The 63,239-nt window shown below is 40.5% G+C and overlaps 2 protein-coding genes across 3 annotated transcripts; both read right to left on the bottom strand.

The window, feature by feature from the left end:
- Positions 1–7,638: 7,638 nt before the first annotated feature.
- Positions 7,639–18,875, bottom strand: IL22RA2 (interleukin 22 receptor subunit alpha 2). 2 transcript variants are annotated; one of them, XM_056486999.1, is made up of 7 exons: positions 16,849–18,875; positions 12,814–13,013; positions 11,671–11,821; positions 11,048–11,226; positions 9,613–9,782; positions 8,999–9,176; positions 7,639–7,910 (listed from the first exon to the last, which is right to left on the bottom strand). In XM_056486999.1, exons 2-6 carry the CDS (start codon positions 12,923–12,925, stop codon positions 9,021–9,023), a joined length of 768 nt encoding a protein of 255 aa, XP_056342974.1. In that variant the 5' UTR covers positions 12,926–13,013; positions 16,849–18,875; the 3' UTR covers positions 7,639–7,910; positions 8,999–9,020. The 2 variants fall into 2 exon arrangements, with proteins under 2 accessions (XP_056342974.1, XP_056342973.1); XM_056486998.1 differs by lacking the exon at positions 16,849–18,875 and adding an exon at positions 13,317–16,835.
- A 340-nt stretch (positions 18,876–19,215) lies between these two features.
- IFNGR1 (interferon gamma receptor 1) lies at positions 19,216–44,442 on the bottom strand. The gene is made up of 7 exons (XM_056486997.1): positions 44,269–44,442; positions 34,413–34,527; positions 33,862–34,034; positions 32,291–32,439; positions 31,443–31,614; positions 30,312–30,427; positions 19,216–24,200 (listed from the first exon to the last, which is right to left on the bottom strand). Exons 1-7 carry the CDS (start codon positions 44,366–44,368, stop codon positions 23,709–23,711), a joined length of 1,317 nt encoding a protein of 438 aa, XP_056342972.1. The 5' UTR covers positions 44,369–44,442; the 3' UTR covers positions 19,216–23,708.
- Positions 44,443–63,239: the final 18,797 nt, after the last annotated feature.

The following is a 63,239-nucleotide window of genomic DNA, read 5'->3' as shown; positions in this document are numbered from 1 at the left end:
GAAATTCATTAAAAATATTAGCACTGGTGTTTGGATCATAAACATTAAACAGATGTTTTCAATCCTGACTGTTTGTGGAGGTACACCCTGTTCTGCACTGTTCACCAGTGAAATGAAGTGCAGAGTTAATACTCAGTTTGCTGCACGTAAATCTCAGTGAGCTGTTTGGACCCTCATGATTATACAGCAGGAGTTTCTTGGATGCTGTTCTTCCTTTTCTAGCCAGTGCAGCAAGGAAACAAGGTGTTGTGAAGTGTAACCTGTGAAACTTGCACATTGTGAGCAGGAGCAGAGCCCCTGGGGCAGAGAAGATCCAAGGCAGGGGAGACTCTTTGCTCTCTTCTCAGTGGGATGCTGGTCTGTCAGTCTCTGTTGGTGAAATCACAGGGCTGTCATTAACAAGAAGCTGGGGGTGGCTGGAACAACCTCAGCTCCTGAAGTAAGACTGACAAGAGTGCAGAGCCTCACATGTCCTCTTTTTACCTCCTGCCTCAGATTAGATGTCTATGCTTCATTCCAGGCAGGATCATTGAATATTATATATTGAATTATACTGCTTCAGAGAAATAGCACCTCACTAAAAGCATTCCCAAAGGTCACTGATTGCAGTATGAGCTCTGACTGGATGTGCTAGATAAAGATTGATCAGAGCTGTCAAGGACAATTTCCATTCCTGTCCTACTCCAGGAAATTTAGACATGTCATTGGAAATTTCATGGCCTGGAAAATTAAGGACACATGGGTTTTTTCCCCACAGAGAAGAGAATCTTATTTTATTTTTTCATTTAAAAAACAAAGTGCTATGGATGATATTTTAATAAGTGGTATTTTTTCCTCTCAGCAAAATTCCAGTTTTTCATTAGAAATTATTTTCTGGAAGTGTTTTCATTGATAGTCTCCACATTCAGTCAGAGGCTTATGGAAATTCAGCTGAAGCTTCTATGCTATTCAGCTTGCCCTCCCCTGTTTGGCTTATTTCCCACCTTACCCCATAACATAACTGGCTATCCTTGGACCTGGACAGGCCATGCTCCTTGCTGCAGGTTTTGGTCACACCAATGCATGGCTCTTCTGTTGGTCAGGCTGATGGCCCCACTCTGAAATGTTACTCTTCCTACTTCATCTGGAAGTAGCAGAATATTTTCAGTTGTGACAGTCAGTCATGGTAAAAACAAGAACAACATAATGTTCCTTTAGATGACTGATGGTAACTGGAGTTGGTGCTTTCAGCTGTCTTTAATATTCAGCAAGTATAAAATTGAGGGAAAGTACCTTTTCCCAGGCCAAGCTGGCTTTCCTCCAGTGCATCACAAATCCTGTGTTTACACACACTGAAAGGATCACACAGCTGCAGTAGCTCTTGCTTGTTTGGGGCCCTGGTGGTTATCTGAGGTCATAGCACAGCTTGTAGAACAAGGAGGTGGATGACTGGAACATTCAGAAGAACTGATCTCACAATGTCTCCCAGATGGATTTCCTAGCTCTGGGCATGTTCTGCTCAGCTCTTCCCATTGCTTGATCCCAGCCTCTTATGCTTTAAAATCTTAGGCAAAGTACATTACACTTGATATCACTGTGTCTCCTGTTATTTCAGGGAATCTGTCTTTTTGTGGCAGATACCAGTGAGGAACAAATGGGCAGAAAATAATGGCCTTGTGTGCTCAGGGATGGCATAATGATACATCTTGTGCAGCTGAGAGGATTTTACTATTTATTTTGTAAATTTCTGTACTTTTAGCATAAATTTTCATGGTACTTATAAGAGTGAAGCAATATTTCATTGAGTGAGAGAATCAGCTTCAAAAATTATTCAGAGCGAATGTGATAAAAAGAACTACCAAACTCAGATCTCAGTCAATTTCTGAAGTCTTTTCACATTAATTTTCCAGAGTTTCACTCATCCTATTTCATTTTCCACAAGATTGTTGGAATTTAAAAATCAGCATTTAAATATAACTGTACTTATTCAAAGGCAAAGAGAAGGTCTTTGCCACTAGAAAAGCTGCTGTGCCCAAGGTACCCTGCAACTCCAGTGTACATATCTACATAACCTCATGTGTATTTCATCCCCATAACCAGGTTTTCTCTTCAGATTTGTTCATGTAACCCTACAAATCAAATACACATGGCTTCAGGGCCCAGCTTGTACCTGGTAAACATCCTATTAGTCATTACAGTAGTATTTCAGTGACTGGAGCTCCAAGCACAGATGTGTGCAAGACTTCATCTGCCACCCCCAGGATGTGAGGAGCTCATGCAGATCCCTCACTGTATCTGCCAACCACATATGAATTGCTCTCTCTGGTTTTAGAAATCTTCTCTGTAATGGCTCTTCTCCCTCCATGGCTGCTGCTGAAATAGCTGAAATGGTCTCTCTGGTTAGAACATATCTATGTTATGTCCTTATAGGCATATCTTCTCCTTGACTATAGACACATATGACATAGTTTTGCTCCATAGAAATGTGTGTCTCCTTTTCCAAGGCAGAAATTGCTTAATGTCTGTGTTGTTTGTCAAATTATTTTGCTCCTATTTTGTATGCTTGTTGAAATACACATTTCTGCTCTAATGCTGCTTCCCTGCCCCTGTCTATGTGCATTTTGTCTTCTTTCCTTTTCTGTCTTTTCCAGCAGTTTCTCCTCCAGGTTTGTATCTCTGAGTCTCATTCCACTCAGGGCATGATTTCACATGTTTAAGTTTGATTTAATAAAAAGAAAGCTATTGTTTATCTTTTTGCTGATATCTTTTAGGAGCTTTATTCTTCCAAATTTAAGATTTCATATTAAGATGTTAGCCTAGAAATAAGACCTTAGCCCTATAACAGTCATGTTCTTGTCAGCTATTCAACAAACCCAGTGTCACCTAACAAGCAATGTTAAAAAAATACTCCTCAGTTGTAAAAAAAAAAAGAAAAACAAGAGCTTTCTTCGAAATTGGTATGATTTGTGATTTCTTACACCCAAAAAAGAAAAAAAAAACTTATTTGAAAGACATTGACTGAAATAAATAAATTAACAATTTTCCTGATGGTCTTTTGTGAGTATAGCAGTTAGCACAATGGCTCTTCATTGTCATTCTGTTCCTGTGTATAAAAGTAAGGACATTTCTGAAGAGTCTGGTCCTCAGTGTGATACTCCTGGACTGCATTTTGTCATTATTAAGGGTATAATGTATAGGTATATATATAGGGTATAATGTAAGGGTATAAGGGTAGGCAACTCAGCACCAGGGTGCCAGTATCTTAGAAAAAAGCAAAATGTTTAAAAATTTAAAACTGTCTTCAGTATTTACCTCAGATCATGAATTTTTTTCAGGTATTCCTTTTCTTGTAAGCATTGGGGCTCAAGATTCCTATTTCCCCCCCATTTCAATCCAAAATTCTGGTGGCAATGACTCCTTTTACTGGGTTTTCGGTGGAGTAAAAACATAACACAATAAAACACACAGTGACTTCATAATTTGGGGAATTACATTTAAAAGGTTTTTTTTTTTTTTTTTCCTTTGGAAACCTTTTACAAAAGATTCTGAAAACTAGTTGGAAAGGAGACTGTAACTTTCCTGATCATAAACACCAGTGTCATTTCTTTCCCTTCCTTTCTCTGCAGAAAGTACCCTTGTTTTGTGTCCTGTGTACTTTGTGACACAATAATACTCAGGAGTTTGAGATTTCTCCTTTTCTTTTTTTAAAACAGGTTTTACAGATTAGTATCTTTGATCTTTGCAGCAAACATTGAAATGCAGAGAAAACCCCGCCTATTTATGATTAATTCCCTGCAGTCTGGAATATTTGATAATGTCTAACAGATCTGTGGCAAAAGCCAATGTCATTTCACAACAGAGCCCCACCCTGGGCCATAAAGTGGTTCTCAGCTGAGATCAAGCCATGCAAGTGTGTAAAACCCAGGTCCACACCTGATTAAAGCAGTTTCAGGGGAGGTTTGAATGGGACTGGCCAGATGCTGCACCATATGATAAACACCAAGGATCATGGCATCCTATAAAACTGGGCATTTATATGGGGCAGCTGGCTATGCATAATCTTCTCCTAATTTATAAGGCTGGAGCATCTGGTTCATTGCTGTTGCTCTATCAGCTTTTCTGGAGGCCTGTACTTGAATTTCTGGGAGCTGAATATTGTTCTGAGTGCCAGCAGAATGGGAAGTTAAATCCATTTATAGTAGGAGATAAACTCTTATTCTGTCTGGCAGATCAAATATGTTCAAGCAAAGCCATGAAAGACAGAAGGGTAGGCCCTTGTGGGATGAGTTCCCCTTCACAACAAAATCCACAACTGCAGACTCCGAAAGAAATAATTTCTATTTCTGACTGGCAGGACCCTCAGCTGTGACAGAGAGGCTCAGCCAGATGAGGCCACTGTGACAGGCTGTGGCTGTGACTGCAGACATCCCTCAGCAGAACAGTGACATGTCCCAAGTCCTGCTTTTGTTACACTGCCTGATCTTTCCCTCCCAGTGCCATGGCCCTAGAAGTCAGCATTTCTCTTTCCTGAAACAGAAGCTGGAGCTTGGCACTAGGTTAGAAAGTGCCTGCTGTGTAAGTGACTGAAAAAACAAGAGACAAGTATTTTCAGCTGTGTCTTGCAAACTTTTTGTGAGAAGGAGGCAAGCCAGCAATGAGAAAGCATCCTGAACTGAATGGTGAGCTGTGTGCCAGCCTGGGCACGTCTAGAGATGTGGACCCACAGCTTGTGCCCAAGAGGACAAAGAGAAAGGAGGGCTAGGACTCTCTCTTACAGGTATTTCCAAACTGATTTGTCAGCAGTTATAATTGAGAATGCTTCCTCCATTCCACTGCTGTTGTAAGCAGCAGTGCAGCATGCAGCCCAAGGCACAATAAGTGGTTTTTTAGTTACAGCATTACCAAGTCTATCTGGAAGCTGTGAGTGCAGATCACTCAGCCTTAGGGGAGAAAAAAATACAGCACCAGTCATCCCACCAAACCCTCCTGAATAAAATTACATGTCAGAACAGCACTGAAAGAAAATTTGCATTTCAAATGGAAAGGGAAAATTTGCTTTTGCAGAACATCATGAGGTTGGCAGTAATAAATCATGGTACTGTCAGAATGGAAGTGGGTTCCTGCAACTCTTGCACTGCTTTCTGTAAGCCTGTGTTGTTGCTGAGGAAGTGAAATCTGGTTAGCCCACAACTTAGCACACAACTGTGCAAGACTTCTTCAGATCTTCTATTGTTTTTCCCAGCATACATAATTTTACCAAATTGAAAAACTTTCAGATTTCAAATGTCTTCACAGACCCATAGCATGGCAGCTGCTGCCTAGCTATTTCTAGATAGGTCTAAATGCTTCAGGTACTCCAATGGCCCTATGTCTTCTTTATTCTCTCTTTTTTCTTTTTTTTTTTTCTAATGTTTTCTATGAAACAGTTTTATCTTCTGCATCTGACATAGGTACAGTATCTGGAATTGTCAGAATCGGTTCTCTGATAAAGCTTTATCTTGTGTAATGATGGCAACACGAGCTGCTGTAAAGAAATAAGTGAATTTGAGAAAGAACTTCAGTTACTACAGATACTGCTTTCAGGCTATGATAATCCAAAAGTGAATGAAGGTTTTGGTAACCCACTGCTGAAATATGACAGGCTATTTCTTAATTGTTTGCCTGGACAGTTTTTCTGACCAGTGCAAGAGGAGATGCAGGATCTCACACTTGTCTTGGCACCAGATATTACACAGAGATTCAAAGGCTTGCTTCTCAAAAAAATCTTACCTAAATAAAGAAACTGTGGGATATGAGTGGGCAAAGCAACTGGAAGAACTGAGAAAGGAGCAAAAAGGGAAATGTGGTGAAAGAAACTTGGTTTTATGGTCTAGATGTGTGGATATGGGTGGATGTCTGCACACTTAGTTGTTCAAATATATCATGTTAAAAAATCAGGTGATGGAAATATTTCTGATGTAATGACCTCTCTCATTTTGTTAAAGACAAGAGTGACCAGCCTTAACTTCCTTAATCATAGCCTCTTCTCAAATGCCTACTGCCAGCATCCTGATGCAGCTCTCAGCTCAGATACCTCCAGGGCAGGTGCTAGTGACAGACCATGAAGAGTAATTTGGATGTGGCTTGAGAGAACTCAAGGTCTGTTCCTGAAACTGAATTGATCTGCCTTTGTGCAAGTGAATTAAGGGAAAAGTGGACAGTGATTATGTAGCTGGGACCTCCATTTTTCCCAGGGATTGCTCTTTTGTGTCTGGGCCACTCTCACCTCCTCTCATTTAATCTGCAATAACAGAACATGGTTAAGTACCAATATTCTCATTGCATACAGACCCTGCAGGTCTGCAAAAGCTGTTTCACCTCTCCCTCCTGGTGTGGCTTAGTGAGCCACTACCCAAACCTTGCCCAAGCAATTTTTTCCTTTGTATGACTAAGGGCTAAAATCATTAGAAATAACAGGTAATGATCAGCATTCAGTCACCATTTACTGTGAAATGGTTAAAACAGAGACCACAGAATCACAGAATTTTTAGCTCTGAAAGGGACCTCTGGAAATCATTCAATTCATCACTCCCTGCCCAGACAGGGCTACCTAGAGGTGACACAGGAACTTGTCCTGGTGGGTTAGAATGTCTCTAGAGAGGAAAGCTCCATGTCCTCCCTGGGCAGCCTCTTTCAGTGCTTTGCCACCCTCAATGTAGGGAAGCTTTCCCTCAGATTGAGGTGAAAGTTCTTGTGTTTTAGCCTATGGCCATTGCTCCTCTTCTTGTCTCTGGGCACCACTGAAAACAGTCTGGCACCATCCTCTTGGCACCCACCTTTGAGATATTTACATGCATTAATGAGATCCCTTCTGTCTTGTCTTCTCCAGACTAACAGACCCAACTCCCTTGGATGCTTCTCACAAAAGAGATGCTCCAGGACCCTCACCATCCTTGTGGTTCCCCACTGGCCCCCCTCCAGTCCTGATGTCAGCCATGTCTTTCTTATACTGAGGAGCCCAGAAGTGGGCACAGCACTCCAGGTGTGGCCTCAGCAGGGCTGAGTCGAGGGTCAGGTCAGGTTATCTCCCTTGACCTGCTGGCCACACTCTCCCCAGTGCACCCCAGGATACCACTGGCCCTCCTGGCCACAAGGGCACTGCCAGCTCATGGGCATCCACCAAGAGTCCCAGGTTCTTCTCTGCCAAGCTGCTCTCTAGTCCCCAGCCTCAGCTGGTACTTGGGTTATTCCTCCCCAGCTGCAGGACCCTACACTTGGCCTTATTGAACCTCATTAAGTTTCTCTCCACACAATTTTCCAGCCTATCAAGGTCCCACTGGAGGACAGCACAGCCTCCTGGTCTATCAGCTGCTTCCCCACAGCTCTGTTTCATCTGTTTCATTCATTGTCTTTCACTAATGGGAGAGAGGACCTTTCATGTTTTAGTTTACATGTATTCCTGGCTAATCACATGCTACTTTCACTGTCAGAAATACTATGTTGGGGGTACTATGAAGACACTGTGAGCATGGAATTACTCCTGTATTCCACATTTCTTATTTTAAAGAAAGGATGCTTTTTTCATTTTCTGTTGTAGAAAACATAAAATATCTGAAACTTCTATTTTATAGATTGTATCTTAATTTCAAGACTTAAAATACAAAACTCCCAGAGGCAATCTTAAGAATATTTCCACAAAGACTTTTTCCATGCTTTTATTTTTGTATTACAAGTCTGTTTCCTTTGAAAATGCAAATATATACCATCATAAATTGTAATACGAGACATACAAAGAATTCTTGACCTTCAGGTATAAAATGATTGTAATGAACCAAATAATTTAATGCAGCAAAGGTTAGTTTAAAAAGTATCCAAGTATGCATTCCAGACATAGACAGCAGATGTTGATTTACAGCTGGACCTGTGATGGAAGGCATCTTCTGCCATTATCCCTGGAATGGGGAAGAGAAAGAGGATTGCTGCTGGCATGGGCATTTAAACTGGGTGGCATTAAGCTGAACTGATTTTCAACATATGCCATTCACCTGCATCTGTCCTGTTCCTCTGCAAGTTGTTTGGAACTCTAGCTCTTTACAGTACAGGAAAAGAAAAAAAGAAAAACAAAAGCAAAAAAAAAGGCGGGAAAGTCCACTAGAATGTGACTCCCTCCTTACCCTAAAGCCACTGACTAAAACCATGAGACACAAATAATATGTGTCTTATGAAGCAGAACAAAGGAAAAGTTCTATGGTTTCAGGGTACAGATCTGAGAACAGAAGCCCAGCTAAAGATGATGCTTTCCCAGTTTTCCTCTGTTACCCCAAATCTGAGCTTGCTAAGGCCAGTTCCAGTGAAGTCAAGTTTGGGTTAGGTCTTTGTACTCTCCGTGCCTTCACACCTGCAAGGCAGGATTGATAGCAAATCTTTTGGCTAGGCATATGACACGTGACAATAGTCTAGTGATTTATGTAAATAAAAAACCAGATTTTTCAGATCAGTTAGTGGAGATAATTCTTACATTTTTGACCCAACTCACGACATTTGATAACTCATTTATTTTTAAAACATTACACTGAAGAGTGATCATGAAAAAAGGGGACAGGCTAATTTCAATTAATCCATCAGATCAATTTCTGAGCAGAAAAGGCTGGCAGAACTTGCAGGAGAATTGCATGTTAATAAAGTTGGAAGTCACTTATTTTTCTAATTAATTATTACTTGAGAGAAAAAAAAGATGAAAGCCATGCAATGTATAACTGTTTAACTATACTATGTACAACTGTTTAAAGAAAGGGAAGAGGCAGATATTTCTGAGGGCAGTGCCAGCATGCAAATAATTATCCATCCCATTCTTTTAATTCCCTTGGCTTTATCATTCTTACCTGGTGTGCATCTGAGATTATGTAAGTATTCCAACTAATGTCACATGGGATGGCAGTTTTTATGACACACATTTTCTCTACTTTTGGAGAGCATCTGCCTTTGGTGAGGGGATAGATCTTGACTTCCAGAGTCACCTCCAGTTTCAGCCAGTACTCACCTGCCTCAGGGGTGCCAGCCTGTCAGTGCAGCACTGTGCATTGCCTGCTGCTGTAGGCACTGCTGTGGTCCAGCATTGGCATGTACATTTTGGCCACGATGCAGTAGCTGACTCCAGGCCTCAAATCTTGTATTTTAATAACCTTCTCTTTCCCTTCATACACCAGGACCCTGTGTTGCTTCACACAGAGTGGAGAAAAAAGAGTCAGTCAAGCACATTTCCCTAGCAAGTGTGTCTGTGAGTAAAGTTTGGTGAGAACAGAGGATGCACGTGGACTTACACAAACTCAACAGCATTATTGTTTATGATGTTTAATATTTATGCTTTTTAAAGAAAATTCCCTCCCCCCTAATTCCTCTCCTGTCCCAATTTTTTAATCCAGGTTATAGATTATGAAGTATTAAGTTGATGGAAAATAATAAAGGGAGGGATTACAACTCAATTCAATAGAATGCAATTTCTGAAAAATAAGCCCACGTTGATTTCAAACACTTGCACAGCCATTGCTGCTCTCACAATCCCAGAAGATTGTTTCAACAGTAAAACAAGTATGGTGTGCCCACACTTTTCTGGCTTTTCAGTGGAAAAGGGTTCATATCTGAATGTACTCTTACCTCATCTAGAAAGTTGTTAATTATGAAGACTTGGTACAGCAGATCATAGTAATTTGTCATTGGTATTTTGCTGCCTCTCTTCCTTTTATAAGGAGAACGTGGAGCCTGGAGCTTTACTGTTATGGATTTGTTGCTATGAACCACAGTTACCATTGGAGGTCCTATCATAGCTATGGAAAAAAACCAAAGCTGTAAACACAGTTATAGGTTATGAATAATATTTCCTAGAATGCAATTTGAGTCCATTCAACAAATGCTGATGTTACCAACAATATATTAAGCTGTATTTCCTCCTCAAGTGACACTTCATAAATTCTTACTTCGTCATGTTTATTTGGTGTAATTATTTTTATTTTGGAGCTGACATTTCCTGTGTTTGTAAACCTATTTTTGAGCCAAACTTTTTGAAATGCCTTAGAGCTGATGTTGTTAAGTGATGACTGGTTGAGCAAAATTCCAAAATTGCCCTGATTTTCTTTTTCCCTTGCATTTGTCTTTGTGCTTGGACTGCACAAAACATCCATTCAAACCATTTCATCAAGTAAACTGCCAAGGATGCAGTTTACCTCATCACTTTCAAATACTTTGCAATCTTTGGTTAAACACAGCTAAGGCTTCAAGCTAGTGCCTGCATGCATGTGTGTGCAGCATCAGGAATGGGGGGACACAGGGCAGCAGCTGCCACACTAATCTCTCCAGGAAGAGGAGGTGGCACAGGGCAAGATGTTCTGGTTTTGATGCCAGGCACTGCTTTGTGTCAAAGCTTGTGTTTCATCTGTGCAGGAGGCTCAAGGCAGTTTGCACTTCAGGTCTGTGAAGTGACCCACTGTGATAATTTGATTTTGCATTGACCAGTGGGGGAAAACAGGTTGGTTCATGGTGAACTTACTGGTAGGTAGACTGCTACTGTCCAGTGTTTGGGCAGTCCTCTATTTCTAGCATACTGTGGCACTGTAATGACAGTGCTAACCCAAAGCCTTGCACATGTCCTTTCTATGTCCTTTCTTGCAGTCAGGATAACACATAAATGTGAGAAGAATAGTGGCCACACACCACACAGCTCTCTTCTCTCTTCTCCCCCCAAAGAAAAACTGCCTCCTTTTTTATTGTCTTGAGTCCTGTCCTTCCAACAGCTCCAAAAATGCCTGAAAATAGTTTGTGTATTTCCATGCCCAGAGGAAGATGTTGTATTAAAGGGATCTTTTGATTTCCTAATTACTGGTCAATGGCTATTTAGCCATAATTACTTGGCTTTCAGTTGTGTGGAGAATTACTTTGGCATAACTTCACCTGAGAGCCATTGACTCACTTCTTTACATACAACTTCGTGGCTAGAAAAGGATTACTCATGTTTGCAAGTTGTGAGCAGAAATGATGCATTCTGTGCCTCTGGAGAACAAATTCCTTCCTGGGGGAGGTGTATGTTTGCACTTACTTTCTCGCCAAGGAGTGAATCTGCAGCTGAGGCTCCAGTTGGAATAGACACCAGCCAAGGCTGCTCTCACCCTGCTGTAGTAAGGCTCCTGGATGTCAGAGGTCTCATGTGTTAGGTCACAGACATGGCTTGAAATCCCCCAGCACTCGTCTTTGTTTTGCCATGTGCTCTGCCCATACCTATGGAGAAAGAGGAGGAAGGATGTGAGCTTCACATCACCTGTGTGCCAGGGATGGGAGCAGACCCTGAAGACCAGCCCTTAATCTTTTCTCAATCATGCAATGCACCCTGAGGCAGTGCTGTGGGCAAGGTAGGCACTGAAATGCCTTAAATGTTCTATTACAGAAGAGCTTGACCCACCTAGACCTGCTGGAGGCAGGTGGCTGGACCCAGTGACTTTCAGAGTCCCCTGCAAACTACATTTTGCTTCAAATCCTTGGTGCAATGGCAGTGCAGGGCTGGAGGTGCTTATTCCTTGCCAGCCTCATGCTGCTTGACTGCACCTTATGGGGTTGATAAGGGCAAAAACAACTGAGAGCAGGACATAGCTGTTCCCAAGGAATGAGAGCACCCTGTCAAACCATTTGGATGTGCCCAGCAGAGCGGGAGGCCCCAGTACTTACATTTTGTACTGCACAAAGTAGAGCGTGTCTCTGGCCTCTCTGGCCCACCCAGGCTGCCAGTGCAAAGTGGTGTTGAAATTCAATGAATGGAACTCTACCTTCTGTGGCTTAATGGATTCTTGCAGGTCTTGGTTGTCCAAAACTAGAAGTGCTGCAGATAGGAAGGGAGGATAACATAACATGTTTGTCACAGACACACTCCTCCATACTGGAATCAGAGGGTATTGCTACAGACTCTTTAGTTTCACAACTAGCAGACCACAGGGAAATTAAATCTCCAGGATCTCACATTCAAAACTTTCCAAGTCACGAATCAAGCAGTTACAAAAGAAATACATTTTGAACTATGAAAGGAATACTTTTATGTGGCCTGAGTGTTTGGAGGTGGTTTTTTTTTTGCTGTTTGTTTTGGGTTTGTTTGTTCTTATTTTGTTTTTATTTTTATTTTTTATTTTTCTAGTTGGTTTGTTGGTATATTTTTCCTTAATAAGTTTGCTGCTGTGAAAGGTGCCTCATGCACATCTTAGGAAACAAACTCTTTGGATCTATCCACAGAGTCTGCAGTAAGAAGCCCCATCAATACCTAAAAGTCAAGTGCTCTTTCTGTCTTTACTTCACAACTCAGCTTTAACCTGAAGAGATTATAGCTCTTTTAGCTGTTCCACAGTCATGATTACCAGCTGCTGCCTAATAAACAACTACCTGAAATTCACTGCTTTACCTGTCTGTAGCATTGGAGAAGCTGCCTGACAATTTTCAAGATCATCTTTTTTCAAACTGCACTACTACTTATAACAGATTCTGTTAGCAACCCCTATGAATCATTCAAACCCTAATAATTTTGTGGGTTTTGCAACCCAGATGACAGCAGCTTTTACCCTGGCATAGCACAGAGTCAGATAAGATTGTACTGGCTGAACTGAAACTGGTAATAAAGCCATGAAAAAAATCTAACGGACAACATGTTCATTTTATCTGCATTTCAGAACCTGGAAAGACAAAATAACAAACTAATTTGAAAGTGACTGGCTTTTGAAACCCACCAAAGGATCCAGAGATTTCTTGACTCATCCAAAAATGCAGTAATAACCCCTTCCTCCCATCCCCTCCCATACAGGAGAAGAGCAAAAAGCCCTTACTTACAAGCTGTCTCATCCTGAAGCAGGTGCATTAAGCAGAGGAAGGAAAGCATGATCCTCCTCATGCTTAGGAGAGAGCTCCATGACTGAAAAGTACCTCTCTTCCTTTTGGGCATGTCTTATGAGGAAGTAATTGTTAAGCACTCCAGAGTTCCCCTTATTTTCAGTGTCCAAATTCCCCGGTTTGGCTTTGTTTTAATTTAGCTGGAAAACATATGAGTAGCTCTAAATTAAACATGAGCAATTGTTCTTTCTTGGCAGCTGTGGTCATGCAGAGTTTGGAATTAATTATGAACCAAGCCATTATGAAAAAGGTCCTTTTTTTAAGGGTACTAATTCCCAGATGATGTCTGCCAATATTGCTTTATCCCATAAATTTGTCATAGAAGCTTTCTTGCTTGCCATGCTAAGATTTTTTTTTTTTTTTTTTTTTTTTTTTTTCAGCTCACTAGCTGCTCAGAGCTGAAGAACACAAGAAATTTTGTTCCAAAGATATAAAATACCTACCCATGAGATGTGCTCTGGTTTGATGGACTGCCTCTGGGCCAAAAGCAAGAGATGGAGTTTGCAGGTGTGCTGGTGGCAGGGCATCCTCTAGGGGGCTGTCACTGGAGGAATGAGGGGCTGGGCAGTCACTTCTGGCTGTGGGGCAGCACATTCACCCCATGCTGGCTGCGGAGGAGATGCTGGGAGCTGGGGAAGTTGCAGGACTGACAGTCTCCAGACAGGGATTAGGAAGGTAAGCCCAGCCCATGGGGCCAAAGTGCCACTCTGGGTTGGACTTTCAGACTGCCTGGAATCCTATGCCTCAACTGGTGCAGGTGTGCTGCAACACTACCTGCACAAATATTGGCATTTGTCAGTGCTGTCCTCTGGATCCTGCCCGCCCAAAATGTCCATCCCTACAAGCTTGACTCCAGGGCTGGGGACGCTGGCACTCCCCGATGGAGAAATTTCACTTTGTGCTTGTAAATGTTTTAATGCCACATGCACGTCTGCCTGGAGGGAGAGGAGTTTTGTGTTCCTGGGATGTATAGAAAGCTCAGACAATTCGGCTGCTGCTGGTGAACGTGGTGTTCTAGCCTTGCCCCTCACTCCTCTCTCCCCAAAAACTCCCCGATGCTGACACCCACTGGTACTCCACTGCTTGTGCACTAGTGCTAAGCTAAAGTCAGGATGCAATCTCTTTCTGCAAACTCATGACGATAAGCAAGAGGAGAACAATGGTAATTTTATAAGATCAGCGCAGCCCTGTGTAACAACTTCCATAAAATGAGTAATGGCTCATGAATGAATGAGTGAAGGCTATCTGTCTGCAAGCAAAAAAATTGTCATTAAATCTTCTTTACTTTGGGGAAACGTGGAAACAGAAGACTTTTCAGGTCAAAAAAAAAGTGCAAGTTCTGGTTCAAATGAACTTATTTAAAGGCCACCAGTTATATTGAACAAACTCAACAACATCTAGCCAAGAAGCTGACCTTGGTCAGATAGATGGGCACAGGGTCTCAGTTCAGCTGATCACCTATACCTCATTATTCTAGCACCAAACCTCCAGTATATATAGTAAAATGCTAACTGTATAGCTTTAAATAATGAATTAGTCAAACCAATTAAGGGAATTAAAGAACTGAAAAAAAAATGAAGAAAAAAAACCCACCAAATGAAGACAGAAGTCAGAAAGTCTATCTCCGGCTGTAGTTTTTTTATCTATCCATTTCCCAAACACACCTTCAAAATCCAGCGACCTTTAAATAGTTCCCCACACCAAATTCAATTAATATTTCATCATGTTATATGGGCTCAAGTACGGGAATAGGGAACTTTTACAAACCAATCACCAGACTGACAATTCATCTGTGTTTCGTCACAGGTCATGTATTTGTTTACTTGAATTGTACACACCTTCCCATATCCCAGGAAGCAGCCCATTGCTAGGAGCTGAAGTGTGGACCTTTGTCAAGGTTCCTTTTGATGTAGGCTCCTCCTAAGAAAGCAGAGCTGAGGGCCAGCCTGCTGGCACCAGTGGGTTTTGCTCGGAAAAGGCTGTGGTGAAATGGGGCAAGAAATGCCTGTCACATGAGGAAACCCAGGGCTTCCTGTGCACTGCACTCCCAGAGTGTTTTATCTGCAGCTAGGCTCGCCAATCTGCAGTAACCGGTAACTCTTCACATAATTTCTGCTGTCCTTGAAACAGCTGCTATTCCAACAGCAGGTTATTAGCAGCTGCAACACTGTGCTACTCATCAGCCCCAGTGCTTTGTGTGACAAAAATCACTACAGTCCAAGAATGACCAGCTGCACACACACACACATGCAGGCATTACATACATATATGTCTGGAGTCTCATAGAGTATGTGTATAGTGTATTTAGTGCATTTTAGATTGTAAACTATTGAGGAGCACAGGATGGTGCACACTGCAATGCTATTTAAAATAGAGAACTTTATAAACAATACTAAGGGTACTCTGAACAGTACTTTATGAAGAAATGGAAAGATAAAATTTATTACTGAGCCCAGCAGAATTCACATAAGTAGTTATGCTACTGGCTCATCCTAGCTTACATTGCAGCATCTTTCTGATCCAACCATTGTGAACTGATATTTTTGTGACCCAACATAAAAAAAACCATCAGTATGAGAATTTTTTTCCATTGCTGGAACAGAAACCCATCTGAGTGCTGGGTAAACAGCTTTCTTCCTCTTAAGGATGGATTACTGCTATTTACAGAGGTAAAAGTTAAGTACATTTTTGCCGAAAGCTGCTTGACTCACCTCATTTGAAAGGACCACCTCCTTGTTACTCTCTTTTTTTTTTTTCTTTTGCCCTTGAATGGGTTGTTTCCCATACATAAGAGGAGAAAATGTAACCCCGAAACTGCTACTGTAGCACAACCTGTGGCTTTTCAGATTTTCTGGTATTTGCAGTGGATGTGAGAGTGGGTTTTGCTTACATCCTGGATGAGGATGTGGGAGGATGAAGAAAGCATACCCAAAGCAAACAGAGAATACTTCTAGTAACTGGCAGAGGCAAGGCAATTCTCTCTCAATGTGTGGCATTCCACATAAAAATAGAAAAAGTGAGTGGTTCATGTTACTCTAGACCTAAAGTCTGTTCGTAATTGGAGCCACAGTTTTCAGTCTTTTCCAAACAGCCAGTGTGGACTCAGAGGAAAACCTCTCTTGGGAGGGGCCTCTGGAGGTCATCCAGTCCAGCCTCAGCACAGGGCTACTAACAATTTAATCCCACAGTTAACCACTTTTCATGTGGGTTTCCTGCTGCAGTGGAATTCCTCTGCTGCATTTATGAGAGATGTTTTTTGTGATTTTACTGGGAGCTTCAGACAAAAGTCTGCCATTTCTGCAAACGCTACAGCTGGCTATAGCTGGCAATTAGATCTCTCCCGAGTGCCACCTCTCCTGGCTGAAGGGATCCAGCTCCCTCTGGGGGAGGGAGCTTCTGGTGTGTCATGGGCAGCAGGACAGCCCTTCACCAGCTCAGCGGGGACTGGGAAAGTGAATCACTACACTACACACAAAAACTAAAATGAAAGTAAGGAAAACCCCTACATTCAGGCACGAGGGACTTTTTGGATTTTTCTTCCCTGCTCTGTAGAGAAGAGACTCGTACATCCCACAAGTTCTTACAGAGAAGTTTCTGAGGAAGCAGACTTTCACTGCACAGTGTGTGCCTTCCCTGCTCCCTGCCCACAGGTACAAACTTCTTTTCTCACTGTTAAAGAGCTTGGGTCAACATTTTAAAGACTGCAGTTAGAAATTCCAGTGCTACTGTAGCTGCATTTACATAGTGAGACTTCTGACCATATCAAAAATGAAGATCTGCAGTAGGCTCAAAAGCAGCAAGTCATCATTTGCACAGGCAGTATTTATGTAACAATGTGCAACACACTGAATTGACCGGGAAGTTAGTAACCAACATTAACATTCATTAGGAACTGAAATTAATACTAAACCCCAAAACAGCTCCAAGTCTTTTATTTAAATAACAAGTTCCCTTTAAAATGTCCATTTTTCTTACCTGTAAAGCCATGAAGACCACTAAGGAGTGCTGTAGCTTGTTTAAGCATATTAAGACACAATTTTATGTTGCGGATCCCTCACCAAATTATCTGCAGACAAAAAAATACCAGCTTGGAGATTCTAGAATCCATCCGTTTTTCCTAGGTGATTTCCATAGCACAGTAAAGGTGCCAAGTGCTCCCTCAGCCAACAGAACCCACAGATGAAACTGGAGAGGTACATCACAAACATTGCTCATGCTTCCTTGATCCACCTACAAAAGTAAAGAAAGGCTCAATTCTGATAGTGCCAGTGCTCTCTGACACCCTGCCACCAGAGGCAGCTGAGGCAACTCCTGAAGTATTGGCAGTGTGGGTAGGATATGACCCACACACTGATTTTTTCTTGTAGGGAGTGATTCAAAGCCTCTGCATCTGACCACAAAGTCCTGTCCAGTCAGCACTGGGCTGACTCAGCACATCACACAAGAAGGGCAAGGGGTTGGCAGGCCTGCACATGGGAAAAGACACGGAGAACTGGGATGCCTGCCTCCACATTTGTCATCAAAAATTGGGCTGCAGAAGGAGCAAACACTTCTGGTAGCTCCTTTGGGCAATAAAACCTGGAAAGATGCAAGCTCAAGGGGTTTCCCTGGCCAAGGGAAAACATAAATACAAGGAAGAAAAAAGAGAATCTGCCTTACACTTATCTCTTCTGCAAGGAGAAATTTGCAAGCATCACACTTTCTAGCCTGTGGTTCAGTTCTGTGATTGTCTTTTGAATTCTCAGTATCATTCTCCATCATCCAAGGAGTGCGAACTCTAGACCAAAAAGTCCATTTTTAAAATAATCTTTTACCACCACCATCTTCAAATACCTGCTGTATTTGTGTATTGACTGTTGTTTTACAAGCCTTTTTTGTTTTCCTTAATAAACAGTGTTGAAGATCTTGCGTGGATAGTCTCTGAGCATTCAGTAATCAGTGCTGAGCTTTTCAGGACAGGACCCTTCACACTTAACTGGTTTTCACACTTCTCAGAGGTGTTAGTTTCGAACCTAATGCAACTTGACTGTTTTAACCATTAAGATCACCCTGTGATTCTTAAAGACAAAAAGGCTTTGTTTTGTATTCTTTGTCTTAAATTAAGTTTGGTGTATCTCAAATTGCTAGCTTTGCTCCACACCCTGAAGCAATTTACAATTCTTCAGTATTCACCAGCAATTCTTCATAATTCACCATCCAAATTCACAGTACTTTATTGCAATTTCTATTCAGATTTGGGGGGGTGAGTATGAATCTGTACTGTATTAAAAGCTGATATAAGCCCAGAGTGATACCTGAGATGGAAGATAGCACATGGAAGAAGGGACTGAGAAATGGCAAAGATACTCTCAACCTCCTTGCTACCACTGCCCCCTAGCCATTCAGGCAAGATTTTGCAACCTTTTCTTCCTTGTTATAATTTATCTCACACTTATCACATGTATCACAGGCCTCAACTGTACCAAACCTTGCAGCAGAAAGCACACTACAGCACACACAGCTCCTGGCTTCTGGAATGGAACTGCACATGCCCTCCATCCTTCCTAAAATTAACTGAGCTGCTACAAACTTGCAAAATATGCCACAAAACATAACACAAAACAGTTTTGCCCAGAAAGAAAACAAAGTGTTTTAATTTTTGTTCTTTTTGCTATTTTCAGTCTGAAAGGATTGTATTTACTCTCTTTGAAAGGGTATTTTTGAAGGGATATAAGTTTTTGAGTTTGCTATGCAAATCATGTTGGCACAGAAAAAAATCTGTATCAGTCAATAATCTTAGTGCTGCACTGTGCACATTGAAAGGATTTGACAACTGCAGGATTAATTTTTCAGGACAGAGCAGGCTGGCAGGCAGAGCCTTTTGGTTTGCCTTCTCATGGTTTGCTCTGCTTGTAATGCTTTTCCTCTTTCAAGCTGTGGCTGGACAGCAGAAATTAAAACATCACACATAGATTTCTGTGAGCATTTAAACTGCTAATGATCAGTAACAAGTTGCAAGGAAGGCCAGCTTTTCTCACTCTGTAGCAATTATTCCATTCAAATGGTTTGACCAATTGATCCTTGTCTATAATTTTTCAATAGAACATAAGGAAGCAATAGGACTGGACTTAAGTTACTGCAGGCTGCATCAACAGCAAAGGACAGAAGTTGCAATGCTGAGGATGAAGATAGTCAGCAGGATCCAGGAACTGGCTGCACACAGCCACACACACAGATGGTCCACACATCTCCCCCAAACAGTGTTTGGATTCTTAATAATGACCAGGTATACACCACGCAAATAACATGAACTGAGAGAGCTTCAAAAACACATTTAGTCTTTAGAACAAAAGCTAACAGTCATAAAAGAAATTTTTTTTTATTTACATATTAAACATTTAATATATACAGTATTTACAGGACTTTACAGTTAAAGGACTGAATTATAAAATAATCACACTAAACTAATCTACACAGGTCACCTTTTTCTCAGATAAAAGGTGCTTTGTATTTGGTTTGTCATTTTGGTTGGGTCTTTTTTGCTTTTTGTGTTTTGGTTTTTGTAAGATGTGCTGAAACTATTAATTTGAGCCAAGTACAACATCTCTTACTTATTAATACTCAACTGCTTGCATGGAACCACTTCAGAGCAACTGGTTATTCCTAACCCTGAGAAAAACAGATTCTCATGCAAGTTTCTTTTTCTGCAATCTTCTAGTGAAGGATTACATAAAAACACGACAGTCTGCTCCAGACAACTAGGACTCTACATGCTGCCTTGTTTCCACAGGTGTCAGTAGGTTTGACTTTATTTTTAACTACATTACTGACTTCTGTGGAAAACCACACAAAAGCAGATTTGATGTTTCTGTGTCAGCACACAGTACTGCCACAATACTTCTTTGGTAATTGCAGATCTAATAAAAATTCTAATGCCCACTCAAGAACAAGAACTAAAGAAGTTCTTAGAAATGTTGGCAGGCATGAGGTCAAAGTTTTGTGAAGTTCTCTTTCACAGGATGTAATGTTTTGGAGTCTTACATCATCACCCAAATCACTTTCCGATGAGAGGAAGGGAGCAGTGCTAAGCAGCCAGGACAAGAGTAATAATCGGCTGAAAAGGTCGGAAGTGGCAAAACCTTTTAAGTGTATCATACTGCATAGCTGATAGGCCTGTAAAAGGCATGAATATTAAATTATTTTCAGTGTATAAATGTTAGGCACTTTTATATTCTGGATCAAGGTGCTATATGAGAATATTCAGAAGCTCAAGCAAACTATCACAAGAATATTAATCAATTACACTAAATCAACTAGGTGAACATGTATAGATAAATATTACCAGACAGGTTCCCAACTACATTGCTCAGATATTTGCTGTTACAGAGCTGCAAAAGCAAGACTAACTAGCTGTAGCTGGAAAGGCATTTCCATTCCCAACCCAAGAAATCATCACACTGCAAGCTGTTGGACTGTATCTAAACAGAGATTACCACCATGAGCTGCCCTACTCTTAGGCTCTCAGTACCACTACGGGCAACAGCTAAAAACAGAACTGGTGGTAACAGAGCTTACTGACCCAGAAACACATCCTTCTCTTACTGTGATCTCACATTTTCAGCTAGTCACAGCTAGTAAAAGAATCCTGTGCTTTGTGTACACTTAAGCTTCTTTATTTCACAATTACAAAAGCTGTAAGCTGGCTTGAGCAATTTAAACATCTAAACTATCACTGTGCCACTAGGTAAGTACGCAGTACACAGAACACAAACTGCAGGGATGGTGCTAGTTCAGTAGCTTTTGTATTTACAGTTCAGAAATTCTGATTAAGAAGTACATTTAACCTTTGTTTTATTTTGAGAGCAGGTCTGTTGTATTTATATGTGAATACAGTACAAAGGACTCATACTGCTGTTATTGATTTTCAGCTTCTAAAATAACAGTGCCTTTCCAGTACATGTGATCATCTGCCATGCCAAATTTTCCCATATGTTATGATACATTTTTGTGTCATTTCTTATTGATCTTAAAATCACCGTTCTTAATGATATCCTTGATCCTGGCTGGGTGCCTTTACCCACATTTGACTCCATGTAATTTGAAAGATTCAGAAGAATGTACAATGTAGTTGTATTGAAGGGGTAAGAGAAAAGAACCTGAGATAGTCACCTAGTTTTAAAATGTATCTATCTGCATTCCCCTTCCAGTGTGTCAGCAAAGGAAAATCTTCCAGAACAATGAAACACTTAGCTCACACAAATCTAAAATGCTGAGTCTTAGTTCCAACAGCAGCAGGGTTTCCTGATGCACTGTTAAGAATGCAAATCTAATGAAAAAAAAAATAAAAATTCTTCTAACAGAATCTTGGATTTGAGGCAGATACATCAAATACAGCAAGTGCCAGAGATAATTCCTGATGTTCTTGGACAACATCAACATTTTATCTCTTTTTTTCCGACAAAAAAACTGATGGAAGGAAACAAACTACCAAGTGTAAGGTTAAATACTCTGAGCAGTTGCAAAGAAAATACTCAGCAAATTGCCTGGTCAGAAACTTCTTCCCAAAAAAAAGACTAACTTCATAGTTTCTAAGGCTCTCTTTATCCCTTCAGAGCCAAGTTGAACTTAAACACTTCTCTGACATTTATAAATTCCTGAGGTATTTACTGCAATTCATATTAATCAAAAAACCTACAAACTCAGAAAGAAATCACATCTACTCCAATCCCTGAACAAGACACAGCTGCTCATCTACTTAGTAGACAGCCTGCTAGTGCTTCAGTGCACAGAGCTTCAGTGACGAACCACATCACTACCTGGAAAGTCAGTTTAGTTGAAGTTTCAAGTGCAATTAATGCTGATTTTCAAAAAGCCTTCTCATAACACCGAGAGTGTTATTTTCTGCACCTCTGCCATGGGGAGACCTACACATTAGTGCATCCTAAGCAGTAAAGTCACTAAGCACTGCCTTCTAGGAATTCAATCCAGAACAAAACATTGAAAAAGTTGCTAGGGGGTCTCATCACATTTGATTATAATGCAGAAATAAGACACAGCCAGTTAACAATTACTAACTGGGCTTTCCATGACATCATAACTACAAAATTCACCTGATTTGGTGTTTCCTAAAATTATCAAAACCCTGCTAACCAATCTGCTACCTTCCTGTGAGCAGAGATAGGAAAAATAGCTGTTGTCTTTACATCTTTTGTACCATTGTGGTCAATATCTGAGAGATGCAAACAGAAGCACTCCCAAAACTGCTGTATAAACTAACTTCACCTTAAGTGACTCATGTCACTGAGAAATGTAAGGACAGAAGTACTATGACACTGATTAAAACCACCTGCTGTAACATGCTAGCAATTCTGATAATATATACTATAAAAATTTATTTTAAAACAAACCCACTATTTTGTGTAAACAGACCAACTTGTATCCATAACGGGTTCTTTTTTCCTGAACTAAACTTCATTAATAATTGCTGTAGACATTTCCAACAAATTGAAAATACCTATCATATCTTGATTTAAAGGAAATAAATGGATTGCATAGATTTCAATATGAAAAAAAATTAAATATAAAAATATAAAATTCTTATTCCTCAGTTTTCAAAACTACAATCCCTATAACACAAAATTCAGAAGGTTGTCAGATGACAATAAAAGTTATGAAGTACAACTTAATCACCCTATTTTTCTATTGTCTTGAGACAGTTTTAGAGGGTGATTTTGTGTAGTTCCTGAGTTATGTTATTAAAAGGGGGAAAAAAACAGTGATTTTCATCCTTCTAGAAGACATGCTTGGAAGAAGTTCTAATTATTTCTATTTAAAGAACATATTGTTCTAAAAATTAGGATTAAAATGTCCAAGAAGAAACCAGGCTTTTGAATTTTGCGGACATTTTCTAAGGAATTCCTGAAACCACCCACTGGACTTTTTTTTTCCAGTGATAAGTCAGCTTGCTCATATATTCTGCCAGAATGTGACAAGGTTACTCACACCACTAGGTGATCCAAATGGGTACTCAAGTTAACAGCAAAGACTATAAATAACTGGTACTTTCACAGAATTGTTAGGGTTGGAAGGAACCTCTGGAAATCATCCAGTCCAACTCCCTGGCCAGGCAGGGTCACCTAGAGAAGGTGACACAGGAACAAGCTCAGGTGGGTTTTAAATGTCTTCAGAGAGGCAGACTCCATGATCTCCTTGGGCAGCCTCTTCCAGTGCTCTGCCATCCGCTCTCAATTCAAACAGATGTTGAAGTGAACTTCTTGTGTTCTTAGTTTATGGCCATTACTTCTTACTTCTTAGATATGGAACAAAATTCCTCAGATATACAGGAAGAGCTTATAGGCATAGTCTTATTTAAAAGAAATGGGAGCATTTAATTTAATATAAAAACACTATTGAAGAGAAAGAGGTAAGCAAGAGGATACCTCCAATAATGGTAAAAACTCTCAAACATTTCTTGCACATGTCTGTAATTATCAACTGAAGGATTTCTTAAGCATTATGTACATTGAACTAATTTTGAACAGGATTTGAAGCAGAAGTGAATAATGGTACAGCTGCTGTTTTACAGATGATGGTATGTTTTCTATAGAGAATTGGTAAAAAGCATGGCACTATTTCAAATAGGAAATAATGAGTTATATCATATATAAAAACATTTCAAAAAGTGATTGTTACGAAATTCCCCCACATTTTCTATGCCATTTTCAGGTACTATTTTCAATTGTGTACTGATCAGAACAAGTACAACTTAGAGATGTTCACAATTTAACCTGGACTTTCCATAACCTTCACTAATGCTGTTCCTTCTGAGTTGTGGTTAAGCACTTCAGTTATCCTGGCTACTCAGTTGGCCTGTAAGCATTCACAGGCTGTTCTTCACCAACATCTATCAGCAACTCTTCTAATGGAACATGAGGTTTGTCATAGCCAGAAAACTTGAAGCTCCTGCTTGGAACGACTGTTTGCTGGGTTTCTGTGCTAGAAATCTCTGACCCTGAAGATGTACTGCATATATCCATTTGGTTACTGTTAGAAATGAAGTAACTCCCTTTTACTTTGCAATTTTGTTCATCAGCATCACCAGAGACCTCCTCTGTGCCTTCCTGCACAGGCACCTCTTCTGCTTTGGCTGGTACCTCTGGGGAAGGGACAGAAGATTCTCCATCACAAGAATACACAGGACTAACAGTTTGTTCTTCTGGCTCTATCTCCAGCAAAGTTACTTCACCAGTCACTGGCAACTCCGAGTGGCCTGATACTACAGATAAATACTTCCCCTCTGATCTTGGTCCCAGTAAGGCACTTGTGTTCAGGTTTCTCATCACATTGACCTTAAATGGGGAAAAAAAAAAAAAAGACAACAATTTTGAGTTAAAAAGCTGAAAAAATAAGCAAGCTGATAATAACAAGTTTAACATCATTATAATCAATAACTGCTAAATTAAAATCAGGAATGGTCATTGGCCTATGTCCATGAGTTTAACTGTTCCAGTAACACTTGTATGCAAGATCTCAAAAATGCTTTCTTTGAGCAAGTATATTTGCAAGAATCAATAAATTTTGAAGTTTCCAACATAGAGAAAAATGGCAAAAGAAGGAAGAGATATAATACTCTTCAGCTGTGGAAAATTTTACTCTATAGCTAATGAGTACAACTTACAGTGGCTGTGATAATGTCTGGCACCTGTCTCAACCAGCAGGGAAACGAACAACATACCCAGTAACCACATCTATGCTGAAGTCTCCCAGCTTATTTCACAGAGCCACTGAGCAGTCCATCAATGCTGCAACTTTAATGTTTCACTTTGAAATCCCTTCACAGGCTGATCATATGAATTCTTTCAATAGCCAAGCCCCCAGCTCGTTTTATACAATTATCATATGCCTTCAGACTGCTTAGATTCTTCAAGTGTTTTGGTCTTTCTAATATCTTTCAAGAGTACATTCACATGAAAAACTAAGTAGAGTAGATTCTCAGCTTTTTGGTGATGTTCCCCAAAGATAACAGAACACCTAGGGAGAAAGAGTTAATAGTGTCCTTTCACAAATTTCATAATTCACTGTGTATGTGTATCACACAATATCAAGTAATATAGATGCACTAATTTCTTAATAAAATACACAATCACTGTTTTTTCAGGTACTTTGCAAAAATAGTCTGCCTGAAAATTCACATGGAGGGAAATTTGGAAGAAAGATGTATACAGGAGGAGGAAACACGAAGTAAAATAACATTAAAAAAAAATTACAAATAGGGATATAGTCTTACACTAGTCTGTACTAGTGTAAGAACTGAGTGGGTCATCAAAACCAGATGATCCAATCTGACTGTGCTTTTCAAGAGTCTTCCCTGATTAAAAGGTTGTAAGACTGTAGCTTTACATTCACACCTTCACTGACTTCACTAGAATTGCCTTCATCTTTCACTTCAGTCCCTTTATCTTATCCCTCAGTAGCCCTGACACCTGTTGATGCTACTCTATGGTTAAGGCTGGATCAATAAAAGCATTACAATTTAGGAAAACCAACCAGCCAAACAACAATCACCACCACAAGTCAAGCAAACACTCCCTGAAAAGCAGTTACTGGTCATCTAAGTTAGTTTTACAAACAGCTGTGTGAAAATCACTTAAGTGAGGCAATGCCCTGGGGAATCAAGGGTTGCCACTGAAAAGAGCATTCAGATGGCTCCTGACAACCTGAATGACACTCAACCATCAGCTGGATCTTTACTTTCTGTTATGGAAACAGAATACTACATAAAGAATATTCAGAGTAATTTCCAGAAATATTCAGAGAATTCACAGAAACCACTCATTCATAAGAAGATGCTTAAAAGTTACTTGCAAGTAACAGATTACAATCAATAATAGGTAGATAGTAAAAATGTTAAGAACACCTTAAGGGATTAATGTATTTTTTGAGACTCTCTTTATACAGGTATATTGGATATATATCCAAAATATTGGGTACTGATACTATATAACACTGATCTTGAAGGGACCAGAATCTATAGGTTTTTGGGGTGGATAAAAATCTGACTTCAATAATCACACAGCAAGCGTCAAGAGAAGGTAATTCTCTGTGTAAGGTGGAATACTTGAGCAATGTGAATGACAACAAGATATTACAGAAATCATGGTCAAAAGCTGCACTTTTAGCTTTCCATCTCTCCCCGTACCAGTACACACTAAACTGAAGTTAAAAACAAAACCCAGTGAGTTCTTGTTTCTGTCCTTTCAGGATTTTCACACAGATCTAAAAAATCACAATCCTAAAATGTGTTAAGGGATCACCTTGCATTCTACACAGGTCCAGCATTTCACAATGAGCACTGACAATACTAAGAAACAAAATATATATTCTCTGTACACCTACATTCAAGACTTCTCAAAAAAGGAAACCCATTTTTCTCTTGACAAGTTTCTGACCAAGACACTCCTATTCCCATTCATGAAAGAAGGAAGCAATCAGAAGAAAAAACTCCCATGTGTTTCCCGGTACCAAAGGTTCTTTTAAAGTCACTGAGTCATGACTACAAGACAACTTAGCAAGTCATGCAATTGTTTCTATCTTCAAAGATAAGAATCACATCTTATTACAGTAACTGAATGCTTATTACAGTAACTTTCAAAAGATCTTAAGTTACAAGTGTAACTAAGATACAGTTGCTATTTGAAGAAAAGTATTTACTATAGGAAGGTTAATATTTTTCTTTTATTCACATTACCTAATGCTAGCAAAGTGACAGTCAGTGACCTTAAGATAGGTATCAGCTGTATGTTGTGGCATGTGCAGGTATTCACATAATAATTCGTCTCCAAGAACAGCACCTGAGCTTCCAGGTCTTTCACTGTCTCAACAGACTTGGGAGACACACTGCTGAAAGGCTCAAGGACACAGATAAATAACATAACCCAAGGAATCCGTAACAGTTGAGGTAATTAACAAATTATTTCTTAACTTCCTTTTCTAATGAGGTGTCCACCTATGAATTCCAAGTTATTTTCAGGTACACATTTCATGAAGGAGTGTTTGAGAATTCCATTTCAAACCTTATTAGGATGATGGCAAAAATCTTTGTGGTCTTTGCATGGTTCCACAAAATATTAATGCTATGTAAATTTATAAAGAGAAGACTATGTTACTGCCCCTTACAGGGGGAAAAAAAAGTTTTTACAAAAGTAATGAAGCAGCTTCTTTCTTGTAAGATGACAATTATTTGTGGTGTCAATTAATATTTATAGGAACAATTAGTTTCTCCACATGAAAAATACATGTTGTGTAACAAAAAATCAAACCAAAACAAAACCAGAACTGCAAAGAATTCCCAAATGTTTTGTGAATATCCTTAAGTGGTCTACAAAGAAAGAATACAGCCCTGTCATTCCTGTCAGAATCAGAAAAAGCATCAGCAAATACAAGAAAACTAGGCTTAAGTAAGACTCAACTTTTACTTTTCTCTTATAGAGTAGATATTTTCTACTCACAAAAATACTTGCCACCATTCAAAGATAAAAGACACTGAAGAAAAAGGGAAGTTAAAGCAGAGAGAGATATGCCCACAGCGCATCAGAAAATCATGGTCAGGTTCCTTTAAAAGTGGGTAAGCCCTTATCACAAATCTTAGAACAAAAATCTAGTACAGGAATAACCACAGGACAAATTTCAATGACTGAAGATGGGTGGAAAGAGACAATCTCCTGTAATAATTTTTGTGAGATAAATGAAGTTTTAACTACAGCTGAACTGCCGAAACATCAGATTCCCTTGATTCCTTGATGACTAACATGAAGTCTGTTAAAGGAATCTATCCCGTTTGCATATTCCTGTAGGATCCTCCTGTTTATAATGATATTTAAACATTTAAACAAACATGTTTTCTGATGAAGACAATCATTCATTGCCTATACCGAATGACAGCTGCACTGTGGAAGTAGGACCAAGACATGACTGATATCTAATTCCTGGGAGTCACAAACAGCACAGAATAGTAAAAAAGCTCTGGAGCTTTACTTGGCAATGGATTTTTTCTTTTCTTTGAATATATAAGACTTGCAAAGGTAGCTTGCTTATTTTTCCTTCTGTTGGGAAATTCCAAGTTCTGGAAGTCACTCAAATGTTGTTTTAGCACGTATTTAAAGCTGCCAGGAAGGAGATCGCTGAAAACCAGCAGTAATAAGGTAGGAAATCTTGCCCAGCTTTTTAACAGATGGAAAAATACCCTAGATGTTTTATTTTCAGATAAGCCCAGGTAAGGCACAATGATCATATCCTGTAGAGAAAGAAATGCCTAGTACATATTGAAAGGTCAGTGATTGGCTCTAAGTGCCATTAAGTCTATAGAGATAATGTCATAATTAAACTTATCATTCATATTCAGTATTTAAATTGTTTGTTCATTACTTTGAATGATCAACCATAAAATAATTATGCTTAAATTATTGACTATTTATTTTACATTCCCACAGTATTCCTATTACCTGCATTGAAACTACCTCTATGAGCTTTACAACTTAGATTTGTCATTAGAGACTTCACTGGAAACGGACAGAAATATAGAATATCCTGATTTGGAAGGGACCCACAAGAATCAGTCTACCTCCCGACACCACTCAGGGCAACCTAAGAGTTAAACCACATATCTCAGAGCATGTGCCAAATGCTTCTTGAACAGGATTTGGGCAGTGACCACTTCCCAGGGAAGCTTGTCTCAGTGCCTTACCACCTAGCTAGCAATATTTATAAATAGTTACAGGCTTCGTTCAGCTCCTTAGCAATAAAATATGATGTAGTATGTGAACCATATCGGAACCCAGGAGCCACACAGTAACATTTAGCCCAGTAAAATGAGACTATGGGCACACATGTGAACTTCTACTAGGTAAGCTCAAATGTGAAGCTGGAACATGCATCAGGAAGCTCACAGATATAAAAGGAGCACACATTCTATTTGTGATATTCTGCTTCTTCATCCTTTAGATGGGATATCACAGTAGTACCAGAAAGCCAAAATAATTACGGATCTATTGAGCACAGCACTCTAATCCTGTATGAGCCATCTTTTGCTCACAGAAATTACTGCTGTGTGTACAAAGGACATGAAGTTACATAATCAGACAAGAACACTCCAGTGTGAAGGTCTGCAGACGTCAGAGAGGTTTCTCTCATCTCATTATTTAAAGCCTGCAATGTAAATGGCTGCTACCTCCAAACTAGTCCCCTGGCTCCATCACAGTCCATGGAAAAAACCAGGAATTTTAGAAAGCATTTTGTCTGACCAGAAGAGCATATAATTTCAGAACAAGATGAATCCTCTTGTGCTGCACAAGCTGGTGAACTAGATCAGTGCTTTACTACAAAGGGACCACCTCTGGCTCGGATATCTCTGTTTAGTCACAGCAATCTCATCACCTGATATTCTATTTTAAAGAATGCAAATTCCAGAGGGATCTTGGGCATTGACTTTGGAGAGGTCATTTTAAAAGGTTTTAAAACTGAAGAACATGGAATCGAAGATCGTTGTCTACTCTCTATGAATGAGACTTCCCCAATTCACTGAGAAGATACTCTTGCTGTGATTTCTGTTTACTACTGCCTCAGCTGGCAACTCTTTTAAGTTGTGGTAGTTCATTCGTTGCAACTAACATGATCCCAGGAGAACATTACAACAGTAGTTTTAGATACTCCACTCTTGCCTGACATGAAACCAAGAAGTGCTGCTGCTCTATAATGAACATTCACTCTGTTTCCCAGGGATGGCTACAGGAAGTTTTTAAGATAGAACAGCTGTTGACCTCTCTTCCCCATGACTGCACAGGGTGAGAACAGACTTCCGCCTCCTATTCCTACAGAACTGTTACTCTGTCCCCTAACTCTGCACATAACTAAGAAAACTGTAGCAATCAGCAGAGTTCCAAAACTGCCGTTTAATGAAGGAATCTCATGGCTCCTGTGAGAATGTGAGAAAAACTGTGAGGGTGGTTTAACATTGGAACGATTGCCCACAGTAGCTGTGGAGTCTCCTCCCTTGCAAGTATTCAAAAGCCATAGGGATTTGCTAATGACTAACCTGCTCTTGTGCCTGAACAAAAGGCTTTGGGTAGGTGACCTCAAAAAATGTCTTCTCATGCCAATGACTCTGTGGTTTTGCATCTCTGCTACTACAGTGAACACAAGCCTGCCTAGGTAAGCACACATTGAGTTAAGAACCAAGTTCTCAAACTAGACCAACTACTGCTGCTTCATTTAGAGACACTGAAGTCTAGCCCTAAAAAACTAAGAGGCAACTGGTTGCAAAGGTTATCAGAATACGAGCATCATATCAGAATAATATCATCAATTCTAAATATCTAAGAGACCATGGTAAAAAAGCCAAAAAAAAAACTCAACCAAACAAACCCAAGAGACTGGCATAAAGACACAGTAGTTACAGAACTTACCAAAGACTTAGGCAGCTGTATGTTGTTTTTCCTTAGTTTCTTGCAGCCACAATATACTGTTGGTATTACAGTCAACATCCCAATAACAACACACAGAATGATGATATGGTATATACCTAAGAAGATAAAGCAAAATCTACTAGGAATTTTAGAAAAACAAACCACTGCTGAATAATTTAGAATAATTTCAGAAATTGTAATAGCTCAGAATGCTTAGCTGTAATGTGTGAATTTGTCAGTCTACTACCTTTTTTCACTCAGGAAAAGTTAATCCGTAACACTTATATGGAGCAAATAAAAATGAGAATAACAGAAGCTTTTCAATTTATATAAACATAATCTCATTTTTATAGAAACAAAGGAATTTTGCAACCAATTTTTTTTTCCTTAGAGATGACAGATGGGGATGATGAGATAAGTACACTTTCTATGTGATAGTATATTAACTGACATAACTACACAGTTTATGTACAATAAAAGTAAAACATGAAACCTTCCAAAACACAGAATAGTTAACAATTACTAGTAGGACTCCACTAGTCTGACTCTCCTTAATGCCCCCCTCATCCAGCTGCTCCTGTGCGTTCAAGAAAACTGCTTCCATCAATTTTATCTCTTTGCTGAAATTACAGGCCATGATGAAGTACAACCACAATGTTTGTAAGAGGTTCAGGGATATAAATCTGGGTCACAACCTTCCTTTTATTCTCTCTAATTAATACCTTATTTTAATGACCATAAGTTTATACTTGCTTCCAGTTAAAACTCTATACACATCATCCTCAGTGATGGACCCAAGCAAAAAGCCAGTTGCTAGAAGAGACAATGCCTACGAAAACCACATAGCTCAGAATGATCCATTTGTGATTTTTTAATTACACCAGTGCTCACGTGCAATAAAAGTAAGTTTTGTGATACCAGCAACACAGGGAAAACACCCCAAAAAACTCAGGGTCACTTGAAAATAATACATGATTTATAAAGTCAGAACGGTCAAAGTGCATTTGGAAAAGAATGACTAAGCTTTCCCTACTTTCTCTATTCTTGCAAAGGCAGCCCAAGCATCAATACTTGCTAAATATCTGTCTTCAGATTCAGTATGTTCTTAATATAGCATTAGAATCCTCTTACTCATTGTCTGGTTGAGAGGAACAGAAGTGCAACTTTCCTCTGATGGAGTGCCAAACATCAGCTCCTCAAAAATTCCTTCTGCTGAAACACAGTAAGTGGAACTCTCAGTATGAACTGGGATTTTGAGGCTACACTTATGCATTGTACAGTTGTCCTCATAGAGTCCTTCAGTCTGAAAAGAAATGGAAGATACATCATTTGACTCACTAGAGCAATGTCACAGTCCACTTTCCACCACTTCCAAAAATGTTAGATGTGTTTCTTACATCACCCACGTGCCTTGCAAAAGCTGTGTGACCATCAGCTTACTGGCTACCTTAAGATGCTATATTTGATCAGAATATGGCATTTTGCAGCTAAAATTTCTGCTGTTCATAGTAAAGATTCACATTTATAACGCTTGTACCTGGATGCATACGAAAAGCTAACAAAGTAAACACACCTGTTGTAATTCTCCTCACCTTCACCCTCCACGATGGCTAAATAAACTGGTATAAATACCTTGAAAGGTAATTTTCTTAAATGAAATATCTCTTTAGACAAGTGAGAGGGGCACAAGTTAAGTTACCAATGTTTTGGCATGTATGCAGAAACAGTGGCATGTGACTGAGTAACACTTACCTTGTGTACAGCTAATGCAATAATCTAATTTTTTTTTAAGCACTCATTTGGACATCTAAAATACAGACCTTCCATTCACGTATCTCATTGTAATGCACTCAACATTTTATATGTTCAATTGTTTTCTTGGTATCTGTCAGCTCCATGTGTCATAGGCATAAAACCATTGTATAGGCATTTAAAGTAAACAAGTGTTTTTAATTTTAAATGTTATTTTTTGAACTTACCCCATTTTCACTGTCCCGAACAGTCACAAAGTACTGAAGCTTTGAATAAATGTCTTCAATACAAGAAAGAGGGAATACAGGATGGTAAATATCTACCAGGATTTTATCACCATGTCTTGAGAGATTCAGTTTTGGTGGACCTATTTTTCCTGCAACACATGACACCATTGCTATTAGGCCAAAGCTTTTAACATAAAATATGGTATTTTTAGTTAGCTTTCCAAAATTCATCAGAGATTTGAGAAGAATTACATATTTATTTCCATGCTGTTAATACTGCATAGCTGTAGTGACACCTCTCTATTGCTTAGAAGTAATGGAGGAATTTGGATACAATAACTAATCAGTTTCTAAAATGGAAACAGATTGTCCATGAAGAATTTCACTGCTAAGCAATTTAACTTTCCTACACACATAAGGCCATAAAAATTCAGCTGACAACAGAAAAAACTAACAGCAATTAAACATATACATGAATGAGAACCAAACACAAGATCCTACTGACTAGATGCCACCATAAATCACCTAAGTTAAAAACAATACTGCACTGAAACAAAGGCTATATGAAAAGCAAAAAAAATCTCACCATGAGCACCATTTGTAAACTTTGGATTTCCCATGGCAATGGCTTATGTGAATTTTTCGTGTCTAATGGTTTGACTGAGCACAAGTTTCTTGTTCAATGGGAAAAGGATTTTGTCTCTCTTCTCCATACATGGCTACCAATTTTCTGGAAACTGTCACACTGAGCATTACCACCACGACTTGTTTCCCTTTGTCAAACTCTAGAAACCAGCCACTATTTCAAGTCATAAGACTGAGTGGGAATGGAATCACACCAGAAAGCAAAGAAGGAATCGAATCCTTCAGCTCCAGCAATGCAGAAATCCAGTCCTAGCTAAAGCATAGCCCAAGTCAGACAGAATCTCACAGGCCAGGTGCTCCCTGAAAGCTGTATGTAGGGAATGAAGAAAGCATGGTAAGAAGCCTCTCGGTCTTTCCTGACTCTGTTGTATTTCCTTGCACTGCCCATGCAATGCCAGGGCCTTCCACGCTGGACTGTAGACACAAAACTTACTTTTACAGTACTGAATAAAGTTAAAGATTCAGCTAATCAGTTAAAGACTGATTTTTTCTGAAACAGCCTGAAAGATTTATATGAAGAACTAGTGACTCAGTTATTCAGTTACAGCTTCTAGGTAGTACCTAGATACCTGATGCTATCAGTACATGGCAAGACATTGCAACTTCAGCGACGCCTAAAGGTCCATGTGGTCTGGTGACAGTTTCCTACCCTAAATTGGTGTCTGGAATATGAGAAGGATTCAGAGTGCACCATCAGCATCACATTCTTGCCTTTAGACATTTTATAACAAATACTCAGACACCACAGAGTCAGAGCTAACAAGCACCATGAAGTTTCTACTAAGCAATCATCACATTTCATTTCATCATGGACTCCTGGCTTTAAGATATTCCCAAATCCAATGCAATAACAGAGCAAAAGGAATAATTACTAACTCTCAAAATTTTTGGAAAAAATTACAAGGTTTAGTTTAGATACAACTTACCAAGCCTTTGCAAAATAAACTCATTTGCCTCAACATATTCAGACTGCTGTGACCCAACAACAGCTTTAACTCGAAACCAGTGAGATGTATAAGGGTCACATATTTCCTTTGAGAGATCACAAAAATGAGCTGAAGTGTTCACACAGGTTGAGACGCTCTTATAGTAGCCTAAACTGTAAAACAGATCAAGTAATAGTTAAAACAATTTCAACTGCACAGTTCTGTACAATACACTGCCTGTAACAACAAACTGTGAGGGTGGCCAGGACTTGTGAGGGCACAGATTGCCCAGGGAGGTTGTGGAGTCTCCTCCCCCAGGGATATTCGAAAGCCAACTGGACATAATCATGCTCAAACACGAGGTTTGGACCAAACGACCTCCAGGGATCCCTGCCAATCTCAAGCATCCTATTACTTGACAAATTTTGCCTTGGCCAACCTCCACCCTACGTGACTTCAACACATAGAAACAAAAGAATTTACCATGGACTGCTTTTATATGCTTCTAGAGACTATCAGGTATAGCAAATAATAAAATAGTAAGAACTTACTTGTAAGGCTTGATTTCCACAATAAAATGAGGAGTTTCAGGCATAGGTGGGTATTGCCAATGCAAAACTGTTTTGAAATTTTCAGATGTTACTACAATCTCTGTTGGTGAAGGCACTAGAATGAAGAGAAGAATTGTACTTTGATAAAGAGACCTTTGTAAACACAAGAACAGCCAAATATGCTTCTAAATTATTTGGAAAAGGCAACATGCTAGACATAAAAATCACAGATGCTTCCCCCAGATGAGCTAGTCTGTCACCAGTACAAACACCTATGAGCCCTGTAAGCTGATATATTACTCACTCCTCCTGCAGAGACAGCTTTTGTCCTCTTTGCAACAATGTCAGATAACCCACGCACACTGAAAGCAAGTCCATTGAACAGCCTGTATCAGGACCATAAGCAGTAATGATTATACCCCTGGGCTGGTCTTTTACAGATGTAACAGCAAGACAGGTTGTAAGACTTTACTCAAGTTAGAGGAGATTAGCCCAGCTCCTGTAGATTTCTCTTGCTGTTCAAAAATTGGAGTGGATGGACTGGGAAATGGTACCAGAGCTGGAGTATCAAGGCCAAAATACAACACCCTTCCTAGGGAAAGCCTGGATTCCCTATGAATTTCTAACACTGATACTACTATCACTCCAGCAGTATTTTCAGTAAGCTGTGATGACCAAAATAAACTACAAACATTTGAACATTGCAGCTATAATCTTCCATTTGAAGGAATGCATTTGAACTACACTTAACAAACAACATTAAAGGTAATGTAGTAAAGCAATCCAAAAATAAGAAGCAACACTGACAGTCTGCCATGTGCAGCAAGTATCTATTTCAAGCAGCAACCACAATAGGGATAATCAAGGCAGCAGCTGCAGGGGAAGGAAAATTACAGGAGCCTGTAACTGTTGAAGGCTGCCACATGACACTCGGGAAGAGAAGAGAAATGAAGGTCACTCAACCAAATTTAACTATTGCAACTCAACTTCTCAGTGTCTAGTTTGGAATCCTTAGTATTCTCAATGTGGCTTTTACAAAATGTTGAGGAAACTCATATTTGACCTGCTCTGATGGGAAAGTAAACCATTTTCACATCCTGAGAACAAGACCACAAATGTAACACATTACTGAAAGTAATACACAGAGGCTGAGATATGCTACTGACCACAGAGGTTTGACAGATGTAATATAGATAACTCTGCAAATGCTTCTGTGGTTTATGTTTAAATACATACAAGAGTGGTATTTCAGTATTGGAAAAAAAAGGATCATCAAATTCACAACCACAATAAAAAAAAAGGTAAGTTGACAGAAGAGGTGTCAAGCACACAGATGGGCCAAAGCACACAAACATTACTTCAAATAAGCAGTTTTAAGCCACTGTGTAGCCAGCCTTACAAAATTTTAACTTTTGTGTACTATTACACAAAAGAAACTGCTTAACAAAAGCGGTTGACTCCAGAGCACTAAAGGAGCTAGCAAATGTTACAGTACAACCTCTCCATCATCTCCCCAAGGTTTGGGGAGGTCCCTGCTGACTAGAAACCAGCCACTATTTCAATCTACAACAAGGGCGTGAAAACCAGACCTGTTAGCCTAACCTCAACACCTAGAAAAAATGATGGAGAAGATCATGCCAGGTGTTCTCAAAATACACTGTAAGAACAATACAATCATCAAGGAACAGGCAACAGGGGTTCATAAAGTGAAAGTCCTGTTTGACTGATTTATTACCTGCCTAGTGGATAAAGGGAAGGCAGTGGATGCACTTTTTCTGGATTTTAGTGCAGCTTTCAATACTGTCCCTCACTGTGTTCTTCCAAACAAGTTGGCACATGCAGGCTCACAGCACGCTGAGTGAAGAACTGGCTGAAGGGCAGAGCTCAAAGCATTGCTGTGAACGGGGCTGCACCTGCTGGGGACCAGCAGCGTCCCCTGGGTCCCAGTTCTAGAGCCTGTTCTGCTCAATATTTTTACCGATGAGCTGGATGCAGGAGCTGAATGCACCTTGGGCAAATTTGCCAAAGATACTGAACTGGGAGGTGCTGTCTACTCTCTCAAAGCATGCAAGGCCTTACAGAAAGAGCTAAACAAATGGTCTTTGTTGTCTAGTTCACAGCTCCTTTACTCAGGCTGGATATCTGATTTCTTCTCCAGACAGTCCAGAGACAGTGCCAGGGAACACCACAGTCCCACTTCACTTCAGCATCAAGAGTGCAGACCACAGGGACACTGCAGATTTTCAAAGTGCTAATGTCTAATGTTTATAGATATAATTTTTGCATACTGCCAGCTAGAAGGCCAGAATACTTTATGTGAACACTCTTTAACTTAACCTATAATGAAGCTTACATTTTTCTAAACATGCTTCATTACATTCTGTTTTGCTCTGCAGGCACAAGTGGAAGATGACAACAGCAGTTAGTGCCACGAAGGTAATCATTAAATATAAAACTCCTTTTAATTTATAATAAACATAAATGCAGCAACACTCAAGGTGCAGATTCAAACAGTGAGACAGCAAATATGGAAAGAGAGAAGAAAACTGATCAGAAATTCATGTTGTAATGCATGACACAGAAAACTCAGCAAGTTCTAGTTTGCCTCCAAGTTCAAAGTGATTCCCATCTGCAGTTCACCTTGCCTTGTAAGACAGTAATACTGGCTGCTGAGAAGCCAACAGAGAACACCAAGAACAATTTTTTTCACAGAAATTTAAATGTATATGTGCATTGTAGAACAACATAAAAAGAACTTCAGGAAACAGCTCTACACCCATAGAATAAAGGAATTGTCCTGGGGTGACTTTATGATGTTGAATTTCTTTGTTTAGCCCAGAAATAAGTTTTGTACCTTTAAAACTAGATCTGAGAGTGAAGAGGGGGCAGAAGGAGAAGCATGGAATGTCTGAGGCAGTTGCATTCAAAAACATAGAAGAGCTTCAGCTTTCCTTCTCACGGACTGTGTCGTCTGCCACAGAAACAGAGGGAGAGAGCTCTCTTTTGCTTTTTAGTTAGGTTTTTTTAGCTAGCTCAGGCAGAGAAGTTCCCTGGACTGTGGCTTTTCTTTTTCTTGGAACTGATCAGCCCTGCTCTGGACCAAAAACCCAGAAGAACACCGGAGCTCACACCTGTGTCCAACCAGGGCCGGGACGTGGCATTTCCCAGCACAGGAGGGACTGATAAGAGACTGAGTGAGCCGAGCTACACCCCAAGACAAGGACCTCTCTCTGAATTTGCCATCTCTTCAGAACAACGAGAGGTCTTATTGTCTAATATTATTCATTTTTTATGCTTGTGAATACTTTGCTTGTTAAATAAACAGCTTTTTCCATTTTTCTCCAAGTAAATCTTTTCCCGAACCAGTATGGGGATGGGCTGCTTGAATCTGCTTTCTGGAGGGACCTCTTTGGAAGTTTCCTCCCAATTTTGCCCCACCCAGGAGGCAAAGGTAGGCCAATCAGATATACGTTTGTTAAGCATGCCTGAAGAAATTAAACATGCCTGTATTTTGAGGATAAAAAACTGAAATTTTGGAAAGCAAAGGTAGTACGTAGTACTAAGAGAAGGGTAAAAGTAAAAATAAACACGACCACAGGAAGTTTAGCATTAAACAGAGAACGGACGTGGGAATACAGTCACACAGTTTATCTCAGCAAATTCACACCTGCATCAGTTTATAACTTGGACAGAAATGTACTTATTTGTCCACGTGCAAACAACCCAAACTATTGCTGCCATACCGATGGCAAAGATCTCATCAGGTGTGACTGCTGTGGGACATGAATGTGCATATACATAATCAAACACCTTCTCAACGTGCAATTATCTTAACCAATGTATTTAAGATTTAGTAGACATTCACATCTTCAGCAAACTTGCGTAACAGGAAGGAAATACACGTAAGAGGAAATTAGAAGACAAACTCCACTGAAAGACTTGTTTTACTGCATGTATCTGCGGCTGCTTGATTTCAGGCTTTTAAGAAATAAGGGGGATGTTGGGTTAGTTTGGAGGGGTTTTTTCAGAATAACAAACAAGTGTGCCTAGCTGTGTCTTCTTAGACTAAGACAGATAAATGTTAGAATTAATCCACTGCTTGCACACAATATATGATGCAGTTCTGCTTCAAGAGTGCACATCATCAAGGCAGAAAATGCTTGTTTAACCTACAAGACAAATGTGATTATACATTTTATACATTCTTTTATACATTCACTTCTCTGAGTCCAAAACAACTGCACATCTCTCACAAATCTCAGCAGTGTCAGACATATGTAAGCCATATAGACATAAAGAAAGATTTCTTTACCAGCTTGAAACCTGACATTCTTGTTGACTACATAAGTGCTCCTGAACAATGCTACCTATGGAAAGTACTAATGAAAGACATGTTTGAAGCAGCCATATAGTCAATAAAATCTATTTCAAAGGCATAAACAGAGGGATTTAATGTTTTGTATATATGTAGATGTCCTACCTGTTCACTGATGCTTGGCAATGCATTTCCTAGAGCAAAAATTAATTCAATGAACTGGACATTTCTGAGATGTAAAAATGAGACAGCTTTCAAGCTGATACTTGTGTCTTGTGCAAGACTGAAATTCCTTCCCTCATTTTAGCATTACTGTATACACAGAGGGATTTGTCAGCACTGCTTATGCAAGTGGAATTCAGCTGAAGTGCAATACTGCACGAAACAGAACAGGGCCTGATGAACCCACAAGGCAGTTTATGCTGCAGCTACTTGAGACTACAGCAGCCCTAAAAGCCATAAGAGTTCATTCAAGTCATATGTGACTTTTAATCATTTAGTCACTGAAATACAGACTGAAAGCACAAACTGAAAGCTTGAAAAGACAAATTGTGAAAAAATAACAAGTAAAAAATGTATTTTGAAAGTTTGTTCCTTTTTTGGATTTCCATTAAAAACAAACAAATCCTTATAATCCCCAAGTGACACATCATAGGAAAATACTTATAAGGCACTTCAACAGGCCAAAAGGGATAACAGCTTGAACTTTGCTGTAGAACCATGGTTAACTCTTAATTTAAAGACAGACAGCTGCAATAGTAATCAGTTGGTCCCTTCTGGGCCCAGGACTGGGAGAAGTGTGCCTTTCTTGTGCCAGCCCTACATTCTACTTACAGTTGCTTCAGTTCATAGATTCATAGAATACTCTGAGCTGGAACAGACCCACAAGGATCATTGAATCCAACTCTTACACACATGGGGAACAAAGAGTAGCAATTCTGATGACTTCACAAATGCAAAAAGCTCTCTGTAGCTTTCATCACCCAAGAAAATGAAGGAAAGGGAAAAAAGATCAGATAAACTTGCACTACCTTCGAATGCTTCCCCAGTATTCAGCAGCCATATGCATTGAAAAAAATGCCAATCAGAAAAAATGGTGGCAAAAAGGCAACCAATACTCTGAAAGATGGATTCAGAAGGCAGCAAGTCAATGCTGAGGATAAAAAATAACACATAAAAAGAGATAGACTAATCTCTGAAGGACTAATTTCCTTTTTATTTTTTTATTTATGTGGCCAACTTGGGATTCAAAGGGTTTGTGATAACAACAGACTTGACTGGGAAGTATTAGACTGAATTTACAATTGTTAGTACTGTTTAGCTAGTAATAAGGAAGCTCCAGTGCTTGCCCTGGGGCTCCCTTTCCTGACTGTATATTCGAGCCCAGGGCTCACTGCTTTCACTGCTTGCTTATCACCTCTCAGCAGTGTGCCTGGGAACATTCTGTTAACAGCCAGGGCAACACACACAGGCTGGCAAGTGGCCAGGGTATAGCTGCTTTCTGTACTGTATCACAAAGTGGGAGGAAGAAGGAGGAAGTGTGGGACATTTGGACTGATGGTGTATGTCTTTCCAAGTAACCCTTCCCCTACTCGCCTGGAGACAACTGAACACCTGCCTGCCCATGGCAGGGAGTGAATTAATTGTTTTGCTTTGCTTGTGTGTGTGGCTTTTGCTTTCCCAACTAAACTATCTTTATCTCAATCCATGAGTTCTCCAGCTTTTACCCTTCTGAGTCTCTCCCCAATCCTGCTGGAATGGAGTGAACAAGCAGATGCCTGGAGTTTGGTTAAACCATGACAAAAGGGTCCCCCTAATAATTTATATCATCACTTCAATCTGATCTACATAAAACAAAATTGGCCTGCATTAAAAGCAGAGTTCAGCCACCTGGAGGCTAGATGAGAGTTAGGAGCACTGCCCAGCATCAGAGGACCAAAACTGAGCAGGAAGAGGTCACTGCTCACCACAAGCTGAGGGAGCACCAAGCATGTGCCTTGGGGAGGAATGGGAAAAGTCTGTCAGAGTAGTGGTTCTGCCTTCTGCCACGCTCCCCTTCGAGGCAGCACACCTGGGTTAGCATGGTCCCCTCTCTGTGCACTTCTGGCAGGCCAGGTGCTAAACAGGCCCTGCTGCAATCAGACTGCTGACAGGAGGGGAGCTGCCTGTTGGCTGTGCTTGGCTGGGAGCTTGGCAGACTGGTAAGCACCAAGGAGCAAGGTGATGAAGAAATTTTGTACATGCTACCTGACTGGCTTTAAGTGGCAGCAGCCATGTGAAAATGCTTGCATGTGCTTGTCTTCACCCACTTTCATTTATCCCTCCAAAAGAAACCCAGGAAGTTATTTCTCTTGTAATGCCACTCCCACACCTGGATGGCACTTCCTTAAAAAATTCACTGCAAGCTTAAATTATTGCATGTAATGGCAATTTATGGGGAAGGTTCTACAAGTTCTCAAAAGACTGCAAATTCACAAAGGAATTAGTTTATTAAATGAGTACCATGACTGATGTAAAATTTAAAGCTATTATTTTTAAAATATTTACTGAAATTAACTTACTTACCAAGTATCATGAATAAACATTATACACAGTATATAGAGCATTTTTACAGCTTCTATCTACAACAGAATTTTATTTTCTAAGGGCTCAGAGGTTTGACATTGCTGTATGGTGTTTTTAAACACTGTTTGTGACAAAAATCTCCACAAGGTTGTAAGTTGCTCTGTGAGTGGCAGACTGAGATTACCGTCTTGAGAAAAACCACACCAAGTTGCACAAGATGGAGACTTTAAAAAACAGATGTAATAATACAAGCTAAATATTGTTTTATCTATTTTATGAGTGTTCCTCCCTTTCCTTATAGATGAGAAGTGTTGCAATACTTGATATCTAATTCAGCACTTTCTACCATCTAATTTGTTTTTGTTTGCAGCTTGACAGTCAATTGCTATGAATGTTAATAATTTGAACCATAAACAAAACAGAAGTCAGCTGCCTAAATGAACTATGCATGTCCTTGGAAATGTGGCTTACAATGTGCAGTAAGCGCTTGAACCACCACCACAGCCTCTAAATCTTCTTCACCTTGACCACAGACCTTGTCTTCCACAATACTGAAATACAGACTGAGAGTTCCCATCAACAAGTGCCCAACTCTACTGTGGAGTCAGAGACCTATCAATGCAGGCACATTAGGCACCCAGCTGAAGGAAATGCAGGAGGTGTTCCAACTTCTGCTGGGTTGTCTGGCTTCATTCCTTTTCTAAGGAAAAGCGTCCTACAATGAAAGATGAAGATGACTAAACATTTCCTCACTACACACTCAGCCTTGATATATGTATTACACTACTGGCACATTGAAAGCCCTGTAAGACTTAAGGAAAAAAAAATCATACAACAGTTGCCATGGAAATTCTAGGCTCCTCAGGACAAGAGAGACATGGAGCTCGTGAAGCAGGTCCAGCAGAGAGCTACAAAACAGATCAAGAAATTGGGGTATCTCTGTTATGAGGAAAGGCTGAGGGAACTGGGCCTGTTCAGTCTCAAAAGGAGATGACTGAGAGGGGATCTCATCAATATCTACAAGTATCTGAAGGAGGAAAGCCAAGAAAACAGTTTCTCACTGGTGCCAAGCAACAGAACAAGAGGAAATCCCAGAAATTAACACACAGAAAGTTCCACCTGAATACAAGGAAGAACTTTTTTACTATGTGAGCAACCAAGCACTGGAATAGATTGTCCAGAGTGGCTGTGGAGTCTCCCTCACTGGGAATAATCAAGAACTATCTGGATGCAATGCTATGCCATGTGCTCTAGGATGACGGTGATTAAGCAGGAAGGTTGGACCAGAGGACCCACTGTGGTCACTTCAACCTGACCCCTTCTGCTATTCTATATGTGACAGCATCATAAACATGCTTCAGATGTCCCCTTCTACCTTAATTCTTCCCCTGTAGGTCAGCACATCTGCTTGCATCAATATTATAATGAAGTAAGGACATGTTATTAGCCATTACATATAAAATATTTTCATTCAACTAATATACAGAATTGTCAATTAGAATTCCCTTCATGATGCTTTTGTTGACTAAAAAAATAAGTTTTTACTTATAGTGGCTGTGACCAAGCTGAGTGCAAGTCACTGAGAAAATGCTGCTTAAGTTTTCAAAACCTAACTCAAAAATACATTCTGCTCCTTTGAGCTGAGGGTTTGCTGCACTCGCAGAAATGTGAGCTTTCTGCTTCTAGGTAGCTTGCTACATCACATAAACCACAGCACAACTCTATGCTTACAGAGATAACTGTTGTGGCAGCATAGGCTAGATTATAGCAGGTTTGTTCAACCACATTTACTGGTATTGTGTTTTTTACCTTAAAATTCTTAATACAATGCAGAAGTGGTATATTTTACTAGTAGTTAAAACATGCACTTAAAAAGAGACTAAGTCAAAGGAAACAAGAAAATATTTAACATATCAAGCCACTCTACTGATCCAATGTGGAAAAAAAGATAAATTTCCCTGCAAAGTTTGCCAGTTACAATCAGACACCAAGTCAAACGAACTGGATATACAAAATGCAAACTATTAAGTGACAAGAATGCAGATTGCCATTTTTAGCACTGCTAGTCTGTATGAGACAAAGCTAAGCAGGTTTCCAAAGCATGGCGTGGTGTGGCCCATGCTCAGGGCCAATCACATTCAGTCACTTCACCTGGGCATGGACCTGGAACTTCAGAAAATCTCCACTTGCAGAATCCAAGGAGCCTGGGCACACAGCCAGCTCTCAATAAAAATTTAATGCCTGCTCCCATTTGACTAGATAGCTAGCAATATCTGTTTTTAATTAACTTTTCCAGTTTAAAATGAAACTAGTAAGCCTCCCTATTTCCTTCCTAATTTACTCGCCAAAACTCCGTGCAAACAGGGACACAACGCCGTCCTCCGCCGGCAAGCCACCCCTCCTCCCCCGGAGCGCCTGGCCAAAACGTGCGTGCTCCAGGCCGCGGTCCCGGTACCTTCCTTACACCCCCACTCCCATTTTCCCACCGAAATGCCCAGTTTCTCTGCTTCTTTGGACAGATGAAGCCACAAAGCACAGCGGAGCAGGCCTGTCCGACGCACAGACCGAAGACCCGAAACGCAGGCTGATGACAGCAGCGCGCCGCCGCTGCGCCGCGACACGGCCTCCGGCAGAGCCTGCACCGCGCTCCGAGAGCCCGGCCGGGGCTCGGCTCGGCGGGACAGCCCGGCCCGGCCCGGCCCGGCACAGCCGCGGGGAGCGGGGGCTCCTCCCCGGCCGGCTCCCCGCGCCCGCGGGCGGCAGCCACGCGGGACCCGCGGCCCCGGGTCACGGAGCGCCCCGGGACAGGGCGCGGCCGGTGCCGCCGCCCCTCACATGACCCGTGCTGCCCATCGGTCGGTCGGTCGGTCGGTCGGTCGGTCGGCCGGCCCGGGCCGCCCCATCCCCATCCCCATCCCCATCCCCATCCCCATCCCCATCCCCATCCCCATCCCCCCGCCTCGCCCCGCCCGTTACCTGCGGGCGGCTGCTCCCCCCGGGAGGCCGCGCCCTGGCGGGGCGCCAGCAGCGCCACGAGAGCCAGCAGGGACACGGACAGGGACACGGACAGGGACATGGCGGCCGGCGGGCACCGAGCGCAGGCCGCCCCTCGCCCAGCCCCGCCGCCCCGCTGGCCTCAGCCCGCCCCGCCCTGCGGCGCCTGCGCGAAGGGGCGGGATGGCCGGCGGCGCTCGTGCGGGGGCGGGCGGCGCCGCGGTCACCGCCGGGCAGGGCAGCGGAGGGAGGGGGCTGCGGGTTGGCGGCGGTCCCGGCAGTGGGGAGGGTATTGTCCCCCGCTCTGGCGTTGATAATGATGTGTTTACGTGCTGGTGCTGGGCCATGCCTGTCGGCCCCGGCCGCTTGGAAAGCGCCGTCCAGCTCGTCGTGTTGCGACTTGTGCTCTCTCCCCATTTCTTAAAAAACACCAAGTGTTCACCCTGTGGAGTGTTTCAGAAACAGCACACTGAACTCATACACGTAGAAGAGTCCTAACTTGCACTGAGAGGCTTTATTCTTTCTTTGAAATGTATATGCACTTAAAAAAAATGAAGTCTGCTGAGCAGGAAGGCGACTGCAGTTTTTGGCACCTTACGGTTCCTGTGTCTCCCACCCAGTGTCCCAATGTCGCCTTAAGCTCTCAAAGTCAAGGCCACCCTGGGCCAGATGAGTAGAAGGACACAGAACTCTCTTGTGCTGCGTGCCTCTGCAGCCGTGATGAGGATGTAGCAGCTATTTAAGCTCTTGGCAAGGATTTTGAAAATAGTGTCTTTTCCAGATGTAAATGGAGGCACCTTGATGGATCCTCGACATCCACACAACTTCTCAGGCTTTCAAGGAGACAGGAAGGAGGAAAAAGAGCTACTTGCCAGTGCCATTATGCTTCCCCTTTCCCATATCTCTCTTTGAAAAAGTTCAGCTGCTCCCTCTCCTTTATTTCCGTCCCAAGCATTAGTTCACTCCCTAGGGAAAGGTGTGGAAAAGTTGATTCACTTGCCATATGCTGTCCACAGTGGCAAAACCCAGGAGACAGCACAATTTGCTGTGTGGGAAGGAATGGGTAGCAAGGAGAGAGGAATTCACAAGCTAGCAATGGATGCTGAAGAAACCACCCCACTGTTACAGCCTCAGAAATCACAGTGTTCCCAGAGGTGATGAGGTGGTACTGTGGGCTGTAGGATCAATGTGGGGTAGAGAGCTAACATCTCCTCCCAGCTGTGCTAAGGTTGAAGAAAATGTTTTGTGAAACTACACTGACTTTATTGACCAATTGACCCTCACAGACCAATTTTTGTGCTTAAGGCAGTGCAGTAGCAAGCTTTTCACAACCAGTGAGCACTTAACTGCCTTGACTGACGTATTGAGCACTCACCTGGATTTTAACTTCCTGAATGGTGACACGCTTGCATGGTATTTTCTAACACATAATGCTTTTTCTGGCACATAATGACAGGATGAGAAGAAACAGCATCACGTTTTGACAGAGGAAGTTTAGATCAGATATTAGGAAAAATTTCTACATCTATGTTGCTGCCAAACATCAGAATACGGCTTGCCGGGAAGTGGTTGAGTCACTATCCCTGTATAAAAAAGTGCATATGTTGCACTTAGAGACAGGGTCTACTGGTGGACTTAGCAATGTTTCAAAAACAGTGGATTTGGTGATAGTAAAAGGTGATAGTTTTTTCCAATCTACATGATTCTGTGATTGAAATTATATTTTACACAAAATTAAGCAAGAACAAGGCATCACCAGCCCTGGATAGAGTTTAGGAGTTCTGACAGTTGTTTCAAAGGCTGACAGTGTACCTAAGGTGGCTGTCACATAAACAGAGCTTGATAAGATTGTGGGTGTTTAATGACAATACTTCAGAGACTTGAAAAAAACAGGAGAGGGGAAGTCAGTGAAAAAAAATTAAGCCAGCTCTGTATAGAGAAAGTAAATATAATTCCACTCATGAGAACTGTTCCTGGCCTACCCTCTGCCTGTGCCACCAGAGCCCTGTACACAGCTCCTGGCAGGGGGTGTTCTCACTGTGCAGTCAATGTAGTCTATCACCACCAAAACATTGCCAATGTGCTCAAATTCATCCTTGTCTTGAAGTGTTACACATTGGAAAAGAAATAAATTGGCTAATACGTAAACTGTCTGCAACTTCCTCCTTTGGTCTTCACACTCAGCCCAAGTGCTGGTCATGTGCCTTTTTGTCAGAAAAGGTCCTGACAAGATAAACAACTTCACACATTGTGGGGGAAATTTCCACAGCCTTTTGCTTGCTTGTTTGTGTGTTTGCTTGCTTGTTTTCTTAGTTGTGTCACGGGGTTGCTGTGCCTTCTTCAAGTGCGTGTGCAGTAGCATTCAATGTGGTTTTGCTGTCCTTGAAGAAGTAGATACAAGATTTTCACCTCACTTAGACTGAAATGCCTGCTTCTTTGATTCAATATCTCAGTCATTGCACCACATTTTCCTTAAATGTTGTCATAAAGAGAAATCACAGACACAGAGAGATTATGTCTAACCGTAAGTTCCCCCAGTGATTAAAGGCACTAGCTGTGCTCATCTTCCAAAGGTAAAAGTAATCAAACACATACACAGCCCCAAAAGAAATAAAATTTAAAAGTGCTCATTTGTGATCATTTCACTTCTATACATCCCATTAATCTGTGAGTAAGTTTAGTAATATTCTCATGTAGAGAATATTACTACATATTCTCAATATTCTCTTACAGTAAAAGTATACATTTGTCCTTCCAGGAGCATAACTCCTAGCTCTCCAGCAGTCATTTCAAATGCATGCCCATTTTTGATTTTCTTTGGCTACTCATTCTTTCTAAATTCACAGTTCCAAGAAAGAGAGAACCCCATTAGACCCCCCCTTTATTTTAATTTTAAAGTATTTTAAGAAATATTTTCCAGTCGGACAAAGGAATGTAGTGTATTCTCCTTGGCAACAACCATAAGATCTTGATATCTGACTGAATGTGCAATGGATGTAGAGAGCCAAGCAGCAGGTGTATGATTCATATTGGCCATTTAAAGTGCTGGTTTTGCATAGTGAAGTTATTGTGGGGGACATGGTTAGAGCATGGAACTTGGGAATCAGTAACATAAATCCCTAGGAAACAAGGTTTCATTAATTCTGCTGTTCATGGAAAGTTTTATTATGTGAATATGTGTTTGCTGAAGCAAGTAGCTGGAAAGGGAGGAGGCCAAACAAACAGTAACTGGAATGAGTAGCAGGTGAAGTCAAATAGATGAAGCAATATATTAAAATGCCAGTGTGTGTACTGATACCAGCCAAGCTTTCATTCTTTATCACAAACATCCAAAGAGAATTAAGCAGCCATTGCAATAAGTGTCCTGCATTTGAATAGGAACAGGAAGAGGAAAATAAGGATCTTCAGTTACTCATTTGAGCACAATATTAAGCTGTTACCCTTGGGTGGAGTTGAGATGGAGTAGGGCTCAGTTCAGGATCCCACAGGGAAAGGGGTTATTCCTGAGCAGGACACTGCTGTGCTTTTCCAGGAACATAAGAGATAGTCTCAGAGAAAACTCAGATGGCAGAGACTTACAGAGACAGCCACCTTTCCAAATTGATCAACATTTTTTTGTTACTTTGGCCATTTATTAGATATAATTTGTTTGGCTTATGCTTCTGTCATTTGAAAACATTAAAAGAATATTTGATAAATTAGTGGTGGGTCAGGAAACCATCACTTCAGCTGAAGCCAGAACAAGCACCTGGTCTTTATTATGTCCAATGATTTATTGTGTTGGGAAACTTGCTGCAATTGAACTGTGTGGTAATTAATAGACTATGAAAAATGTTATCAGATGCTGTTTATCGGCCAGCAGGCTAATAAATTACAAATGTGTTGAATCCAGTAGAGAGAGGGAAAGAGCAACTCCAGCCCTTGAGGAAGCAGATAGATACTTTCTGCAGCAATACACTGGACTGCCCTTGTCTGTCCCAAGAGGACATTGCAATCAGGAAGAGGGGCTGAAAGGAGCTATTCTGATCAACAGTTGAAAGTCAGTATTCTGAGGAGAGGCTAAAAGTGCTTGTCTTGTCCGGTAAAAGAAAAGGCTGAAATGGAAACGTCTCCTCTCTGCAAATATGTTCATAGTTTTTAAACCAAAAGATAAAGTTTAAACAAAATCATGAAATACAAAATGTTCCTGCCTGAATTAAGGCTGAAAATTACAAGAAAGTTTGTAATTTTCATGAGATTAGGCCTTGGAACAATTTCAGACTAAGATTAATGGGAATAAAAATCTAGTAAAGTGTAATAACGTTTGTTTATATTATAAATAATTATTAAAGAAGACTACCTGTTATATCAGTGAAAAGGGTTCTGGTAATCTGTCTGGATTACTAGTGAACTGAAGAATGTATATAAATATGAGGTACTAAGAGTATTGTATTTTAGATTTTTCTTTTTCTTGTAAAGTGCATTATTGGTAGCCTCCAAACCCTTAATTTTAAAAGTTGTAGGACAAAAAGCAAACTACATCCCCATAAGAGAAAAAATTCTTCTGATAATACTTTGAAATAGTGCCAAAAGAGAAATAAAACCTGGTAAAAGAAGAAAAAAAGCACTTGATTTAGTAAGAATTCTTTCTGATTTCTACTGGACATGTGTTTTGTTTGTAAGCATACTGAAACAAAATGCCCTGCAGAGCTGCACACAGACTGGCACAATTCTGACACAGCAAGATCAATAATGGGATGCATATCTCATTACAACAACTAAGAAATTAGTTGTTAAAAAGAAAAATGTCAGGAATGGTTTAGATTGTGGGATTGTGCCTGAGACTGATCTGTAATAAACTTATATAATGTACTGTAAAACATAAGTAAAGCATATTGCTACTCAACAAACAGATAGCTAACCAAGCAGTTAGTAGTTTGTGTGATTTTGTTTTCCTGATTATTTCCTGACAGTAAACTTTCCTACAGTTATTTTTGTTTTCGCTGAAGAACAGCATGAAACTTGAGGTGGCTTTCTGTTATTGGGAGGAGAGCCATATAAACACAAGGAGTTAAACATCATACACAAGCTGGGAAATGGAGCGGCGTTCAGGTTCTAGAAAGTTAAATTACTTGTTGTTAGAATTGTTTTGTTAAAGTTTAGGGCTTGACATGCTTCAGTGATCTCAGTCCTAGGTGGAGGTTAACAAAGCTTGGGAAGAAAGATGTACAACTGATAGTGGATGCAAAGAATACAGAATTTACAGGCCCCAGGGACATTTGGCAGAACTCCTTTTATCTAAGGGTGGGTTGATACAAACTCACCAAACAAGGAGGAAACTAATAGAGCCAACTCAGCAACTGTGCTGAATCCTCTCTAACTGTGTAAAAGGCAATTCTGGCAGGGAGAGATCACGACCACTGACTCATGAACTACCGACCCAAGAAACCCACTGACTCAAGAGAAGACTGAGCAAACTCACTAATTTGCATAAGAAGCAAAGAAATTATTCAACCAATTAAGATAGAATATTAATTAATAAGAGAACTAGGTAACTTGTGGCCAATGAACATTAATGTCTTTGTTTGCTAAAATGTGTAATAAACGGTGAAAATTTTTGAAAGTCTTGCGCTGATTTTGTGGATTTGCCACCCAGCACTGATTTCTGCGCAGAGCTGTAAATGCATCGAACACCTCAGATCTGTGTGGGGATCAGCCTCTTGCACACCAGGAGAAAGAACCCATTTTGGGACAACAAGAGAATCTCTGAAATGATGTGCAAAGATAAAATCACTCCTCTAAAATGTGTAAAGCTGCCAGGGCCATGCAGGTACATTTTGTCCAGACTACACAGGTACAGGTTTTTATTGCTTTTTCTCTAAACTGTTGATGTTCACAGAGCTAATAATCAGTTTTCCAGGAGAGAGAAAAGGAACCATACATCACAGAGGGGTGTGTGCATACTGTAGATATAACACTACCAGGTTGATAGGTGAAACTGCAACTTTTGCATTCCAGTGCATTTCATTTGGGGGATAAACTTTCTATAAATCAAACAACAGCCTTGAAAACCATGTTGGAGAGCTGCTGACTGCAAACATGGACCGTTTCACAATTTGGTTCCAAGACCACCCTCTTCCCAAAGGAAAACAGCACACCCACATTTTGGCAAATATTTGAACCTACACAGTGGATGGGTAAGACAAAACTGCCCACAATCACATCATAAAATCATATGCCAATCTTTGTTCTCATCGAAGGCACTTGTTTTTATGGAATTCAACCAGGAAAAAAAATACTCTTCTGATATCTTAGATAAGAAAAGCATGGTAGGCTGCCATAGAAAACAAAAATCAAAAATAACAGAAGTATTTTTTGGCTTCCCAATACCAAAAAAGTTAATGGAAAGTACAGGAACTGTTTTGCAGCCCAAAATTGCTAAGAAACTTCAGCCTCAGCCCAACATCACTGATAAAGACAATCCTGTGAAAAGCAGCACTTTTATGCCATGGCTTAACAGCTGAGTAGAGTTTCATTACATGTCTTAACATTTATTAAATTTTGCTCAAAATGTATAGCATTAGCGAAAAAGGATGAAAGTTGCATTTTTGCTATTTGCAATCTGCTGTTATCTATTTTTCCTTCACTTTTTTTGGTCCATACAGATTGTCATGCCTCTTAACTTCACTGGGGAGATGGGCAGAACTGAGAGAGAAGGTGATTTAGTTGCTGAGACTGCAAAACCTCACTGCAGCTGGCAGGCAGGAATGCAGGCGTGCACCAAGGGCATGCACAGCTTTTACAGCCAGAGCTATGCTCGAGCAGAGGCCACTGTGTGAATCAGATGAACTTTGTGAACATGGTATGAGGGACACGTGGCAGAAAACAATACTCAGGAGCAAGTGGAGAACAGGAAGGAAAAGTAGAAAACTCCACCAAACTATGAATAGAGGAAATAATCAGTAGGCAATGAAACAAAGAACAGGAACATTTTAGGAAGAGCAGTGCTTTGTAGAAAACTTGATTGTATTAGAAAATACATTTATTCTTCTTGTTTGCTTCTTGCTATGTTCAGGTTCTGTTAGAAAAGAAACCATGGCTCAATCTTAATTTTTTGTTTATAAAAGAAACCAAAATCCCTGGATGTTTCTGTAAGTTAGAATCAAAAGCAGTAATAGTGTGTTCAGTAAAGAGTAGCAGATATGAAATAAACAATGACAACCCAAGATAGCATTTCACACACTGTGAGTCTTGATAATATAAAGTAAATATGAACTTTACTTTTACTTTACAGATTGAGGATAAAATCTTCATTTTCATATTGGTCTCAAAACATCAATAATGTGGTATGAAAAAAAAGTTTTAAACTTTTCATCCTTTTTCTCCTAATGCTATGAATTTTGAGCAAAATTTAATAAAGGTTAAGACATGTAATGAAACTCTACTCAGTTGTTAAGCCATGATATAAAAGTACTGCTTTTCACAGGATTGTCTTTATCAGTGATGTTGGGCTGAGGCTGAAGTTTCTCAGCAATTTTGGGCTGCAGAACAGTTCCTGTACTTTCCATTAACTTTTTTTGGTATCTGGAAGCCAAAAAATGCTTCTGTTATTTTTGATTTTTTGTTTTCTATGGCAACCTACCATGTGCTGAGATATTTCACCACATCTTGTTCTCAATCCAAACCTTGATATATTGGCACTGCATGCCCCTGAGTTCTGAAGGGGGGACCATGAGGCATTTTTTTCACACCTGCTGTGGCTGGAAGGGGATTGTCTTACATTGGTGACACATAAATAAAGCTGCAGATTGCAGAAATGTGTAGTGGCTCTAAAAGGGAGCCAGAAGCACCAGAGGACTGTGTTCATTGCCAACTCTTTATATTATTTTCACTAAAGAGGAAATGGCTATTTTTTCCTCAAGAGACTGGAACTGTAAACAGGCATTTGCTCTTCCAGTTCCTGCAATTCTGAAAGATCAGTGACTTGGCTTGCAAAATTGAGTCAAGAAACTGAATGCTGTTCTTTGTGCTGACACTTAGAGGTATTAAGCTTTCTGCTCAAAAGCAAATGTTAGCTATAGAGGTTTCAAAGCATAAAAGTAGATTATTAGATTTGATCCTCTATCATCAAGTAGATGATTCAGTTGTTTCTATATTTAAATGAATAATTGCTATTGATGATCAAGAGCTGTGGGCTTGACATTTGTTGTTGGAAAAGGAAGGCAAGCAGGTAAAATTTAGTGATTGAAACCAGCATTCAGACTAACACAGAGGAAAATTCACATAGTTATTAATCTTCTTTTCCTGTCTGAACACGTGACTGACCCATTTTGTAGCCAAAATGTCCATATTCATGGCTTTGCTATGTTGTCATCCCAGAAGAATCTGTCAGATCAAACTGGAGAACTATTTGTATGTGACACAGTACTTCATGTGGATTGAGGAAGTACTAAAAGCTGGGGTTGTAGTGTTGTAGCATTTATAATGCATCTAAATAGAAAATAAATAATCTGATTTAGGGAGTAAAGGACGTAGCAAGAAGAAGGGAAATATGAAAGCAATGATTTAGGAGCCAGGGTTCCATTTCTCCTCCTACTGCTGGCCTTGTCAAATGAATTTTACAGGTGACATCTTCCAGCACTTCCTCAGTTTTCTCTCTTTCTAATGAGTGGAATTAAGGGGTGCTATTGCTAGCACGTATGCCATACAGTAAATATGGAAGAAATCAAATCTGTGTTTGAGAGGCAGTAAAAAAACCCACAGACTAAATTACATGTCTGTCTACAGCTGGGTATCCTTAAATTTTGCATTAAAACAAACTTAGAGAAATGGATGTAGCTACTGCAAGTTAAGCACTGAAGAACTGCTAAATCTAACACAAAGGATTTACGTTATGTTTAAGTTGACTGACTGCAGTGTCTGCAGTGTCATTTTTTAAATGATGTTAAACACTCTCAGGAAATGGTTTCTAGTCTCAAAACAGGGACTGAAAGCCTGGTAAAATCCCATCTATATAGTCTTCTAATGTCAAATGTATGTTTGGCTGAAATTGCAGCAAGCCTGCGTTGTTTTAATTTCATATTACTTCTTCCTGCTTCATCTGTGTTAGAATATTATTAACTTACATAAAGATAATTCTGTAGGGGAGCAGCAGACAGTCAGTGGGTAAATTCATAGATCCATCCCACCAATAAACACTCACAGATCAAAATGAGCTTTGCAGGTCTGACCTTTTGACTTGCTAGCTTCCCCTTACATTTAGTTACCCTGGTTCCATCCAGAGTCAGAGCAAGAGGAGGCTGAGGCCTCAGCTGGATGCAGTTTGCATTTGGGAAAATCTAGAAGGGTTGTCATTGAATTAATTGTTTGGGCCACATATTTGTTGTGAGTTTTGTTTAACTCACTCAAGTGGACTTTATGCTACTTCCATAAAAATTCCAGATGTCCTTATAATTTTATTTTATAGGAAAAAAATGTTCAAACTTAGGAAAAAAAAATTCCATAAACCCTCTACCTCTATGTCCAACCTTGACTTCAGAAGTACAGCGTGTTTGTGAGGAATATGTCCAGAATGCTGTTTAAAGTAACAATATCAAATTGTTTTTCTTTTCCTTCAAATCAAATACAGTTGGCAAGGTGAATACCAAGTTGCTTGTGGTGGAAAAAAAAAGAAAAGCATTTTTACACGTTTTACTTGTTTAACATCATGTGGTATCAGTAAATGGATCCATGGGGAAAACTTAACTTTTGAATTTGCTGGGGAGGTACATGGTCAGATCTAGATTGTGTTGTCAAGAAGAGGGTCTGTCTGTATGTGCCTTGTATCTAAGTGTGTGCACTCCCTGATCTGAGCTTCTACGTAACCTGTCCTAAATGCCACCATGAGGATAGTCTTGATGGACTTTAGGTTTTACTTAGCATGCTTCTACTTACGAGTTCCTTATGAGAAGCTGAATATCAGAGAGCTAACCTAACTCTGGAATACATAAATGAAAGAACAACAGACAAGCATAGAGTACATGTTTATTAACAGTACATCCTATCAGAGCAAATTATGCAAAGAACAGACAGGATCTTTAGCACTTAATATTAAATCAAGATCAAGAAACTTTCTTGAAAATATACTATAGCCTAACAGAAGTTCTAGGATGAATCCAGAAATAAAAAAGTGTAATGCAGGAATTAAGAAGTGGCCACCCTGTACAAAGGTGGACTAGGTCTCTTCAATTCAATTATACAAGAGTATGTCAGAGTCTGCAAAAATTACTAGCTGTGGTTGGTAAAGAAGGCTGAAGGCTCAGGTTGTGCAAGAGTGTAACATGATAGGGAACATTTCAACTTCCCTCAAGGAGTTTTGAAATCCTTTTTCTGTGTTGTCTGCAGAACTGCAAATATAGAAGAGAACCTCAGTTCCTAAATAAACTGAGATTACACACCACAAGACATGCAGAAGACAGAACCCTTAGAGATTTCTAGGCTCCTTGTAGAAAGGAGAACTGATAACAGAGCATGTTATTTTCCTGACAAAAACATGTTTGTTTGCAATAATGTCTCATAACTTCTTTATTTTGGTTTGCTCTGGTTTTAACTTGTTGCTGTGGGGAGAGTGGTAGACTTCAGATTAAGCTTATTAGAGAAGCCCTTCTGTTGAGTCACAAGATGCAGAAACCCCCTTGCTTTCTAAACACCTTTTCAGAGAAAAGTCTAGGTGCAGCTACATCCAATCTTAGCCCCAGACTTTGTTAATGGTTTAAGTTTAAGGAATTACAAAGGTGTGATATTTATACAACTTTGTCCTGAAGGCTTAATGATGGCAAATCAGATATATTTCTATGAAAATGAATTCTTTCTTATAATAAATTATTAGAAAAAAAATCTTAATCAGAATTATTAGCTAGTAAAAGTTAAAATTACTCCTAGTGGATAGGATAGGATAGGATAGGATAGGATAGGATAGGATAGGATAGGATAGGATAGGATAGGATAGGATAGGATAGTGCACGATATCAAAACAATTATATTAAAGCTAGCAAAAAAACCCCAATCGTTAAAGGAGAGATTGATGTAACTCACCCATACCAGCAGCCAAGGGCTTAATGTCTTTCAGCCAGCCTTGAGGGGTCTCCCTGGGGGGTGTCCCCCACTCAAGGGAGGAATCTCCTCCTACTCCAAGGAGGAATATATTAGAAGAACCCACCCATATGAGAGTAGACTGGACTTTAATAGTATAAAATGATTGATTGCCAGTCACAGGTCTCCAGTTGCCCCACTACCAGTATGTTGATTTGGGGTTGGGGGCCCAGACTGGTTTCAGCATAATTCAACACTAAAAGCAGCACTTGATTCCTCATCTCAATCCTTGCAAATAGGGCATTGTCCCTTGACCACATTCCAGGCCAAAGAATCCTGCTACACTTGTATTTAAATAAAGAGCTGGAGCTGTTTGTTCTTGGGGTCTTGTGTGTGTTTGGGGGGGTGTTTCTCTGATTCTTAAAACCATTGCAGTTGCCTCTTGAGACAAGAGGGGTGCTGTGGTGATGGCAAAATGCTTGATGATGCTATTTATACAGTTCTGGAGGATTTAGGTTACCACTCTGATGCAACTTGCTTTCATATAATGTACGTGTAGCTTTTGTACTTTTTTTTCTGCTGGGACCTGTGCCTCACTGCCCAGGACTGTGGGAATGTAGCTTGGGAGACCTAGTCCTCATGCTAGCCTTGCAGAAACAGGGGAGATATCTTTACCCACAGATCACTGGAATCTCTATGTCTTATGTTCAGTCCTCCTAAGTTCTGAAGCTGCTTCCCCTCAGCTTCTGAAAGCCTGACTGTCATCCTCCATCACTTTCCTTATTTTTGGCTTCTATCCCACAGAAATGAAAGGGGGGTTTTGTTCACTCAGGGTTAGACAGACATGAGCTGGTGCTGGAGTCTGGTTAGAAATGGCTTCAGAAAGCAGGTTTGGCATGAATGGGTTGTGCATAATGTGCTCACTGCAGCCACGCACAGGGTCTCACTGCTCACTGCCCTGCCTGCTCATCTCTAATGGACTCAAGTGTCTGCTGCTGCAGAAAGGGAGCAGCATCTCACACACCTGAGACAGGTAATTTCATCTCTGCATGCCTCTTTCCCTTGTATCTTCAAGCTCTGTCTTTTTTCCTCTCCAAGGCTGATGATGCTGTCTTGAAGATCTTCTCTACTTCCAAATGGCAAGAGCATTTCGAATGAGCATTCTTCCTGGATATCCACATGTTTGAAGTAGTTTATCCCTCTGAATTAAACATTCAATGTCTAAACACTTTCAAGCCAAAATTTGTCTGGTTTTAGAAACTAGTTTCTACTCCATAATTTCTTACTAAAAGTGTTTGCGTTTACTAGTTCAAAACACAAATCCTTTTCACCTTCTCAATGATCAGGCATCCATCACAGATGCTTTCCTTAGGAGACCCTGGTGACAGCACACCTTGTTTTCTATGGCATAATTTCCATTCTGGAACCAGCTATCCATGGAAACAAGAAACTTAGTCTGCCTGTATAGGTCTTGGAGTTTTAGATACAACTATTGCTTGAAATTTTCCTGTCATCTTATGCATCTCCTTCTGGCTTAAGGAAACAAATGCACCAGTCACCTTTGAAAATTGCTCTTCTCAACCTCACAAACATGTGATAACTCTTTAAAATATATTTTTTTTTTTTTTGAGGAAGAACTTCAGAGTTAATATTAGCAGAATAAAGTTTGATAGAAAAAAATATGGAAATTAAATTGATACGGGCTCCCAACACATTTAACATCAGAATGGGATTACTAAAGGCATAGGCTGCCAAGTTCATCTGCTCTGACAACTGTGGTTTTTTTTAATAATTGCATTACAAATGAGGCTTTTCCAGAAGTCAACATATCCTTTGTGAAGACCTACAGGATAATAACATGATTTATTTTGAACAGGGCCTGTTTCCCACCTTCTTTCTTGAAAGAAGCAGATATTTCTGTTCTTGCAGAGACATTGATACATAATTGATTGAGAGCCAGCAGAAGCATTTGAAAAATTGCCAGCTGTTCATTACAACTTCTCAACTGGATATTGCTCCTCACATGGCTGAGCTGCTGAAACAGATCTGATGGGTGTTCTATACATTAAAAACTGGACATACTGTGCAAGTTTAAAGAGTGGTTTTGGATAAGTAAGACTAATTTCTCCAGGAGCAGATTTGGGGGGACTCTTACAACCCTCCCTGCTCAGCTTCTAGAACTGGGTGTTATAGCTGAGCGAGGGGCAATGAAACAACTGACCTTTAAAGTTTCATTTAAAGTGTGGGTGTTGGGATCAGCTTTTGCATCCTTTGTCATGAATGGGAAAATTAAGTTTAAAAGCTGTTTGGTTCTGGCTCTTCTGTGGCTGAGAACAGCCAGAGACTTAATTAACCAACAAAAAACCCTGAGAGTGCAGGGAGCAACTGGTATTTCTGCATAAGCTTTGATCTCTGCCCAGTCCTTCTTCTATTCTACACTCAGTACTGTTTAATATTTTTAATATCTTTATTGATGATGTGGGTGAGGGGATCAAGTGTACTCCCAGTAAGTTCACAGATGACACCAAGGCTGGGCAGGACTGTTGATCTGCTGGAGGGCAGGAGCTCTTGCAGAGGGATCTGGACAGGCTGTATGAGATTCAACAAGGCTAAGTGCCAGGTCCTGCTCTTGGGTCACAACAACCCCAGGCAGTGCCACAGGCTGGGGATAGAGCAGCTGCCCAGCAGAATAGGACCTGAGAGTGCTGGTTAAAAGTGTCTGAACATGATCCAGGGTGTGCCCAGGTGGCCAAGAAGGCCAATGGTATCCTGGCCTGTATCAGCAATGGTGTAATCAGCAGGACCAGAGCAGTGATCATTCCCCTGTACTGGCCACTGGTGAGACCACACCTTGTGTTCTGTGCCCACTTTTGAGCCCCTTGCTGTAATAGAGTCACTGTGGTCCTGGAGCAAGCCCAGAGAAGGACAATGGAGCTGGTCTGGAGTACAGGTTCAATGGGGAGCAGCTGAGGGAGCTGGGGGTGCTTAGCCTGGAGAAAAGGAGGCTCAGGGGGGATTTAATCACTCTCTACAACTTCCTGGAAGGAGAGTGTAGCCAGGTGGGGTTTGACCTCTTCTCCCAGGCAACTGATGACAGGACAAGAGAGCACAGCCTCAAGCTGCACCAGAGGAGGTTCAGGTTAGACACCTGGAAGAATTTGTGATGGAACAACTCTGGAAAGGGTTGTTAAGCATTGGAATAGACTTCCCAGGGAGGTGGCAGAGTCACCATCCCTGGAGATTTTCAAGAAATGACTAGATGTCATGTTCTAGTGTACAAGGTGGTGATCTGTCAAATGTTAGACTTGATCTTGGTGATCTTTTCCAACCTAAATGGTGCTGTGATTCTCTGGCATGCTCATGGACTGAGAAACGACACAGTAGGGCCGTTGTAGTGTATTTAGCCATGGATCTGCACCTCCTCTGGTGTCTAATAAGGCCTCTCCTGCAGCTGGAAGAGTCCCAATGTACAGATGTGTCTATGTACACATCTCCCCCTTTCCTCAAATTTCTGCTGAGTAGCAAGGGGAGAGCTTGCATTGCAGCTTTCCTTCCAGAGAAGCTAGAATCTGTTTCTTCCTTCTATCTATTTTTTTAAATTTTCATTATATTTGTAAGAATTCACATGATATTTAATAAAAGTTGTCCAATTAATTTGAAAGCTTTTGGAAGAGAGGATGACCACTTGCACAGAAATACACATGGCAGGGAGGGGACTGTCACTCCTGTGTGCACATGCGCATTTCCTCAAATGGAAATGAGGCTATAAACATTTTTTGTTTTATCTGTAAACAGTGCTTGCAGCTATCACAGCATTTTTAAGATTAAAAAAAAAAAACAACAAGCCAAACAAACATATGGGGAAAGATACAGCAGTTTGGTTTTTTGCTGATTCCAGGTTAAGTGGGAAAGCTGGAAATCAGCACTAATACAAAAAATAAACATCCATTTAACCTTTTGTTTTTGTTGTTGCTGTTCTGTTCATCTGGCATAAATTAAAAAAATAATAATAAATCTTTTGGGGGCTGTGATTGTTTTAATCTGCCAGTAACCCCCTTGAGTTCATCAGAGCAAAAGACAGCGAAAGCCTGTTTATTGTCCAGCAGGCACCTACACATGTTGTAAGTGAAGTTCCATCTGGTCACAACATCGTGGATCATCTGGGTAACAGCCAGGCTTCATTTGCTTCATGTCCTGGACAGCATGGAGGCAGCCGAACAGGAATATTTCAATGACTGACCAACCGCAACCAAGTTTGCCCCTGAGAATTCATTTAATAATGGCTGCTCACCATGGAGCAGTAGCGGCTCTGTGAGTTGTTTTCTGTTTGAAATGAGCCAAGCTGGGCTCCATGGAATGATTTAGCCTTTTTATTAGGTGCCAGCAATTTACTAGAGGCACAGTCTTGTTCCTTCCTTGGAAGATCGGGAGGTGGATATCGGCTGCACCTAAAATTCTTCCTGAAACTTGTTCATAAGCTAAAACCTGCAGAAACCTGGACTGAGTAGCACAGCTGACAGAGCAGTTGTATGGAGTGTATTTTAAACCTGTGCAGAGGGCACCTAAAGCTCTCCCATATCAGAATTTTCCAGGCCTTTGAAATTATTCATACTTATTTCACACAAGGGCAAAAGACAGAGAAAGGAGATGCACCACTTAGGTTTTCCTAACCCACGACCTGTGCACCCCTCAGAGAGAATTTTGTGGCCAGCACTGCCATCCTGATAACCCAGGGGCATGCTGCCTCTGCCTCCAGAGGTTCCCCAGCTGGGCTGGGGTAGGTAGCTTACAGCTGGCTGTGATGTCCTGCTGCCAGATGTACTTCCCCTTGGAAAACTCTGGTCTGCAGATCTGGATTTGGGTGCAGATCTTCAGCTGCCTAACACAAACACCTGCAGTTTCAACGACAAATGTTGATAGAGGAAATGCTTGCTAGGTGAATAATGCCTTTCACCTGTGGCTAGGAGGATGAAAAAATTCCAGCATGCTACGTGGACAGTGATGAGTGCTGCCAAAAACTTGGTTGGCAGTGCCCAAAGAAGCCTTTTAAAGCCCAGCAAATCTTTTGATGTTCTTTAGGTTGCTCACTGCTTGTTTATCACAACAAACTTATTCATAAATTATATGGGGAAGTACCTGAGTTTACCTTCAGAGGTGGCTGTGAAAGGTATTCCTTACTGCATTAAAACGTGGCTGTTTTTTATACAGATGTAATTCCTGTAAGACCTTGGAGTAAAAATTATCCAGGATAAAATGGCTTAGATACTACCTTGACATCTACGAGGATGGTGCATGGGCCATTCCTTTCAGAAAATCTCAGGAAGTATCTAGATGAATTACAGGGGGAAGTTAATGACAATTTGCAGTTGGTTGCTGTAGAGGCCGTAGAGTATTTAGGGGACATCAGGTAGCCCAGAGCTGGGAATATCTGTGCCTGCCACCTCCCACAGCCAGCCCTGGTGTACAGTCTCAGCAGACAAAGATGCGCTTAAGAGTTTACAAAATTAGATTTCAGACCCTCTTGGTGTCTGTATTTCTCTCTATATGAAACCTGAATATAAGGACTCGGAGGCAGGCGTGCACATAAACTTCAGCTCGGTGAGGCCAATAACACCGGTGTAACCACTGCGGGACAAAGCTGTGCAAGAGGCAGTAAAGGGAAGTCTGGCTCGAATCAAGCTGCCCAGAGCATCCTTTCCTTTCTCGGGCACGGCAGTGTCTCCGCAGATCCGCTTGGAGTCACTGTAACACAGCGGCCGGGCTCCATCCCCGCATCCCGAGCGCTCCTGCCGCACGGCACCGACCGCAAGGTGCGAGATGCAAACATCCGACCCGGCGCGTTCACCTTACACGGTGTGTCGGGTCAGGAAAGCACACATTGCCAAAGTGCCCTGGGTGCTTGAGGAACATCTCTATGCTTCGCAAAGTAGCGTGAAAGGAAAGCATTAATTTGTTAGGAAGACAAAGCGGTTATTTCATTGCTGCTTGTGCGCTGAGGTATGTGCTCACATGGAGGGGATGGGGTTGAGCATACTGCCCTGTTTCTGTACACATATGCTTCTGCAGAGCTGGAGCTTTTGGGAGAGAAGGAGATGTGACTGGGAAAGATCCCAGCTCTCTTCTCAAATGAGGATTGCAGAAATGTACAGAGATTGACAGAGTACAGCTGCTGAGAAGAGCGTTGTCTCCGGGTTGTGAGCTGTACACAGTGAACAGTGTATTTTACCTAAGGATTTTAATTTTAAACTTCCATCTTTTTTTCTGCTACTGGTATACAGTAAATCTCACAAATGCAGCAAAGGTTACAAGGGATTATAACACAAAGCAGTGTACACTGTCCAACAGTCTAAATGGATACAATGCGCTTTTAGCATGCCCTTTAACAACAAAACATGCTATATAAAAAATGAACATGAAAATAAATTATTTTTAATGGTTTGGTTGGCAGAGAGGTAAAAAAGCATAATAGCTGTAAAGAACAATATTAAAAGTCTATTATATTATTACCTTACAGTTTCAATCACTAAAAATTACTTGAATTGACATGAATCCATTTCAGTTTTATATTAAATTCTTGGGTGTATTTCAGAGATGGGATGATTTTCCCTGGCAGCAACAGCATAGTCATGTTTCTCATGAAATATTCTGCTATCCTCTGTCCCTTCTCCACATTAACATTTGCAATCTAGATATTTAGACTGTGCCAAAGTATCGAATGAGACATTTACAGTAGCTCTGCTGCCATAGTTGCTAGTTTGTCTATTCTGTCTGGTTTTGTCTCTAGCATTATAATTTTAAAGGTATCTTCTGAACAATAGCCTAAGCCACCAGACAAATACATATTGAGTTAGTTTAGCAAAGGATCAAACCAGAATACAGAACTGATGCTGAGCAGACTGCAGTCCCAGAGAGGCTGTGGCAATTGGTAATTAACAGCATTTGTCAGAAGGGTAAACGTGGTGTAAAATGCTGGATAGGAAGGAAGTTACTGCCTTTAGCCTATTAATAGCAAAACTTTGAATCTAACTTAAAAAATACGCATCAACCCTTTTTATTCTGAATAAAGAATATATTCTATTTCTGCCTGAATGATGAAATAATAGTTAAAAAGTCATTTCACTCACCCAAAACCAAAAGGCTGTTTAACAATAATCATCACATAACTATATCCTCACATATACTTACTTTTTTTGGATGAACATTTCAGTATGTTTAGGGATTATTCATTTATTTGAAATTGTTTTCAACATTAAAGTTTTAATAACTGTCATGACACTGATCTTGTCAGCAGAATACGCTCAAAGAAACCAGAGGATTCTATCATGAATATTTCTACAAATTTGCTTGCTTACCACAGAATAGAACATCAATATTTTGCAGTGTTCCAAGGACAGGACAGCCTGCAGAGTTGTGCAGGAGGACATCAAAATGGAGACTTCCACGGTGTCTGGAGGAATCTGGATACCTCTTCCATATAACTATTCAGGAAAAATGCTGTGTTTCTCTGCTGGCTGGATAGGATCTCAATCAATCTCCAGTAGATCTGAGTCTTAAGAATGCAAATGGCAAGATATAATTATATCATTTTTTTCCTTCAGCTACTTACTTGACCTGAATTATGCTTTCCATCTGAAGCCTAACTTGTCTCTGCTGTATGGCATAATTTCCACTATCTGTATAGTTAAAAATGAACAAATGCACACTATAGAGTTTCCACTGTGGCAAATGAAATGTTTAATTTGGTTTCTTTACCTTCATTCTGTATGCTCAATCCAGCCCCAGTTTGCATGCAATCTATTTCTATAGCAAACCCTCTTTCTATATATTACATATATCGAGGGGTTATACAGTACTTGTGACTTTAAGAATTCCATAAAAAGCCTGGAAGCAGAGGAGTTGAAGAA

This window comes from Oenanthe melanoleuca, chromosome 3 (genome assembly GCF_029582105.1).
Source record: "Oenanthe melanoleuca isolate GR-GAL-2019-014 chromosome 3, OMel1.0, whole genome shotgun sequence".
In the NCBI taxonomy this organism is placed as follows: Eukaryota; Metazoa; Chordata; class Aves; order Passeriformes; family Muscicapidae; genus Oenanthe; species Oenanthe melanoleuca.
The sequence above is the reverse complement of the archived record's forward strand: the minus strand, read 5'-3'. Positions and strand labels throughout refer to the sequence as shown.

Bases quoted from the DNA above. Each gene is read 5' to 3' on its own strand.
- IL22RA2 (XM_056486999.1), bottom strand. From the start codon at position 12,925: ATGCCCAAAAGGAAGAGAGGTACTTTTCAGTCATGGAGCTCTCTCCTA. The intron at 9,783-11,047 runs GTAAGTGCAAAC...TTTTTTCCATAG, and splicing joins ATTCACTCCTTGGCGAGAAA to CTATGATAGGACCTCCAATG. The intron at 9,177-9,612 runs GTAAGAGTACAT...CTCTGTGTGAAG, and splicing joins TTAACAACTTTCTAGATGAG to CAACACAGGGTCCTGGTGTA.
- IFNGR1 (XM_056486997.1), bottom strand. From the start codon at position 44,368: ATGTCCCTGTCCGTGTCCCTGTCCGTGTCCCTGCTGGCTCTCGTGGCG. The intron at 34,528-44,268 runs GTAACGGGCGGG...TCTTCATTCTAG, and splicing joins GGGGGAGCAGCCGCCCGCAG to TGCCTTCACCAACAGAGATT. The intron at 30,428-31,442 runs GTAAGAGGATTC...TTATCTTCTTAG, and splicing joins TCCTCTCAACCAGACAATGA to GTATATACCATATCATCATT.